The following is a 72,089-nucleotide window of genomic DNA, read 5'->3' on the forward strand; positions in this document are numbered from 1 at the left end:
GGGTGTCTTACCCCTCCTGCCACTATCAACCATGTCTACTGCTTGGTTTTAGCTCTAACCTGTCTCCAGAGCATCAGAGCCATATTTAAGTGTCTAAGGGACCTCCCCTATGGGCAGCAAGTCTAAAATGAAACTATTTTCTCCTTCCTACCCACAGCTATACCTTCTAGCATTAAACTCCTGTAATATTTACAGCTAATTTTGATTGGTCCAGTGACCACCTGAGTGCCTATCACTGTTGCAGCACAGACGCAGTCCTGCCTGGTGGGGAGAAGAGAGGTGCAAAGACCTAAGCGTAATCTCACAAGTGCTCATGGCACGAGGGAGGGAACGCTTCACTCCATCCTGCGGTCAGGACATCACAGAGGAGGGAGACACAAAACCTTCACAGTGCCTTGGGTATTCTCTCTAGCTCCTCATCTAGTGAGGGCCCTCCAGGCTAAATCTTTCTCTTAAATGTTTATTTCCCAGCAAGCACTTCTCACACAGCAGCCAGCAAACCCTTGATAACATCTGGGCCAGGAATCACTGACCCAGGTGCCGGGGAAGAGGCCACGGGTGAACGCGCCCAGCAGCCCCTCTGCCTGCACACTGGGCTTCTCTCTCTGTGCAGCTCTGGCCTGAAGGAGTTTAAATGTAGTAGAATGTCTCTCTTTTTTAAATTCTCAGGAAGGCTCTCCCCACCGAACTGACTATAGAGAAGAATTCTACTAACCTTTTCTAGATTGTTAAATGCTGACACTCCTGCTACATCTACATGTCATCATCGCAAACACACAACACTTAACAATTTGCCTGATACTATTCAAAGTCTTTAATATACGTGTTGTGCATTTAACCCTCATATCAAGCCTACGTGGTGGGCACTATGGGTATCTCCACTTTATAGAAAAAGGACAGGAGGCTGGAGAGCCTAGGGGAGTTGCCCAAGGCCACAGAAGGGAAGTGCTGGCCAGGCTCCCGGCTCTGTGCCTCTGGCCAGTGCACTTCTCCTTCCGTTCTGGGGTGGTGTCCTAGCATACCTGTCTTTTGCACTCTAGGATGTGTAAGTACTAAGTTGGGGCATCTGCAAAACAAGAACAGTGTTCGCCAAATGACCAGAAGGAGAGGGAACAGCCATTTATTTGGCTTTGCTCCCTCCCATCCAAGACCAAGCTGATCTCTAAACAAGCATCAAAACCCGAAGCTCATTAACACCGCTGTGTGCCTCAATAAGGTGAGCGCCACGGTGATGGACAATTACAGGCTAATAATCCAGTGCCCAAGAGCCCAGTAAAACAATTGCAAAGGCCCAGGATCATCACTGTATGCAAATGCACTAGGAAAGTCATTACCCACTTAGTCCCCTTCATTTTGGTGGGTTTAACATGAGAAGAATAATCTATGCTGCAAGACGAGATTTCATTTTACAGCCATAGTAACCAAGTACATAAAAGCTTGAATCTGTCCCAATAGCTTCTGAAAGATTTTTCCCATAGTGTCAGAGGCAAAAATAATGAAATCTTGCAAATGTACAGTTAATAGGACCCGGGTGGACACTAACCTCAAAAATGCATGGTCTATAAGACATTAAAGGCTTGATTTTAGTTTCTGCACTGTTTCTGTTAATAACAATGTCTAATTAAAACATCTGTAAAATACTGATAGTTTTAATTTTACATAAAATTTCCAAAACAACTGTTACACAGTATAATAGGTATCTGCAATGAATAGGTTATTAATGGAAATATTATTTTAAATTAAAATCAGGTTCTAAATTTAAATTAGTCATCTCTCGCTAATGAAGAGAAAAAGAAGTCACCCATGCTGGAAATAATACAGTAGCTAATCTAGTTTTCAGCATCCGTTAAAGCAAATTCACTCCATCACTTGGGCTAAAGGGCAATTTATTTTGCTTCTTCTGTCCTGTACTCCACGAGGCACTTCAGACGGATTTCATAGCTGAACTCAATATTAAACCCACAGCCCAAAGCACCCTTCAATAAAAAACACCAACTTTATGCAGTCTGAACCCCTCCAATTTACCAGGGAGGAGACAGTAGAGAACAAGGCTCCCTGCAACAGACTCTTCCGCCAGCTCCGCTAACTTGATGAATATTTTAAAAGGAATGGCACAAAATCTCAGCTTTCCCTTCCTTTCGACCTCATCTTCTTTTACAAAATAAAACAAAAGGGATTAGCCAGGCTTAGTGGCTGGCTGCAATTCAATACCTTTCTTTCTAATTACTGCACAATAAAAGAGGGTTAAATGGTGACCAGCGGCTGAGTGGTCTCTGTCTGTCCATGCTGGCACTGAGTTGTTGAGGGATTCATTCCAGATGATGAAAAGCTGCATTTCAAGTTGCTTCTGATTCACATAATGGTTCACAGTAGATGCTGCAGAATGTGGTCCACGGCATGAGGGAAGCTCTCACAAGTTAAGTAAGGAGCTGGATTAATTTTTTCTTCGTCTGCTGCTCGATATTTCCCTAAAATGAAAGTAAAGCCGGTGAACAAAGGCAACTGCTAGAACGCCAGATTAATCACACCCCATGAGTACCTGGGCCACTAGAGACCACCCTTACAATGACGAGAGAGTCAGGGGCTCCATAGGTCCCAAGGCACCTTTTATCCAGGCTTCAGGATGCCATGAGGCAATTCAAAGCAATCTCAGATTCAGCATTTCTCAGGCCCTCTGATCTTTCACAATGGACAGTCACAGGTACTAGGTCACCTGACGGCTAAGGGTGCCTTTGAATCTTCTCAGCTGGTGAAATCATTTTCTTCTCCCACCAGCTCTCAAGATAGGGATGGTGATTAAATCAATGCTTTTAAATGAAAGCCCAGACCCCACGGGACAGAAGCCTTGTCAGAGGGTGACTGGAAACAGCATGAGCTGCCAGACAGGAAACCTTTGAGAGGGCAAATGAGAACGCCCAGGGGTGCGAGGGAAGGAGAGATGGACGCCCACGGTGCTCACAGGTGGGCTGGCAGGACAGGTGGGCTGGCAGGGCACCAAGAGGCAGGCCCGCTGCCTAACTCTCCCCTCTCCCTGGACTCTGGAATTCAAGACCCGCACTGAACAGCCCAGCACAGCAGACTGGTCAACCACAGGGTCACAGAGCTCTTACAAATGTAAATCAGGGACTTCCCTGGTGGCACAGTCGTTAAAAATCTGCCTGCTAATGCAGGGGACACGCATTCAATCCCTGGTCCAGGAAGATCCCACATCTTGCGGAGCAACTAAGCCCGTGCGCCACAACTACTGAAGCCCGTGCACTCTAGGGCCTGAGTGCCACAACTACTGAGCCCATGTGCTGCAACTACTGAAGCCCGCGCACACAGAGCCTGTGCTCCACAACAAGAGAAGCCAAGGCAATGAGAAGCCTGCACACTGCAACAGAGTAGCCACTGCTCACTACAACTAAAGAAACCCCATGTGCAGCAAGGAAGACCCAAAGCAGCCATAAATTAATTAATTAAATTAAAAAAAAATGTAAATCAGACCATGCATGACCCCTATTTAAACACCCTTAATTCACCCCAGTGCCCTTCAGAAAGAACCCCAAATCTCTGTTGTTGCCTACCAGGCCCTCGGTCCTCAGGCCCAGCACACTTCACCTTAGCATGTGCTACCCTCGCCTGCTGCAGTCCTGTGCTGGACATGCCAGCCCCTCCCTTTGCCTGGAATATTCTTCTCAACCGACAACCTCCTTCAGGCTTTGGGTGCGTCCCACCTTCCCATCTAAATGAGATCCCCTCCCTGTTATTCTCTCTCTCAGTACCCTGTTCTTTGTCTCCACAATATTTGTAACAATTCGTGATCACATATTTATTTGTTGAACGCTTGTCTCACATCTAAGCCTATATGTTCTCTGAGAGCAGGGCCTATGTCTGTTATGTTCCCTAACGTATTCCCAGCACCTGACATAATGACCAGCCCATGGTGAGCATCCTACAGCATTTTTTAAAAGACTGACGGAAGGAAGAAAGGGAGGAAGGAAGAGTGCTTCAGCCGAGGCCTTGGGGAACAAGGCCAACTGCCCTGTCGCCTCAGCGCTGCCTCTGCACTTGCTCTTTCTCCTTGCTCTCTCATCCCCTTTTCTGTGATCTCTGCTATTTATTCTTCTGCATTTTCCAGTATTCTCTGCCTAAATCTAGGTTCCCCAACAACAGACCCACCATTTTCTACAATCCCTTCTGTTTTCTACAACTACCTCTTTAAGAGGCTTTGTCCAGCACACACCAAGCCTGAAAACCCCCTTCCACACCTTGGCACTGTGGTGGTGAAGATGCTTCCTGTCCTGCCTTGCTGACTATGAACTCCTACAGGAAAGGAGCCAGCATCTAACATACAAAGGTAACTTACCTTAGTGTCTTCAAGGCACCTGTCCACAGTATGGTCCACACAGCAAACTCTACTGCTAGTGTTTTCTCAAGGTTAGATCCCATTGAGTATAAACTCCTTTGCAAGCTTTCTGCTTGGTCTCATAAGTTAATGACAAATTTTGCTATACCACCCACTTCTTGGATCCAGTGGTCTAAGGGCAAATGTGTGAAAGTCAGGTTCTTTAGCCACGGAGAGAAGAGCTTGCAGAATGCTTTTGCTCAGTGTGGCCTGCAAGTGGGATTTCTACAAAGTACAGATTGACACAGTGGCTCATGTATGTGTGATAATTCTGGCAATGTGCATTGTGTCTGGCATGTGGTAGGTCCTCAACAATGTTGGCTGAGTGAATGAAGCAGGCCACCATCACTCAGGCCTGACTCAGGGTGGCAGTCTGTACTTTTCTGGACGAATAAATGGTGAACAGAGGGAGAATGCATGAAGCTGTGTTGACAACACTGGACAAGGGGTGATCTCATCTTTTCTAGGTGATTGTTTTACATGCTAAACAGAAACAGATTCTGGTTAGGGCTGGTCAAAAGTTTTATTAACAAATCATGGAGCAAATATATAGTGAGCATCTATCATGTGTTACTGAGAAACAAAATTGCTCAAGACTATCACTGAATAATTTAAAATCTCTACGGTAATTTTCAACACTGGGAAACTTAGCCCTTGTCCACTGCACTGAGTTCAAACTCATCAGTGGAGCCAGCTGCTCTGTACGCTTTCAGAATAGTGGGCTTACTTGGGATTTTCCTCTGACCAAGGATGAACAGTACAAATGGGCCTGTTTTCATGAGTCGGACTTAGCTACGTTACTAAGTTAGACATTTTAGATTTGATTGTGTGGAGCTGCTGGCTTCTCTGAGACTAACTGGATGCCTTTGTAATAGGCTGACCACAACTACCTGAGAGCCAGAAAAGAAGACAGAGCCAAGGGAGACCAGCCGGGGGAGCTGGGCCTCCAAGACACTGGCATGGGACCAGTTTTCATACTTGGTGTAAATCCTTAATTATATGAGCTAAAGAAAGGAAATGTTCATGGGAACAATACACAAGAGGAAAAACAATTATCTGAGAATTTCCTCAGTGACCAGAGCATAAAATGATGAATGACAAGTCTGAAAATTCAGATACAGGGGAGGATGATGAGTGTGGCTATTTTTCCTGACTCCATATGTCCTCTTTTTTGCTTCCATCAAAGGGTAGTAATGTTCCTGGGAAGGTGGTGATAATTTTGAATGAGAAATGTGAAAAAATAACACTATTAATTCTAGAGTGACTGGAGCCACCATCTGCAAGGCCCCAACGGTTCACCCCAGACCCCCAGCATGAGAAGACTGTTCCCACTCTTTATTCACACAGGCCTGGCAAATACTTCTTATTCAGTTGTAGCAGCATCTATGTTTTGTTTCTGTTTTTAAATTCAAAAGAGCTTTTATGCAACCACATTTTCTTGGACAAACATTACAATCATGAGTAAATATATTTTTTTCTAAGAAAATTTCCCAGTGGCAGCCCTTCTGTGACTTTGTGTTTAAATCTTCCCTTTTCTGAACAGCCTATATGAAGTCAGGCGTATGAACTCACGGAGCCATCTATGGAACCACTTATCTGCTATTTAATTGATAACAGCCCCATGACAATTCTTGGACCAGACTCCTGGCTATCATCCTCAACACATGCTATTAGTTCTAAGCTCAGCAGGTGCCAGCTGGTGCGGGGGAGACCTTTTCATTTTATCTAGAAAGGTGCATCAAGTTTCCAGTGCAACAGCACACAACCCCACACACAGCTCTCACGCCTATTCTTTCCTTACCTTGAAAGGACTTTATTAATCGCACTCCACGTAGGAAAACGACATAGTTTTATACTTATATACTGTGAGAGCTAGAAGGGACCAGTCCAGCCCCATCATCCATAAACCGGCCCAAATAGGTGAAGGGCCTAGCCCAGAGTCTCACAGTCAGTGTAGAGCTGAGACCAAGACCCAGAACACCTAGATGGTCCACTGTTGCCATGATACCGCATGAGCTGAGTCTTCCCCAGTAAGTTCTTTCCCTTTCCTTAAATTTATTTGAGGGACTGCACCCAGTTAATCTAATTTTGGTACAGGAAATTGTTACTAAAACAGTAAGTGAAAAGACAAAAGTTTTTTGTGTGTTTAAAAAAAAAATGTAAACAACACAAAGTATCAGATCCCTTAGCTAGCTAGTTCCTAAAGAGATCAACTTCATTATCTTATAGCTGGTGCAAAAAGAAAACATATTTTTATAGGGCCCCCTACAATCAATGGTCTTTTGATCAGTTGGTGACCTGTACATCCAGAAAATCGTATAAATGCTAATTGTCCATTGTGTATGGTTATTTATCTCGGGGGAGGTGTTACAACACCTCTGAACCCTGATCTGCTCTTCCTAGCTTTGCACAGCATGGGCCCTCTCACATTATCCTTTTTCCCTGCAATCCTAAGCCCATGTTATTTTTGCTTTGTGGCAGAAAGAGAATTAAAGTGCCCAGTGGCCTTTGCCATTTCCTCAAAGACTGTTCTTTAAGCAACTGTGAGTTCTACCATTCTGTTTTAAAGGAAGCTTATGCAGAAGATACATACCAGTTTTGACTAAGATGCCCAGCATGCCGACATCCTGAGCCCCACCAACATCATCCCGGCAATCCTAGAAAAGCATAATGAAGCATTGAGTCCAGTGTCTTCACTGAGCTTACCAACAAAACCTGCCAGTTGACTTATTAGGCCAGGATGGCCAACTGTAATCCCATGCTTTTTCTTAAAATGAAAGAGGGGGACGTGTGAAAAAGGATAAACCCATGTCTGATGGAGCATACCACTTGAAAAGGGAAGAGTGACAGAGGTAGAGGTATAAAAACAGAGTTTCAATCCTAGTAACCAAACATAAAAAGCACAGTTACGGTGCTTCATGTTTGGCCACATGTACATCTATTTCCTTTTAAAACACATCACGGGGAAAAGTATTCTATTATTTGGCAGCGTTTAAGGTAAAGGATCCAACTGCAGGACAGTGAATGAACTAGGTTCAGAAGACAGCTCTTGTGCTGCATGTAATATATTATCCTTGCTTTCCATCCAATCATCCCTGACAGGTGGAATCAAGTCAGATCAGTATACTTAAACAGATTCTGAGACTGTCTGATATTCACTTCACACTTAGGAATAATAGATCGGTTTGAAAGGGAACCTCTTGTTTTCCAATTCTTACTCAAGATAGCGGTTGGCTAATTGTGATGACAAATACAAAGCAATAAAAATCCAAGAACTGGAAGAAACATCAATAAAATCAATCCTGCCAACTCATGTCTATAAGCAGGATTCATTCAGATCACTCCCAAAGAAAAGGTTTTTCCTTAAAAATCATTCATATTATTCAGCAACAGTCCTCAAAAATGAGTCTTACAATGTCAAAATCTTCATTCCAAGTCAACATAAAAGCTTTTCTGTTGCATCCAAACTTGCCTTGTTGAAAGCAGGGCAGATGGGAGAGAGGGAAGAAGGGAGGTGGGAAAAAGCAGACAAGGAAAGGGAGGGAAAAACTACCACTCTCTTGGGTAACAACCCTCTGTGTAGCTGAACACTGCTATTGCGTGCCCTGCCCACCTTCCATCCTGTCCCAATACCAGTATCTCCAGGGACAAAGACTCCTGAAGTCTCCAGACTAAGATAACCACTTTCTCAAACACACATTTGCCTAGGAGAGTCAGCTAAAGGCATGCCAAGGGGAAAAGGTGTTACTGAAAAGATGGTTTTTCAAAACAGTATTGAGTCCAGGGATTATCCTATTGGGTTTTAGGTGCAAGGATATAGCAGTGGAGAGGAAATCAGGACTGTGCTCCATGTGCCCCAGCACAAACTGAGACAGCAAGAGAGCTAGTCTGTTCTGGAGGGAGTCCAGGGCCTCAAGTTCCACTCCCAGCTGTGTGTGGGTATTCCAGCATGGAGGTTTACCTCTCTGGGCTTTAGTTTCTCAGTTTATAAAATGAGGAGGTTTGGACCAGACAATCTCGATGGTCCCTTCTGGCCAAATGCATTATTATTTAAAATTGAAATATAATCTTTGTCCCCTACTTACAAGGCAGTGTGCTTTCTAGCACTTTCCCCTCATGGCACACATAGAAAATGATGTTTTCCCAGTACACTGGGGCCAACTAACAAGGTGCTCACAGCCAGAGGTCACTGGCTAGGGCCTCTGATCGTCCAGGTTCAGCCCTGCCATTCAGAGGCCTGAGGCAATCGATATCTTTAGCTATTTGTGGCACACTGACTAGGAAGTTCTTCCATAAAGCATATACTAGCAAAAAAATCAATAACGGGAGAATTCTTTAGGTACAGGTGTTCTCTACATTAAGGAATAGTAAAAAAAAAAAAAAAACCCTAAATCTATGTAGAAGTTTTCTTCAAAAAGACAAATAAAGCATTTAATTGCCTTGCATTTGATGGTCTTTTGAACTGTATATATTTCATCACACTATGAAGAATGTCAGAAATAATCAACATTTCAGTTCTTTAGAATACCGGTAAACAACTACCGGAAAGCCTGTTTTACAGGTAGCCTCTTATTATCATCTGATGTCAATAACAGAATCTTCTTGTGTTTCAAAGCAGTGCTTTGTAGTTGGCTCTTCCCAGCATGACAGGTGAGCCCAGGGTATTTCCAGGGCTCTTCTACTTACATCTCCAATCATGACGGCCTCCTCAGGTTCACAGCCAGTGCCCCGCAATGCCTCCAAAAAGAACGTTTTCTCTGGTTTCCCCACGACGGTGGCCTTGGTGCCTGTAGCATACTCTAAAGCAGTCACAAATGGTCCAGGCCCCAGGGCTAAGCCATCTTTCCTCTTGTAATACCTGGCTTTGTGGATTGCTATCAGAGGCGCTCCATCCAGGAGTAACCTAGAGAGACAGAGAAAATGAAAATTGGCTAAAAGCAAGGCTTGTATGACTGGAAAAGAATGTCAGACATACAAAGTGGTTTTATTCACACTCACAGAAACAAATAGTTTCTTATTAACTTTTAATGACGCTGTTTCTAATGAATTCGCTAGGAACTGCTGGGAATTACACTCAGATACACTAAAGAAAGGTGATAGATTATTAAATTTGGGATTGCTTCAACCTTTTACCTTTAGTGGTTTCAGACACTTTACTCCAATCACCAGGGAAAGAGAATTAAGGGAAGTAAAGCTAAATAAGACACTCGAGGGAAGAAGCTTAACTTAATGAGACAAGTTGTTTCAACCTCCCTAAATGGTAGGCAGGAGGCTCCTGAGCCTTTTACAGTATGATTCAACTGCTGCTGCAGTGACATGTTCGGCTAACTCCTAAAATACCTGGCTTCCTCTTTCCTCCAAAATATAAGATTCTAATTTGGAAATTTCATAGAGAATTTTACAAATACTTTCTGCTTGTATCTTTCCCTCTTCATTTTATCTTTTGACTGCTTCTTACGTTACTTTGCAAATCAGGCCGTCTTCCCTAAAGGACACAGCAATAAGGCTTAAGGGAGAGCCTATACTGTCACGTCCCTTTCTTCTTCCTGATGCAGAACAAATACTCTCCTACCAACCAAAAGGTCATAAAGAGTGTTCTCGTTAGAGAACCAAACTCTACATATAGTCAAGGATCCTCATTAGTGACTCAGGCAAACATAAAACAAATCCAAAAAACCCACCCACCCCCAACCAAAAACATCTGCCATCCATCCCAACAGTCGCAGCAGAGAGAGTCACACACATATTATCATCTAATCGAATGCAGGACATGATATTCTTCTTAAACGGCTTTTAACCAATGTAATAAATGACCTCACTAGCTTAATTTACTTGAAGTCATCTACTTAGTTAAAATATTTAGTATGTCCATCGAGGAAGAATTCATCACATCTTACCCTTCACAATTATGAGTAATTAAGCGCTCAACTATGAAACTGCTAAATTATTCTTGTCAGTGGGCTTGGAAATGCCTTCCTGTGGGAGATGCAGGATTCAGACATTTATGATTAAATATTTTATTAAGTAAAAACCAATGCTGGACTATTACATGGCCTTACTGTTAGTTACTACGAATTGCTCACAGCACAGGACAGATCCTTCAGATTTATTCACTAATATTAATACAAATTTATTTCTTAAAGCAGATCTTAAAATCCAACTGTTAGGAAACCTGATAAGGCCACTATGTTGGCCTTAAAGAACCACAGCTGATAGCAATGAGATAATAATGGAAGATTTATCTATCTCTCCACTTGTCACCCTGCCCCCAATCCCATTTATTTGCTACTCTACCACGGAACTGGAATTCTTTATGCAACAGACCTCAAAATTGCTTTCCACTTACACAGCTAAACTAAAAACTCATTTGATTTAGCTTTGTTAATATTTTATTATATATTAACTGGGGATAAGACTTATCAGCTTGATTGATGTGTGTACTTAATTCCCAGGCAGTGCTTTAGTGCCTTCCCTGGAAGGGCTGAAACTGTGGGTTCCTCTACATTTCTCTAAATGGGAACTGGTTCTACACAAGCCTGGAGAAAACAGGCATCTCTCAAGGAAGTGGTTCCTGCTTCTGTCCTCCTCCTCTGTACAGCATAAGCTTTACTGAATCTTTGAAGAGCCAAAGCATTTTCAAGGTAGATTGAAAGGTAAATATTTTCTAGGACACAGATTAAAAGTTTTTTTAATAAACATTTTCAAAAATATAAGAAAATAGACACCCCAATACTTGGGAGTGTTTTCACACTTCCTAGACAGGGCAAAAAACGTCCGGTGGTTTTGTTACTAGAAGTAATGTAGTGGCAAGAAATCTGAGAATTTTCTGTCTATTTAACTATAAGCCCATTGAGATGCAAGAAACAAGAAAAAAAAAGGCATAAAGAAGGCCTGATGCAAAAATCCTTCGCTATAAACTCCATGTTGGCAAAGGAAAAAAACTATTAAAAGTTCTAGCCAGGGAGCAGGGCCACATTATAAAAATGTTAGGCAGAGCAATGAAAGAAAAGCTAAGGGGATGACAAATTCAGAGCCACAGCACGTTACTGAAAGGGGCCATAAGGAGCACCAAGTCCAACACGCCCCATTTTACAGATGAGAAGATCACCAGGCGATGTCGGCCAAGCCCAAGGAGGAACCCAGAACTCCAGAAAACCAATCTAGCACTCTTACAAAGAAACTCACTTTTTTAAAAAACATGATCAACTTTTCACCATTTCTGCTGAAGATGGAGCAAGTGGAAATGCAATTACACGGCAGTTTAAGTAACTGTCAGAAACCTCCCATATGCCCCACATGAAACTAGTGAGTCCTTTTCTTCTCACTCCCCAAAACGACCCTCCCCCAATCGTTACCAACTCAGTAAATATGCCCCATTGCTTAAGCCAGAAACCTAGCAGTGATCCCTGACTTCTCACTTTCCTTCACCCTTCCACATCCCTATTATGAGCAAATCCAGTAACTTCCAAGTCCAAAACAAAAATAAAAATAGCTGAGGGACTTCCCTGGCGGTGCAGTGGTTAAGACTCCGTGCTCCCAATGCAGGGGGCCCGGGTTCGATCTCTGCTCAGGGAACTAGGTCCCACATGCTGCAACTAAGAGTTCACATGCCGCAATAAGGAGCCTGTGTGCCTCAACTAAGGAGCTTGCTTGTCACAACTAAGACCTGGCACAACCAAATAAAAATAAATATTAAAAAAAAAAAATCTCAAAACGGTCTTACTCCCACTGCTGAATCTCTGCAATAGTCTTAACTCGTCTTGCTGCTTTCTACTCTTGCCCTGTTATTCCAACCCATCGTACAGGTAATGGCGGGATTTTTTAAAGTACAGATGGGATCATGTCCCTCCCTTGCTTAAAGCCTTTCAATAACCTCTCATTGCAAAGAGTATAAAATCCAAAGTCCTTACTTCAGACTGTAAGGCCTGGCCTTATCTGGCCACTGTCTATATCTCCAATCTCAAGTCACCTTCCCTATCGCTGACTGTGTACCAAAAAGGTCAAACTATTTCCTACTTCAGCCCTTGTGCATGGTGTTCCCTCCTCCTGAAACAGGTGCCCCATACTTTGCACATGGCTATCATCTTGTCTTCTGCTCATGTGTCAGGTCTCAGCTTGAATGTTAGCACATCAAAGAAGCCATTCCCAACCTCCCTGCAGAGTGGACTTCCTCCTCACATTTCATCTCTATTTCTTCCCCTTCTCCCTTCATATCACTTCCCATACTTTATAACCCTTACTCAGCTGTGGTCTGTCTCCCTCACTCGCATGTGATCTCCACCATGCCTTCAGTTTCACTCATCATTGTATGTCTCGCTTCCAAAAATAAGACAAAACAAACTCCTGTACCTTCCACTGAATATTTATTGAATAAATTAATTAATGGATGAAGCACTGTCTGCAGCAGTGTCCTGATCTATAAAATGAGAAATAATGCTTGCCTTCTTGGGGAATAGAGATGATATACACAAACTCTTTCATAGTATCTGTTTGACAGTAATGACAATTATTTTTACTCATAAATATAGGAAGTATAGGTCTGCGGTACTTAAAATAGGTAACAGCAAATCACTTCACATTTGTGGGCCTCGGTTTCTTATCAAATGAAGGAACTGGGCTTCCTAGGTGGCGCAGTGGTTAAGAATCCGCCTGCCAATGCAGGCGACAAGGGTTCGATCCATCCCTGCTCCAGGAAGATCCCACATGCCGTGGAGCAACTAAGCCCACGCACCACAACTATTGAGCCTGCACTCTAGAGCCTGTGAGCCACAATTATTGAGCCCGTGTGCCACAACAACTGAAGCCCACTTGCCTAGAGCCCGTGCTCCACAACAAAACACACTGCAATGAGGAGCCCATGCATCGAAATGAAGAGTAGCTCCCGTTCGCCGCAACTAGAGAAAGCCTGCAAGCAGCAACAAAGACACAACACAGCCAATAAATAAATAAATAAAATAAATTAAAAAAAAAAAAAACTTTTAAAAAAAATAAGGAATTGAATCAGATCAGGTCTTTTCACCCTGAAGACTTCTGACATTTTTTTTACTGCAAAATGCTTTATTGTGGGGGGTTCTGTCCTATACCCTCTGGGATGTTTAGCAGCATCCATGGCCACTACCCCTAGACGCCAGAAGCACTCTTATTACCTGGGTTATGACGACCAAAAATGTCTCCAGACACTGCCAAATGTGCCCTGGGGAGCAAAGATGTCCCCAGTTGAGAACAACGGAACTAGATGATGCCAAAATCTTGACATTCAATACATTTAAAACTAATACCTATCAATCTGACAAACACAAACTACCAAAAGTTCAAATAAAAACAACAGCAATATATCACGAAATATATCATGAGAAAATCCCATCAACACTTAATTAATTGAAGCCCCCAGAATATCTCCAATGTCATATTGACACAGCAATTTTCTCATTAATAGTAGGCTACCTGCTATCACCACTTCTATTTGATATTGTAGTTGGGGTCCCAGAGAGTGTCATAAAGCAAGAAAAAGAAATGAAAATACAAAGATTGGTAGGGGAGAAGTAAAACTGTCATTATTTGTGGTTGACACAATTGTCTATGTAGAAAATACAATCCAAAAGATTCTACAAATAAATTATCAGAATTAGCAAGTGAATGTAAGAAGGTCACTGAATACAAGGTTAACATACAAAATCTCAATTATATTTCTATGTATTAACAAGCAATTAAAAATGAAATTTAACAAAACATCACTTACAATCACATCAAACATGAAACACAAGGATTAATTTTAACAAAATATCCAAAACCTTTATTCTAAAAACTGCAAACAACTGCTGTTCAGTAAATTTTACCCAAATCCATAGATTTAATAAAACACCAAACTCCTAGTGAGATTTTTTTTTGCAGAAATTGACAAGTTGATTCCAAAATGTATATGCAAATGATGTAGAATCTTAAAAAGGATTAAGTTGAAGAATGTATACTACCAGATATTAAGATTTATTATGAAGCTACAGTATTTACGGCAGTGTGGAATTGTACAGTATAGATAAAAAATCTAGAAAAGAGCCACACCTATATAGTCACTTGATTTATGTCAAAGCCTCACTGCAATTCTGTGAGGCTTTTGAAAGAACGGATCTACGCAATACAGGTTGCAGAAACAACTGGATATTTGTAAAGCAAAAAATGAAATTTACTTCACACAATTAATTAATTATTCCAAAATAGGCTCTAGACCTAACTGCTCAAGGTAGAACAATAAAGCTTGCAGAAGAAAATACAGGAGAATATCTTCATAACCCTGAGGTGGGCAAAAGTTTCTTAAGCCTAACAGAAGAAAATACTGACAAGTTGGACTCCATCAAAATTAAAAACTTCATGTTCTCATACTGTTAAAAGAATGAAGAGACTTCCCTGGTGGTGCAGCAGTTAAGAATCCACCTGCCAATGCAGGGGACTCGGGTTCAAGCCCTGGTCCAGGAAGATCCAACATGCCGCAGAGCAACTAAGCCTGTGTGCCACAACTTCTGAGCCTGTGCTCTAGAGCCCTCAAGCCACAACTACTGAGCCCAAGTGCCACAACTATTGAAGCCTGCAGACCAAGAGCCTGCACTCTGTGCTCTGCAACAAGAGAAGTGCCACTGCAATGAGAAGCCTGTGCACCGCAACGAAGAGTAGCCACCGCTCTCTGCAAAGAAAGCCCACTCACAGCAACAAAGACCCAAGGCAGCCATAAATAAATAAATAAATAAAAATAATAATAAATAAATAAATTTTTTAAAAAAGAATGAAAAGTCAAACTACAGACAAGGATAAGATATCTGCAGTACATCTATCCAACCAAAGACTTGAATATATAACACATACACAGCTCCAACAAATCACTTAAGAAAACTATAACCCAATCAGAAACGATAAAAGACTTGAATGAGTAGATCACAAAAGAAGTTATCCAATGGCCAATAAGTATATGAAAAGAGGCTTCAACCATATCACTCATCAGGGAAATACAAATTGAAACTCAATAAGATACCACTATACACACCAGAAATTATAGCCACAGTGACACAGACTAATGAGACTGGTGAGAATGTGGAGCAATCGGAATTCTCCATTATAGCTGGTGGGAACACATGACTCCACACGGTCACTGTGGATAACTGTTTGGCAATATTTACTAAAGCGAAGCAAGTACTTATCCTATTATCCATTAATTTCACTTCCAGATACAGACCCAAGAGAAATGAGTGGATATGTCCCCAGAAGAATGTTCATAGCAGCTTTATTCTTAAGAGCCAAAACTGGAAAAATCCAAACATCCATTAACAATTGATTAAATTGTGGAATAAACATACAACAGACTACTACACAACAACAAAAATAAAGAGCAAACAAAATAAAGTTCTGCTACATGCAACAATTTGGATAAATCTCAAAAACAGACCAAAAAAAAAAAAAAAAGCTACAACTGTATGATTTCATTCATATGAAGACCAAAACTGGCAATATTGGTAGAAGTCAGAGTGGTGATTACTTTGAGGAAGGGGTGGTATTGATTGGGACAGGGAGCCTTCTAGGACACTGCAAATGTTCTGGATTGTGATCAGAGTGGGGGTTACACAGGTATATCTATGTGTCAATTTTTATTGAGCTGTGCACTGACAATCTGTATAGCTTATTGTACATGTTATACATCAATTTTAAAAGATCATAACAATATATTTATGTGGTTTATTCACCTAAAGCTTTATTTGTAGTAGCAAGAGTTGCCTTGATCATAAAAGAATCTCCCCAGTTAATTAAAAAATAAGTAGTGACTGATATTAAACTCAATTCTGTATTCTGTGATCTTCAAATTGGCATATAAAGTTGTTCTCCTGCATACAGTAATAGAATGCTTTAAATAACTCAAGTTCTTAAGTCTTCAACAATTTCTCATCTCCAGAGTGTTTTATTTTTATAGCCTGGACTTTAATTAAAAAGACTGCATAGCAGTCAGCCCTTTCAAAATGGAAAAAGCCCACAGAAATATTTCTAATTTAAGCCCTGCTGCCACACTGTTCTAGAATTCCTTATGCCCAGGGCTCTTAGAAAAGATTCAGGAGTTGCTGTACAAATGCAGTAACTGAGGCCATTATTGTTGATTTTTTTCCCTCCCCTTCTCTTCTCCCCTTCTCTTCTCCCCTTTCTAAGGAATTGAATATCTTAGAGTAATTAAACTTTTTATTTTTTTCTTAATGAGAAGGGGAAAAGAAAGCAATCCAACATTCAACAGAAACCATTTATGGGGATAAGAATCTCTTCCCAAAACACACAAGAAACTAATTTCTGCACACCTCTAAGACTTTTGGAATATTCTCATACCTTGTAATAATTATAGGAAAGAAGTCATTAACAAAACTTCAAAACATTATTCTTAAGCAGCCTTCATCTCTGTATTTATTTATTTATTTATTTATTTTTTAATTTTATTGGCTGTGTTGGGTCTTTGTTGCTGTGCGCGGGCTTTCTTTTAGTTGCGGTGAGTGGGGGCTACTCATTGTTGTGGTGCGTGGGCTTCTCATTGCCGTGGCTTTTCTTGTTGCGGAGCACGGGCTCTAGGCGCGTGGGCTTCAGTAGTTGCAGCACATGGGCTCAACAGTTGTGGCTCACGGGCTCTAGAGCGCAGCCTCAATAGTTGTGGCACACAGGCTTAGTTGCTCCGCGGCATGTGGGATCTTCCCAGAGCAGGGATCGAACCCGTGTCCCCTGCATTGGCAGGCGGATTCTTAACCACTGCGCCATCTAGGAAGCCCCATCTCTGTATTTAAATATGAAAGTTATGATGTCACTTATCTTCAGTTGTAACAACATTTTAATAAGCTTCTCTAGAAGCTGGAGAGCAGCTGCTCTTAATGTAGAAAAATTTTTTTTCTGTGAACTATTCTTAAGTTAAGCAATTCCATGCAGTTTTTCCCCCAAATTCCTTTGATGCAGCAACTGTACTTCTGAAAAAAACATGTTACAGAAACATAAATGTTACTTAACAAACATATTCAGAAGTGTTTTTAAAAACTAACTCACAAAACTTGGAAATAATCAGAAATACATGCCTACATAATTTATTGCACTTTTTAAAGCGGAATATGCCCTGGGAATTAAATATGTTTTACAAGAATATTTAAGAACATAGAAAAACATGCACAATATAATGCTGGGTTTTTAAAAGGCAAGTTACCACATAGTATATATACATTCTCATTTTTGTCTAAATACATATGTGCATCGAAACAAACTAGCTATATGCTAAAACGTTAATTGTAGTTCTTTTAGGTGGAGAATCACAGATAATTTTGTTTATTCATGTTTCTTTTTTGAGCATTTGAACATTTCCACAGTGAGGACATATTACTTTTGAGGTTAGATATTTTTAAGTCATGTTAATACTAAGTTCATTTAGATTAAGTGATCTGCTTGCCAAGGTAGACTTTCTCCTAATAGATAACATCAAATTTGATAAAAATTGGTCCATTACTAAAATGCTCAAGCTTTTTTTTTTTCTAACAGGTCAGAAGATGAAAAAAGACCTTGCTACAAGCTAGTACTACAGCTGTGAAAATGAATGAACTGGAGATACAGGTATTCATATTGATGAGTTATATATTACTTCTAGGGAAGAAAGCAAACTGATGAGCACATAAAGTATAAAACATGCAAGATAATACTATATATTGTCTAGAAATACCTACGTATGTATTATGTGTATAAAGAAATGCAAGACAACGATAAACACAAAATTCACAGTCCTGATTACTTTCGGGTCTTGGCTGACAAAACTGAGGAGGGATACGCAGGGGATGTCAAACAGGTTGATAACCTGTACTTCTTAAACTGGTTGATAGGCACATGGGTATTCATTACATTATACTTTGTAACTTTTAGTCTGAGGTAAAAGGGAAAAAGCCATCAGTGGCTCTCAGGATTTGAACATTTCACAGAATCCAAACCCAAATCACGTCTATTCCCTATAAGTGGTTCATATCCTTCCCCAAAATCAACTCTTTAAAATTCAGTGTTCTCAATTTTATCCAGACATTTAAGACATATTTGTAGAGAGTGTGCTATGCATTTCAGGGGTCCTACACACTCAAAATACAGTAAACAAAAGGAGTGTAAGATGGAAGGTTGATGTATCTGCCTGAGGGCAATATGCCCCTAAAGCTGGTATTCAAGGCAGCTATGCAACAGGGTTTAAAATACAATGTTTATTCTCATTATGAACCTGAATAGTAATTTAACTAATTGGTAGTTCATTTGAGATGTCTGTATTTGCCACTCACAATCCAAACAGCTGTAGTCATTGGTTGGAAGGCATAGTCTCTGTGGAGACATCAATATGCAAAGAAGGGCAAGACCTAAAATCCTTCTGTTAACTTTCCACCCAGCTGTTAAGTGCATTTGTGAAATTAGAGTTGACTTATAAGTGCACTGCAATGCTTTAAAATGTAGTGTTTAAAAAAATCAATATGGTTAGGGAAGTGTACTAATTAGACAGCATCCGAGCAATTACAAAGTCAGTATTATGTCAACATACATTTTTATTACCGAGTCTAGTATTTATCTAAGACAGAGACCTCCCAACTTCCTATTAAATATGTCCTTTCCAAATTACCAGCTAAAATCAATCAATACCTTCTCCTTGAATTCTGTGGCTCAAAAAAATGAATAAAATGTAGGAGAGGGTAAATTCGGAAGTAAGAAATAATAGCAGGTTCTGTATTTCAAATGAAAACTGGTTTTGGTATAGTTACAAACCTTACTTAAGGAGCAGGTGAGATAATCCCCCTGTCCCCCCTGTCCCCCAAGAAGCTAGAGTACAAAACTGAAGTAGCTGAAGCAAAAAAATTTTAATACTCAAACAATCTGGCATAGTAGTGGATCTTTGGGAAATAATGTCTACTGAGCAATTATAAAAAGTGATTTTGTTTTTATTTAAACAAAAACTTGACTATCTTAGTAACTAAGAGAGTCACAAATAAAAGTGCATTCAGTAGCCATAGTTTTCATTAACTGAGGATCTAAAACTAATGTGCAAATGGAAAAAAGGTGACTGTTCCCAAAGAGCTATTTCTGGCCACATAGATTGTACACGAGGACAGCCAACATCAAGATCAAATAATGTGCCCAGACGTGTGAACCTTGCAGTGAGTTTTAACCTTCTGATTCTAGAACATATACATCCCGAAGTGAACTCTACATCAAGTGTAAGTTAGAATGAATCTTGAAGATCCTCGTACTGGTAAGACAATGATGAAATCCCCAAAATTTACTGAGCTGTTAAAGAAAATTTTTTTAAGTTAGTTCAATGTACATCTACGAGATACATAGGACTACTTAACTTGTCATAAATTTAAAGGCAAATTACACTGTTTATAGTGTTCAACAAGAAGTAAAAGGCAAGACGAAAAATGAAAAATGTATAAAAAATGAAAATTCCAAGGGAATAAAAATCACAATCTCACTCTATAGCAGATTTGCAAATAAATTCTGATCCAATTTATTTTAGGAAGTAAGAGAAGCAGTATGCAGCCTGCCTTTTGGAAGCAGCAGTAAAAAGTTCACACAGGTAAAATGCACAAACAAGTGAAGATGTGTAACATTTTACATGTTAGCTATGGTTCCCCAATTTCTACCAGCAGCCACTGGAACACCTCTACTTACACAGCCCACAGCTGGAAGAGCCCCACGCTAACTTACCACCTCCTGAACGCACACAGCGAGGATCTTCTACCACAGGCTCTCAGGTTAGACATCCAGATGCCCTCCTTGACTCACTGTTCTTCTTTACCCCCTCAACCCAACTGTCATCAGGTCATGCTGACACTATCATAACCTGGTTTTTTTCATCCCTACTGCCACACTCTCAGATCAGACTACCATCATCACTCGTCGAATAATTTCTTTGAAAGTGTGGTCAAACATGCCAACTTTGTTCGTTAGCCTGGATTCTCGCTGGAGGAAGAATCACACATTTACTGTTTCGGGTGAATTAGTCTGGATCTTATTTTCCTTCAGAGATCACAGTCAGTGAAGAATCACAGGAGTGATAATAGAAGATAAAACTCCTGGCTTTAGAGTTTCGATTTGATTATGAATTTCTGCCCCAGAATATTGATCCTACAAACCAGAAAAACCCCAGTAATCATCAGGTTTTAACATACTGATTATTTTTAAAAAACTAAGGAAGACAGGAATAAACATTATTTAATGTTGATCTTGAAGTGATCTTTAAGGTATCTATCCTCATGCACAATCTAGGTGGCCAGAAAGTAAACTATGTATCACCTGACATGACTAAGATTTAAGAAGAGAAGAAGGGAGTATATGATCACATGAAAAATAAATAGCTAAAGACTTACCGGAATGCTTGATTCAGAATTTGATAATGAAAGTGCTCTGGTGCCAATCCTATGACCACGGCGTTAGGATCGCTTGTTTGTATTCCTGGGAACGGAAAGAAAAATATATTGAAAAATGCAATTAACAGTACTGTCATATTTTATGATAAAGTAGTTGTAGTCAATCAAGTACAAATTTTTGCTTTAGCAATAACCTGAAATTTAAGAGATTATCGTGCCCAGTGTACTTTGGAAGTACAAGCAATACTTAAAAGAAAAAAAAAGTCTAGTATTTTTGTATATTCCTTTTGCATCCTCTTACAGCTAGGGAGTAACTAGAAGATCTGAACTGAAACTTGTAACCTGATCTCAAACAAGTAACAATTTCTAACTTCAAAAAGCTTTACTGATTAAAATCAACAAGAACAGCCACTGGTTCTCTATGAGCTATCAGATCAATAGCAACTGAGGAGGGACTCAAAAGCTAAGAGGTATGGGAAATTAGACTCTAAGCGACACAGCTGAAGCTAACACCGTCATGATAAATATGGACTGCACCGTGGGGTCTAAAGTTTTCTACATAATACCTAATCCACTTTTAGTTTCACAAATATTATTCTGTAATTAAAGCATGTTTTAAGGTCTTGGTACCTGACCACAAGACTTTAGATACAAGCACATTCACTATCGCAGTTCTTACAGCTCTGACTTGAATGGTCTGTGCATCATCCACATTGCCTCTCTTGTTGCCTGCCTTTGAGCATTCTCATTATCCGTTCTACCCAAATGTGAGGGGAAGAAATAGAGCAGATACCCTGACTTCCAATTTCCTCCTTACCAGCAGCCATGAATATTGAGAAACTGGTTAAACTTTGTTGAAGGAAGAAAATATAATCAATGGCTACAGTTAACAATTGGAGTTTTTTGTGCTCTTTTATTATCTCCATCTACCACTAGCTAAGACATTCATTATCGGCCAAGATATTTCCATTCCCTTCAAAATTCCATCTACTTTGGGTATTTTCATGTATATAAAGATGTTGCAAGTTTAGTCTTACATCAAATAACAAAGATTTCTTCCAGACCAGAGATTCTGCTTATATATGCCAACTCCAGCTCACTGTTGCACAACTAGAATTTTTCTTCAAATAAAGTAAAAAATCTGAATAAAAAATTGTTTTGCAGTACTTCAGCTAACCCAGAAATATAAATACACTGATCATAGAATGTAATTGTCATTATTTTTGGTAACCCTGTTTCTGAACACCATTTTCATATTTAGAGAATCCACTAGCTCGTAAGGATTGGTGAGGAACAGAGCTCAAAACACCAGATATCAATACTTATTTCTCCAGCCTCTCTGCAGCTACAGCACTGGCCTGAGATGGAGATTCTGCCAATCAAAAGCACCCACCCAGGGCTTTAAACTGGGAGCTAGCAACATAAAGCAGCAGGGAGAATCCTACTGGAAATTCTGAGGCAGCAGTGCTAGCTGGAACTTCCAATCTCCAGTGCCACTGGGGTCAGCAGGCAAGCTGCAGAGGTCAGTGTTCAGTAGGGACACTGAGGGCGCCCAGTCAGCTCTGCACACGAGATGTCACTCGCTGCTCCTCGGCGCACCACCCCTGAGACCGATCTCCAGCTCCCCTAGGCAGTTAGTTCTGTGGGCTACCCAAACAGTCTTTTTGTCATGGACATTTAAAAAATATTCAAAAATAGAAAGACTAGCTCATACTGAGCCCTGATGTACCCATCACCCAGCTTTAGCAGTCATCACCATTTGCCAATCTTATCCACCATTCTCCACATTTTTTAAAGTCTTTAAAAAGTAAATCCCAGATATCATATCATCTCATCCCTTCATATTTCAATATGTATCTTTAACTGATAAAGACCTAAACAAAACCCCCATCTTAACATTATTATATCAACAAAGTTAATAGTAATTCTTTAGTATCACTCAATACCTAATCCACATTTGAATCTCCCCAAATATCTCAAAATGTGTTTTTACATCTGATATGTAACTGGCACCCAATGATGTCCGTATATTGTATTTGACTGTTATCCTTTACACCTCATTCTACAGCAGCATTCCTCTCCACTTACTGGAGCAACCAGATCATTAATCTTGGAGAAGGTCCCACATTCTGGATTGGCTGATTGCTTGTGATATTATTTAATCTGTTCCTTTACTCTTAGTATTTCCTATAAACCAGTAATTGGATCTAGAGGCTTCATAAGTTCACATTCAACTACTAGGCAAGATTATTTCATAGGCATTGCTGTGAATTTCCTATTATATCACATCACGAAGCACAAGAGTTCTACTTGTTCTACTTCTAGTGATGTTAAGATTGATCAATAGGTTCAAGTGATGTCAGCCTGATCCTTTCATTTTGAAGTTCCCCATGAACTCCCCATCTAATATGTTTAAAGGCTATTGATACTGTTGCCTATTTCACTAGGGTTTGCCAAATGGTGATTTTCTAATTCTGCCATTCCTTTTGCATTTACTAGCTAGAATTCTTCTATGAAGAACTTACCCTCATCAAATGTTTAATTACTCTAAAATACAGTTAACATAGGAAAGGCAGGATAAACACTTGTTTCATTTATCCATTTTCAGAATGAGTTACTGCCCTAATAACTTCCAACAGTGACCAAAGAGTTTTGTGGGGAACTTTTTATATATATGATTTGTTGCAATCTATTGCAATCAGTATTCTTTTTAATGTTCAAATTATCCCTTCAAATTGGTTTCAGTGTCCTTTAGGCATGGCCTTACCATTTTTCAATAGTTTCCTTGCTAACAATTAGTTATCCCAGACTCATCTTATATAATGCCTGCCCAGATCTGGAATCACCCATTTCTCCAAGGAACTAAAGTGGGAAACGATAGTAGACACCACAGTCTGATCATTGGGTTTCACTGCTTCTATGCCTTTATATGAAATCTGTAAGCCTTACACAGTTCATGAAAGGAGGAAAAAATTTAATTCTTTCTGCCTTTGCCTGGTATACTCTATACAGTAATAATTTAAGCTACAATTTATTTCTAAAATGGGTGCCCCTCAGGAAGCTGCTTTTCTGTTGTAAAACTTCCCTGTTAAGTGAAATTCTTAAAGCTGTATTGGGGGCCTGTTTGGGACATCTGAATGCTATTTACTTATTGACTCTATTTTTTTCTTTGACGAAAAAATTTTGAGTCGTTATCTTTCTGACTTTAAAAAATATTTAATGAATACTTGATTTACTCCAAGGGAAAAGGAGGAAAACGAGAAACACTCAAGGATCTTTTCCACACTCCTGTCTCATTCTTATTTGGTAATAGGATGGATTGGGGTGGGGAGGAGCATTAATGTCAGTAAAATTTTGAAATGTATAAAAATGTAAAGGGTTGCACTGTTTTTTTTTCAGTTTGATAGAAAATGAATACAAATGGCATAAAAAAAAGTCTGCATGACCTGTGTGGTTATAGAATTTTTTCCTAGCAAGTATTTGCAGATGATTTATATGGGCTAGAAGATATTTTGCTATCAATGTAAGATTTTCTCCCTAGATCAGTTTAGCTTTTCACTGTATAGATCTGAGAAATTACCTGTATGAATTGAATAAACGTCTCTATATCATTAAAAAAAAAGATCTAGATATGTTTTTTTAAGTGAACAAGGTAGTTGATAATAATTCAAAATTAATACACATCTTATTTGCTTTTTATATTTGTATCTCTTTTTACTTACACTTAAAATTTGGAGTACTAACAATACTAGCGTAACTACTACTTTATCCTATAAATATCTATAACTATAAAATAATATCAACACTACTAATAACACTAAGACTACTGAATGCAGTTTCAGATTTCTTTGTAGTTCTTTTATCCTTAGAATTTATCCCTCCATGAATGAACTGTCAAAACACTACATTTCTTTTTTTTTTTTCTTTTTAAGCTCTTTATTGGAATATAATTGCTTTATACTGTTGTGTCAGTTTTTGCTGTATAACAAAGTGAATCAGCTGTATTTATACATATATCCCCATATCCCCTCCCTCTTGAGCCTCCCTCCCACCCTCCCCATCCCACCCCTCTTGGTCGTCACAAAGCACCAAGCTGATCTCCCTGTGCTATGCAGCAGCTTCCCGCTAGCTATCTATTTTACAGTTGGTAGTGTATATATGTCAATGCTACTCTCTCACTTCGTCCCAGCTTCCCCTTTGCCCCCTCCCAACCCCGTATCCTCAAGTCCGTTCTCTACATCTGCATCTTAATTCTTGCCCTGCCACTGGGTTCATCAGTACCATTTTTTTTAGATTCCATATATATGAATTAGTATACAGTATCTGTTTTTCTCTTTCTGGCTTACTTCACTCTGTATGACAGACTCTAGGTCCATCCACCTCACTACAAATAACTCAATTTCATTCCTTTTTATGGCTCAATAATATTCCATCGTATATATGTACCACATCTTCTTTATCCATTCATCTGTTGATGGACATTTAGGTTGCATACATGTCCTGGCTATTGTAAATGGTGCTGCAATGAACATTATGGTACATGTTTCTTTTTGGATTATGGTTTTCTCAGGGTATATGCCCAGTAGTGGGATTGCTGCATCATATGGTAGTTCTATTTTCAGTTTTTTAAGGAACCTCCATACTCTTTTCCACAGTTGCTGTACCAATTTACATCCCCACCAACAGTGCAGGAGGGTTCCCTTTTCTCTGCACCCTCTCCAGCATTTATTGTTTCTAGATTTTTTGATGATGGTCATTCTGACCAGTGTGAGGTGATACCTCATTGTGGCTTTGACTTGTATTTCTCTAATGATTAGTGATGTTGAGCATCTTTTCATGTGTTTGTTAGCCATCTGCATGTCTTCCTTGGAGAAATGTCTGTTTAGGTCTTCTGCCCATTTTTGGATTGAGTTATTTGCTTTTCTGGTATTAAGCTGTATGAGCTGCCTGAATATTTTGGAGATTAATTCTTTGTCAGTTGCTTCATTGGTAAATATTTTCTCCCATTCTGAGCACTGTCTTCTTGTCTTGTTTATGGTTTCTTTTGCTGTGCAAAAGCTTTTAAGTTTCATTAGGTCCCATTTGTTTATTTTTTATTTTATTTCAATTATTCTAGGAGGTGGGTCAAAAAGGATCTTGCTTTGATTTATGTCATAGAGTGTTCTACCTGTGTTTTCCTCTAAGAAAAACACTACATTTTAAAGTCATTTGAAGTCATTCTTTTCTCTGAGTGGTTATGTCACCAACTTTATATAGAGTTCATTTATTTCAATCTGTTTTTGGTTTTCAGGGATTGGTTTGTTTTAACTTTTTAACTGTCTTTTAAATATGTAAAATATTTACATGGTTCCAAAGTCAAAACTAGATAACAATGTACTTTTAAGGAAATCACCTCTCCTCTTCTCAACCTCCCCCTTTACATAACCATTTTTACTAGTTTTTCATTTATCTTCCTTCAGCTTTCTTTCACGAATATAAGACAAATACATTGATATCCATTTCCCTCTCATTTTCTTACACAGAAAATGTGTAAGGTTTTCTTCTATACCTTACTTTTTTCACTTAATATATCATATGAAGATCACTTCTATTAGGAGATAGGATTTGCCATTACTGTATCTTTCAGCTACACAGCTGAAATTCCATTTTGTGAACATATCATAGTTTTAATCAGTTTCTTCCAATGAACATTTGGGTTGTTTCCAATCTTTTGTTATTACAAATAAGGTCATAATGAACAACCTTATTCATATGTCCTTGTACATTTTTGTCACTACATCTTGAAGATAAGTTCCTACAAGAGGCAGTACTGCTTCACATGCAATTTTGAGAGCTATTGCCAAATTCCTCTCCACAGGAGTTGTGTCATTTTATATCCTGTCAGCAGTCTGATCTTTCAATACATTTATTTTAATTCAGCCAAAGTTAGTTTCTGTTTCTCGCAAATAACAATTCTGATTGATAATACAGTTATATTTCCTGATAGTATAAGTTTTGAGGTTCTGCCTAACTATATATCCATGCTGAAGTTCCCTAATTATTATTTATAAAGTTAGCACATGGTTTTATAATGATGTATTTATATCCATTTTTTCTAATATTGTGTATTTCTCTCTCTGAGTATCATCTACAAAAAGAAGCAATGTGGTAAAGCTTCATAAAACTAGGATATTTTTCCAAGGTTTGTTAATTTTTCCCCAGAGAAAAGCTTTATTTTCTCTTGATTGAAATTATTTCATGGTCATTGCAAAAACTTCACACTATACAGAATGACATCTATTTTTAAACAAGTTGATCCTGGTTTATCTCATCTGATCAAGTTAATACAGGGGTTCCAGGAATGAGGATTATAATACTGAAAGAAATCTTGACCCGTGTTTTTCCAAACTGTGGGCCATGATCCATTAGTAGATTGTGAAACTAATCTGGAGGACTCCAAGCAGCATCAAAATCACACAATTAAGTAAACCAAATAGAAAACAGAGTACATCTGATACAGTAAGAATAGGTATTGTTTAACATATACAAACACACACACACATGTCCTGCATTTCTATGTAATGTGTCACTTACTGTGGAATGCAGTCAAAACAAGTCTGAGAAACACCAATTTAGATTCAAACTCTCTGTTGACCATTTCAATGATAATAAGAGGAGATCTGAATAAATACTTCTAAACATCCTGTTTTAAGAATAATTTATAAGCAGATATGAAGAACCAATTTTTAAATCTTTCTAAATTTCTCCTACCTTTAAAATCAGGCAGGGCACGATCATCAACCAGCAGCATGGGTCGGACTTGTTTCTGCTCTACCAAGTTTCTGGCTGCAGTCAGAGAAGTGAATATTTCATCTTCAGAGATATCAAACTCCAATTTTTTCAATCTTTCCAAGAGGTCTTGCTTGCTCTCTTTGGTTGTATTGGTCACAAACCTAACCATTACAGAAGTAGCACGTAACCTGAAAAAGTAAAATTCAGGTGTCAATAGGCAGCTTTTACTTTCTAGCCATGTAAAACCTCCTAATTTGGTAGCACTTGCCAAAACTCAGAAAATGAAGGGTAAGTCACTGCATAAGTCATTTTATGGCCAATAGGTTTTATAACCTATCCAAAAATTGCTTACAGATTATCCACAACCTGTGGACTGCTTCATCTCCAAAGGCTGTGAAGTCTACCTTTTCAAGGGCCTTCTCTACTTTAACTGAATTTTACTACAGGATTTTAGTAAAGAAGTTAAAAAAAAAACCTAAAGCTTAGTAACCACTGTACTCATGGAATATGAGAGGTGAAAGTTATCTTAGAGATTATCTACTGGTGTAACCTTCTGAAGATGAGAAAACTCAGGCTTAGAGGATTGATGACTGGGCTCAGCTGTACAAAGCTGGGCAGCAATAGGGCTGAGACAAGAACTCATGCCTACGTCCTGAACAGGGTCTGACCCCCTATATTGAGAGAACACACAACACCTTAAGAGTTCTTCCTTCTTTTTAGCCAATTAGACACCAGCTAAGCTCTAACGTGCTAAGTTTACAAGCAGAAACTACTTGGAGAAAGAAACATTCCATTTTTACAGACTAGAATGTGTTTTCCCCTTGAACTACTTATATAAAGGATTATTTTGATTCTATAATCTGCTTTTGGAACTAAACTGGCTATCAGGTATCAAAGAAATAATTCATGATGGTCCAGCTTTCTTTCAAAACAAAAATTATTTTCTTGGTCCTACAGTGTTTAAATCTAGAAATAATTTTGATTTAGCTATAACTAAAATTTTTATATTAATACCCCGTTGCTTTGTATGTTATGCCTGCCCCAAATAGACACAAGCCATAAAAGCACTATCCACAGTTTAAAATAAGCAAGCAAATAAAACAGAAAAGAGATTTTTAAGTATTTACTCAAAAAGGATTCAATAAATTTATATGATTAAATAGTTCACTATAGTCATGACTATCTCTACAATATGTATGGTAGCTTTTCTGAAAAACATAGTAAATTTGGTAGTTTAGCTCTCAAAAGAAATTGAATACTTGAACATAACTATTAACTTAAAAATGAACAAGTCTAAGTACTGAAATGATCATATCATTTTTAACGAGGATTTTAAAACTTTCTTTTTACTAGTCCCTCAACTTCTCTGAGTCTGTTTGTTTCTATAGAAACCAAAACTGGCAGTGACAATATAGTGATCTCTCTGGGATGGAAACCCACGAGTTTCTGTGAGAGAACAATTTGTAGGCTTCTGCCCCTCCATGATGCAGGCTTATAGTTTACAGAGGTACTTAGAGATGTCATTCATTGTTCACCAGAAATAAGATTTTTCTTTTCATCCAGAGCAGAAAGCTCATCTTTGAAGCAGTAAAAGCTCTTGTCCAACAGGAGAACAGACTAACAGACATCCTTTTTCCTAGAAAGCCCGAGAAAGACCATGTCAAGGAGTCAAGAGAAAGTCCCACTTTCCGACTGATTTACTCCAGGCTTTAAACAACATGTTGTTGTCCACCCATAAAACAAACATCATGACACCTGGCTAAGTCAATAGCTTCCAACTGATGCCTACAAGATCTAAAATCTCTTCATACTTACTGAAGCCCCAAATGGAGAATAAACTCCCTGAGAAAGTGCCAAGCTGGTGCTGATCTCTTGCCCTAATACCTGGCACTGTGATACTAGTCACTAGATTTCCTGAATAACAGCATACTATGAATATTGTAAGGTTTGAAAATGATAGAGCACCACATGCTAAGTATTATTCATTTTGAAAACTCTAAATTATTTTAAGATGAGGTTTTTTAATAAATTTACTTTTATTTATTGGCTGCATTGGGTCTTCACTGCTGCACGTGGTCTTTCTCTAGTTGCAGCAAGTAGGGGCTTCTCTTCCTTGTTGTGTGAGGGCCTCTCAGTGCGGTGGCTTCTCTTGTTGCGGGGCATGGACTCTAGGTGTGCAGACTTCAGTAGCTGTGGCACTCGGGCTCAGCAGTTGTGGCTCACAGGCACTAGAGTACAGACTCAGTAGTTGTGGCGCATGGGCTTAGTTGCTCTGAGGCATGTGGGATCTTCCCGGACCAGGGATAGAACCCGTGTCCCCTGCATTGGCAGGTGGATTTTTAACCACTGTGTGCCACCAAGGAAGTCCCTAAGATGAGGTTCTTAATAACATTAATAGCTCTGTTGTACTGAGGAGTATTTTTTTCAGGACACCCAAGAAACAAACATTCACACTCAGTTCACTTTAACAGGCTTTTACTATTATCCTTGGTTTGTTTCTAGAGTTGTGATAAGCGATGCATCAGAAATATGAGACAATCTCTAACCTTCAAAAGCATTAAATTTAATGCAAAGAATTCCAAAATTTCAAGTCCCTTAATTAAATTTTATTTGAGCAGCTGCACACTCAATGCGAGATCTTAGGTGAAGGAGGAATGGGTGGAACTATGCCTCTGTGTATGTGTGTGTTTCATTTTGTGATTCCAGGATTCATCTGTGATTTTTTTCCAATGTTACTTATTCCACATTTTAGAGTCTCAGTCTTCATTCCCAAATTTACATTACTGACTTGGAAAAAGACACACATAATGAACAAAAAGACTAGATCAAAAGGCCAAACCTAACAAAAGGCTTACAGAACAATGTTTGGAAGATATTACAAGGCATACATCTTCTAGCTAAGCCCAAGGCTTACATGGTAAACCGGTGAAATGCCATTTTAAGGCTATCCATTCAGCTAATGATCTGCCTTGGTAAAATGGCACTTACAAACACATCTGTCAGCTAAACATGGAGGATAGCTTGCCTTTTAAGAGCTTCCTGTGCGCCTGGCACAGCTGCATCTTCAATGTGAAGTGTGCCACTGAGATCTACCAAAACAGCTTTTAATGCACGGCGTGCTGCCATCCTTCATTCCCTAGGAGAGAGCAAATGAAATTAAAAATACAGTTTATGAAACAATGGACAATTAAAAACTGGTAAGTCTTCAAAATATCATCCATATCTAGGAAGATACTGGTTAGTGTTAAGCAGCCTCTCTTTTTAGAAAAAAAATGTTTTTTAAAAATCAAAAATCCAAATTTGATCCATAAAACTTCCATAATTTTTTAAGTCTTAAATTCAAATCATAGGAAGGGAAATGTTAAAAGATAGGTTACTATTTACTTCAGGCTTCTTAAAATAATTCTTCATGGAACAATTTATTCATTCATTTATTTTTAAATATGAGAAAATGTATTCTGAAGAATGAGTCGATGGAATGAAGCCATAAATCACTGGCAAAATCTTTCTCCTCTTTGGTTATATATGATGAAAATGTTCTAATCACCTATCTCCACTGTTATAACCTGAAGTGGCATATATGGCCAAAGAGCTACCAGTATTTATAGGTCAGTGAGGAGGAAATTTAAGGTTTCACAGTCATTTTAGTCAGAAGATATTGTCCTTACCTTACAATGTCCAACTTTCCTTTTGCACGTTTTCCCTTTAAAATATGTTTATTATGAGCTATATCATATACACAGTGGAGTATAAGATATATGTATGGTTCAAAGATAATAAGGGAATGGGTTAAGAATAGTATGGAAGCTAAAGAAAAGAGGATGGGACTTCATTTTTAGTTTTTTAAACTTATTTTTTTTCCTTTTTTTTGTTTTTATAATAAAATATTTCAGACATACAAATGGTATCAAGGATAACACAACCCCCCTTACCCATCATTCAGCTTCAGAAATAAAACATCATTGAAGGAGTCAGAGCCCTCTGTGTACCCCCTCTGATCTGATTCCACTTCTTCCCCTCCCCAAGGTTACTACTTTTCTAATTTTGATTTGCTTAAAGCTTTGTACTACTGTTCTTCTAGGTACACTTCATGACTTGCTTTACCACTCCACACTGTTTGTAAGATGTAGGCATGTTAACACATGTAGATATAGGTCATTCATTTTCCCTGCTGTATGGTATTCCATTGTGTGAAAACATAATTCATCTTTCTGTTCTCTTGATCACAAAGACTAAGGTAGTTTTGCACATTTTATTATAGTGAAGAGCGCCTCTATGAACATCCTTCTGCATGTCTCCTGGTGGTCACCTGTGTGAACACTTCTCTGGGGTCTTGCTGGGTCTGAGGGTGTGTGCTCACTTTACCCTCACAGGATGTTGCCAAGTTGCCCCATGCGTTGTATCTTCATAGGCAAATGTGTACTGAGCAACTACTGTATCAAGCCCTGATGTGACAGCAGAGCTGGAAAAGCCATCTGCTTTAACGTAGAAGCAGAGGGAAAAGAGGGAAAGAACCCATGGAGATATAAGTAGTCAATGAACAAGAATTTGTGGAGAATTCTACCAGAAGGGCTCTCAGGTGGTTTATGGCATCCCTGGGACACATGGTGGATGGGGGGAAGACCTCTCCCTCCTGGCTAGCTCCCTCTGAGATGCCATTGTGAGAGCTCAGGACTGGCAGTCACCAGGTCCTGGTTCTGCCTCAAATTCACTGTGTGATATTCTCAAAGGACAAAAGAACTGCAAGGACATCTTGAGCTTTACTTAGTAAGTTTGTTGTTGGTAATGGCAGTGGTATGAGTTCCAAAATAACTCTGTGTATACTGTAGGACTGAGCAAATCAGTATAATAAACTGTTGATATTTTTAAAAAATCAGGGTTCTTAAATGGAAGAAAAGAGCTATAAACATGGAATGGGAGGACAGGAAGAACCCTGTTGTGTTGGTTTGGAATTAGAGGTGTCATTATGAATTTGCAATTTATATATATATATATATTTCTCAGCACCGTCCACTAAAAGGAACAAGAAGCAACAAGACTCCAATAGCTAAGAGCACAGCTAAAGTGCACTAAACAAAACCAGGGTTGGGGCAGCCAAAATACAAAGTGAACCTGGAACATACTGTTTTACCAGATCACAGATGGACAAAAGGACACAGGAACTAGGGGTTCCAACTGGCCAAATCTGGGACAATTTGAGCACCAAAAAGAAAAAAATTACAGAAATGAATAATATTGGGTGAAAAAACTGTCGGGGAATAGTGCATTTGACCCTTGAACTATGCAGGGGTTAATTCACGCTTAACTTAGAGTCCACCCTCCACATCCAGGGTTCCTCTGCATCCTTGGATTCAACCAACCACCAATCATGTAGCACACAACAGTATCTACTACTGAAAAATATCCAAGTATAAGTTCAAACCCACACTGTTCAAGGGTCAACTGTTTAATCACTCAGGCTCAAAACACTCACAAATTAAGATTGCCCATTAACTACAGAGGAGAAAAGATACCTTTACAGTGGAGAAAATGGCCAGATACCCCCTTAACCAAATGATCAAATCAACACCATTAGTAATGGGAGAAACTGACATTATATGCTTCCTGAGAAGACGTTTGTAGTAGTCCTGCCTTTGTAGAATTTCTGCCAAAAATGTTTAAGACAAGTCAGTCATGAGGGAAACATCAAAAAATTTCAAACTGTGTAAAATAACTGGCTTGAACTTTTCAAAAATATCAATGCCTTAAAAGACAAAGAAGGGGCTGGGGTACTGTTTCAAATTAAAAGAATGTGAAGAGACATGACACATAAGCGCAGTGCATGAGAGAAACACAAAACAAATAGAACAAAATGTTAACAATTTAGTGAATTCTGGTGAAAGGTATATGGTTTTCTTTGCATTATTATTACAGATTTTCAACTTTTGTAGGAAAAATTTTAAAAAGATCTCTTTTAAAAATGAGTTGAAGGCAAAAGAAAGATGTTTTCATATCTAATAATAATAGTAATATAAAAAATGAAACTTATGTGTTTAGCCAGTCCCTAATTTAACATGAGAACATTGCTACTACTGCTGAGCCTCCTATATGAGCCCCTTCAATTACATTCCCTTCTTAACTCCCAGAAGTAATTAACATAATGAACTCTGTGATAATCATTTTCTTGCTTTTCTTTATATTTTTACCTATCACACAGCTTTAATGTCTTTTAACATTATAAAAATGAAATCATAATTTTGCAACTTTCATGTTTTGCTCAACATTGTATTTCTGAGATTCTTCTATGTTGACGCCTGTCATTTTCCACCAAAAAAACACAAAACAAAACACCAAAACCCCCCTTCTGGGATTCTGACTAGAATTGCACTGAATCAATCTATAGAGCAATACTGCAGATCTGAGATCATTACTATACTGAGCCACAGAACTTCTTTCAGCCGATAAAAGAATATCTACAAAAAGCCTGTATATAGCCAACATTAGATTTATCAGTAATATACTGATATTTATCAGGATATAACTTATACTTTATACTATGATATCACTTATCAGTAATATAGTGAAAGCCAGTGCTTTCAGGGAATAACACAAGGATGTTACTTTCACCACCTCTATTTAACATTGCAAATGACAGCTTAACTAGTGCAGTAAGGCAAGAAAAAGAAGGTACAAGGATTGAAAAGAAGACACAAAACTATCACTATTCATAGATGATTTGACTGTATATACAAAAATTCAAGAATCTAAAACAGATTAACAAAGTAAAAGGTATAGCAATTAATACAAAAAAACACTATATCACAAACAAATAATTAGAAAACTAATTTAAGAAAAGGTATCACTTACAGTAGTATCATAAAATACAGTTACCAGGAAAGTCTAACAGAAGAAGTCAACACTTCTATGGCAAAATTATAAAACTTTCATGAAACACACAAAGAAGACAAACATATAGATAGATCCAATACCAGATAGACCGGTAAAGGACCCAATATTACAAAGATATCAGTTTTCCCTTTTAATGATCAACAGATTCAAAGCAATTCCAATCAATATCCCAAAAAGGGTTTTGTGGAACTTAATAAGCTGATTCTAAAACTTAAACTCCAGTGCAAATAGTCACGATACTTCAGCTGAGACTGAAGAGAAAGAAAATGGGAGCCTTGCTTTACCTTATATCCAGACAATTAATCAGGTCTTATAATTAATTAAGATGTGGTATTAGCACATAAAGAGATAAAGTGATCAATGGAACAGAATAGAGAACTCAAAAAAGGACTCCCTATCCACCGCAATCAGTGTGTGGAAACATGATATACAACAGAGACAGTGTTTCAGATCAGTTAAAAAAGAAAAATGTTGTTAGAACAATTGACTATCCTTAGGAGAAAAAAATGAAATTAGACTCTCATATCGTAACACATACACATTTTTTCCCCAGGAAGAGTAAACAACCATACGTTTAAGGCAAAACATAAAACTTTTAGATAGGAGAGTATCTTCATGATTTGAGGGTAGGAATGGCTTTCTTAAGATATAAAAAGCCTAAAAAATAAAGGAAAAGATAGATATTTCAAAAGTACTGTAAAGAGAGAAAAAGAGTAGAAATATACAGAGTGAAAAACATATTTCCAAGGATTTTAAAGGATCAGAAAGAGAGACAGGATCAGAATCCAGGAAATATAAACTATAAATATTAAGAAAAAGACAGGGACTTCCATGCTGGTGCAGTGGTTAAGAATCTGCCTGCCAATGCAAGGACACAGGTTTGATCCCTGGTCCATGAAGATTCCACATGCCTCAAGAGCAACTAAGTCCGTGCACCACAACTACTGAACCTGCACTCTAGGGCCTGTGAGCCACTACTACTGAGCCTGAGTGCCACAATTACTGAAGCCCGCACGCCTAGAGCCTGTGGTCCACAAGAGAAGCCACCACAATGAGAAGTGCTTGCACTGCAACAAAGAGTAGCCCCTGTCTCCACAACTAGAAAAAGCCTGCACGCAGCATGCAGCACAAAGACCCAACACAGCCAAAGAATAAATAAAAATAAATATATAAATAAGTCTTAAAAAAAAAAAGACAAACAACCCAATAGAAAAATGGCATAGGATCTCAATATACACTTTACAAAACAACAAATCTGAAACAAATGAATACTCATCAACATATCCTTTACAAAAGACCACATAAACAAATGGAGATGTTCAAAATTCCCTGGTAATCAAAGGTATGCAAGTTTAAAGCAGAATAAGATCTCTGCAACAATCAAAAGATTGGCAAACTTTAAAAGTCAGAAAATATCAAAGGTTTTTAAAAGCAACTCCCTTATACTGCTAGTGAGAGAATAAACCAGTACAATAATTTTGGAACCAGTCTGGAATCACCATACTCTATGACCCAGCAGTTCCACTCCCAGGTATTACATCCTTCAGAGAGTCTTTCATACTCTACCATTAGGTTCAAACGAAAATGTCCAAAGCAGCACTGTTTGTAATGGTCAGGAAGTGGAAACAATACAAATGTCTATCAACAGTAGAATGGATAAATAAATTGTGGTATATTCACACAAGAATGCAAAGGCAGTAGAAATGAATAAAGTACAGCTACATCATCCTAGGTAACCCTCCAAAATCTTCTACAGAGTGAAAGAAGCAAGTCACAAAAGAACACATACCATACAGTCTCATGTTATAGCACACGTAGGTGATAAAACTGCAAAGAGCACCAAGGGAATGATTAACACAAGAGTGAGGATAGTGATTCCTCCAGGGGATGGAGAGGAGATGCAAACCAGGAGGAGCGCAGGATGCCTCTAAGGTCTTCTTCATCTAGACGGTGAGTACATAGGTGTGTTTTATTATACTTACTTAAAACTTACATGTTTTGCATACTCTTGTGTAGATGACATATAACAACCCTCATCAAGTATTTTGATTTTAAAATAAATCCCTGGTTCTGTTTGTCTTTTATAATGAATTGGGGGTGGGGGTGGGGGTGGGGGTGGGGAAGCATGCAGAGGCAAAAAAATAAAAAAGATATTAAGAGCTCTGGTTAATCAGGATTTCACTGAAAAATCCTTTCTTTTATAGCAGTCCTCATATGTTATTCTATTTCTGATCTTTATTGTGACCTTGAAATGGAGGATTACATCAACAATAGCATCAACTATTAACCTGCCCGAGGGGCGCAACAGTTTGTTAGTCAAAAGACTAGACAGTTCCTAGCAACTTTATTTAGATGTATGACAGTTAAAGGATTCTTCAAAATACAATGCACCACAAAAGGTAAGGCCACGCAAAATGTAGACAACACATTCTCTTTTTACATACAGAACAACCTAAAATTCCTTCTCTCAAAACCCAACTTTTATGAAAGGCATATCTAATATTCAATAAAAGAAATCTGTCTATTCGGAATCCCCTGGCGGTCCAGCAGTTAGGACGCAGCGCTTTCACTGCTGGGGCCTGGATTTGATCCCACAAGCCCCTCGGCACAGCCAAAAAAAGAAAAAGTTAATTCTGAAGGTGATTAAAGAACAAAACATAAACAGGACTAGAAAAACAACAAAAGAATTGTACTGTTTTAAAAAAAACTATCCAACTAAGAACAACTAAATGGTCATAAAAATACTGATAATTCTAATCTCTATTGAAGGGTCCATATAGACTTAATGTTACCAAAGTGCTTTCATCAATTTCATAGAACATACCTTTTAAACTCTAAAATGCTCTTCTAGAGCAGTGGTCCCCAACCTTTATGGCACCAAGGACCGGTTTCATGGAAGACAGTTTTTCCATGGATTGGGGGGGTAGGGATGGTTCAGGTGGTAATACCAGCGATGGGGAGCAGCAGAAGAAGCTTCGCTTGCTCACCTGCTGCTCACCTCCTGCTCTGAGGTCCGGTTCCTAACAGGCCCAGGACTGATACCAGTCCTCGGCCCGGGGACTGGGGACCCCTGTTCTAGAGCTTATATGCCAGTGATTAACTGAGGCCTATAAGAACATAACTGAGGTGTCCCACTCAAACCTCAAAATATACTTCTTCAGTTAGCCCCACTACAGGCCTTCACCACTTCTGCTATGATCTCTTTTCTTGTCTAAATCTTATATAATTCTTGTTACCTGAACTACAAGTTAGTACTAGATAAACTGTAATTGTAAAATATTAGTATCACCCCAGAAAACTGCAAAGGCTTCAAAGGTGGTCCATATTTGTTTATATTGAGTCCATGTCCCACCACCTCCCATGGCTAAAACAAGCTACCTGGGATATACTTTAGAATAGTCATAAACAATTGATATTGGTACATATTCAGCGCAAAGAAAAAAAGTAAATTCTCTCTCATTCCAAAAGGAACACTTCAAGATACTTCAGAGGATATCTCCCCTTGAATATCCCAGGGGCATCTCAATCCAGGTCCTTGTTACCCTCCAAGCTGCTCTTCATCCGGCACTCCTTACAGGATAGCAGCACCATCAATGTAGATGTACCCACCAGACTCCCCCAAGCCTTCCTCCCAACCAGCCAAGGGCTAAATCACATCAGTGCTACCTCTGGTACAGTCTTAAATCCACTCACTTCTCTTCAAATTTCTCTTCATTGTTACTAAAACTACCTTAGTTTTGAAATCATCATCTCTCATTTACCCTATTTCAACAACTTCCTAAATGTCCTCTCTGCTTCAAATCTTCTCCCTATTTCTAGTCCCAAATTCATTTCTTGAAATGCAACAGTTGGACTTCCCTGGTGGTACAGTGGTTAAGAATCCGCCTGCCAATGCAGGGGACATGGGTTCAAGCCGTGGTCCAGGAAGATCCCACATGCCGCAGAGCAACTAAGCCTGTGCGCTCCACAGCAAAAGAAGCCACTGCAAGAAGCCTGCAGAGCGTAACAAAGAGTAGCCCCTGCTCACCACAACTAGAGAAAGCCTGCGCACAGCAACGAAGATCCAACACAGCCAATAAATAAATTGAAAAAAAATTTTTAAAAAAAGAAGAAATGCAACAGTGCAGTGGTTAAGTACAAGAACTAAGGAGTTGTACATGCTTGGATTTGTACTCAAAAGCTGTGTGCACTTGGGCAATTTTCTTAACCTCTCAGCCTGAGTTTCTTCATTTCTAAGTAAAAAGAGTAACAGCTCTAATGGCTGATTAGAAGATTAAAGGAAATAATACATGTAATATTGTGAACAGTGTTCCACACAGAGAAAGGCTGCATTATAGGCTATATATGCATATTGGGGGTGGGTGTATGTGTGTGTGGTGGGGGGAGGGGACTACATAATGGATGCGTCAAAGGCTACAAAAATTACAGGATAAACATGATGCAGTCCTAAAACATTAGTATAACTTGAGGATACGAGAAAACATTTTATACCAAAATAAGGATCTATTGTGGCCTATCATTAAAAACACGCATAAATATTTAAAACAAGAGATTTCAATATAAGTTTTCTCCTGGGAGGTTGAGGCTCTTCTAAATATGTTTCTTATATCCCCTGGAGAGTATGAATTCTCTTTTCTTCCCCATGTGCTTCCAGTAGAAAAGACTGGAACAAATGCATGCACTCAACAAATGTTATGCAGTCCCTCCCCACTGCACAAATACGAACAATGAACACTGGTGTCCACAGCCCTGGTTTACCTCGCCAACTCGTTTGTGTCTACTCCTGCCCCAAAGTTCAACGGCACTGCAGTCGCCACCAGTCCTATACTCAACCCTCCTCATCGCTGGACTTTTGTCTGAAACCGTTTTTGCTCCCTGAAATCTACCACGCCAGCGGCCTACATCCTCCCTTTCCCTGGCCAACTCCTTCAGTACCAGGGTCCCAGACAAACATCGTTTCGTCTGTCTTTCCTGAGTGCAACTTCTTTTCTCCCAAGGCTGAGCCTGGACCCCCCAGCGTGCTCCCCTTAGGACTCCCCTCACTCTGTCCAATCCGTGGAGCCCTGTGAGGAAAAGGGCTGTTGCCTTCCACCGCCCCCCCGTACTACTTACTGGTCGGTCAATAAAGAGATTTTAGTTAACGAAACTCATGAATCCCAGTCTCTACAACTGAAAGGATGCCACCAACAAGGTTTTTCAGCACAAACTCAACTGCGATTCCCTCCTTCTCCCGGGTGGGAAGGGGCCTCAGGACTAGTCATGCACCCTCCCCCAGAGCAAGCTCCAGAGCCTGGCAAACGCCAGACTGAGCCGAAGGGACAGCGGCTTCGAAATACAGTCGAGGGGCACGTTCAGGGGAAAGACTAACCCCGCAGCGTCGCCCCCCGCTTCCCCCCCACGAAAGGCCCGGCGGAAGTGCGGCTCGCCCCTCTCCGCGCAAGCGTGGTAGCGCCGCGCCGCGCCGCACCGAGGGTCGGCCCCGCCGGGGGTGGGCAATCCTGAGGAAGCGAGCGCGCGGGTTGGTCGGGCCCCGGGAGGGTGGTGGCCTAGAGACGAAACAGGCCTGTCCCCAGCCTGCTCACAAAGAAATGCAACCTCCAGACAGGCGGGCGCTGGCCTGTCCCCGTGCGGCTCCTCACCGGGCTCCCCACGCCGTCCCCAGCAAAGGCAGAGTACCCGCTGGCAGGGAAGTCCACACAGCCGCGCCCCTCGGCAGCGTCCTTGCCTACGGCCAAGGGCGCCCAGGCAGCTGCCTGATGACGCCGGAAACCGGGTCCAGGGCCGGGCCGGAAGTCCCGCCTCTCCGCAGACGTCTCCGCCCTCCTGCCCAGGGTTACTTCCCTCTTCCCAGCATCAACTACGGGGTCTAGTGCTGCATCTTTGTCACCTTCTAAAAAACGATAAATTGTTATCGAGACCTGCTCCCTCAAGGGCGGGGCCTACTGGGCTTGGATGCAGCAGGAGAAACAAAATCTTCTGCCTTTGCTCTGTAGCAGTTTCTCATTCCACAGCACTGTTGTCAAACCAAGTAATATCACTTTTCTTTGCCGCTACGCTTGCTGACTCCACTTCTGTTTTCCAGTCCTCACAACAGAGCGAAAAGTGGTGTTGGGGCAAAGAATAGTGACTTTATTTGGAAAGCCAGCAGACTAAGAAGGTGGCAGACTGGTGTCCCAAAGAACCGTCTTACACGAGTTGGAATTCAGGCTTATGTTATACTGAAAGGAGACGGGGTGTGGCTGGTTGTTGTAACCTTGGTGCCGGCCAGACCCCAGAGGGGTGTCAGAATCCTTTGTTCTTTTAGTTGTCCTCTTACGTCAGGTCACCATGTTTCTGTAACCTCCAATAAAACAAATGTTATCCTGTGTTCTGCAACTTTTTATCTGTATAGGAATGAAAAGTAGTATACCTTTAAAGGGCAAGCCTGGGAGGCACAACCTTGAGAATGGTCTATATTTCAGGCTATGGGCAACATTCCCTCACAAAGGTGCAGAGTCGGCATGACTAAGAATAGACAACAGAGCACAAAGTTTAAAGATTAAAGGAATAGATCCAACAGGGGTCAGGTTTGTTCTCCGTTATGCTTCCCGCCCATTCTCCAGGGCTATCTCAGGAGTCATCTCCTTGATACCTCCCTTGAAACACCCCATCTCTTAAGTCATTTCCTGCTTTACTACTTGAATAGTATCTAGCACTTATTGCTCTTTTACTAACTACTACCACTGGCAACAATCTCCCTCTTTTCCTGCATCAGCTACTTCAAAACTTCATGCTATCAAGTTTCCTACCCTGCCTCTCTAAGGGACAGCTACCACAGGTCTTGCCTGTTATCCCTAGGGGAGCAATATCTTGGGATACATAGAACCACCTCCTTCACTGCTTCCTCCTCACACATGTTGGGAGTCTCCACTTGTCTCCCTTTGATCCAAATAAATTAAACCCCTTGAGTGCACAGATGGTCATCCTATGCATTCTACATGAAAACAACGAAATGAAAAACTTTCAGGAGCAGTCTGACAGAATACGAGCTCTAGTTTACACACATGGAACTTGACAAAACTGCTGCTCTGCCCTTGACTGGCGACTCACTTGCTGCTAGAACACCAACATCCCCTCTGCCCACTGCTGCAAGTCAGCCATGTCATAAGCTGCAACCCTTTCTGTTCCCGGGATTAGGTACCCTCTGCTTTTCCTCCTCACTGGGTCTGGAGGTTGTTTTCATCTTATATTTGTTAAGTCTCAGTTTTCTGTTCGAGGGCCTACTTGGTTGAAGGAAATGGAAACTGTTCCTGGTTGTCCCTTCAGAATTAGGAGCTGTATGTCTTTAACCAGAATAAAACACCACCAAAGGATTTTAAGCAGGTGGGTAATAGTAAGACATCCATTTTTCTAAATGCTTACTCTGGCTGCAATATGGAGAACAGATGGGAAAGGTGCCATAATATATATGGGATCAAATAAGAATCTATTGCAGGACTACAAGAGAGATGCTTAACCTAAAATGATTGGAAACAAAGCAAACAAAACAAATTTAAGAAATCTTAAGGAGGTGAGAGTCAGAAATTGGTTGTGGATTACTTTAAGGGTAAAGGAGAGGAAGGCATCAAGATAATTACTAGGTTCCAGGTTTGGGAGGTTGGGTGGTATGTGTCATTCACTGGGATGTGGAATAATGGAACATGACTAATGGCTTCCTCCTCACCAAAAGACTCAAATGGCTTTGCCTGCCAAAGGGCAAGATGAGTAAAGATGGGATGGGGCCCCCAAAGAGGAACTTTGGAAAGAAGATGGGACAAAAACTCAGAGGAGGAGTGGAGATGTAAAGAAAATAGTATCAGGACTAAAACAGAAAGAGTAGAATTCCCAAAACTTATCTTGATCATTAGTATCTGTGGACACTGCCTACTATGTGTCCCACGTCCTTGCACAGAATATCTCTACAACATCTGACATCTAATGACCAATCAGGGGCCAAGGAAAATTTTAGCAAAGAAGATATCCATTTTGCTTGGTATAAAAATTTTATTACTGGTAATAACTTTGTAGCTGTAAGTCAATAAGAAAGTAATTTATTTCACCAAAAACATTTTACTTCAGGAGAACATCTGTTTGATCTAGGTCAAAGGTTAGTGACCTGGGGGAGATATATATGTATATGTATGTATATATATATATATATATATCTCACATCTGGAGCAGACTTCTGTTCTGGAACAGCTATTGACCAATTTACAGATGAAGCAAACAAAAAACTGAGGTCTTAGGAAGTTTATTTAAATCGTATGATAAAAGGTTGTGGCTGGCAAACTGCAATATCCTGCCTCCTATTTTACTCAAATATATTGCTTTTTCTCAGGTCATTTCATGAGTACACACACATATACACACAAGTGATTGCAAATATCTATAGAGCACACATCACCGTGCCTACTCTATCTAAAGCAAGGATTTTATTTTTAAAAAGATACTTCATAACCATATTTTTGAAAGCTTAGGGTTTTGTGGAAGTGCCTTTGGAAGCTCGTTAGGAGTGAGGTGGAGGCTGAACAGTGGGCTATGGGCCCCATTCTTGCTTCAACTGATATAATGAAATGGACTGCTCCCATGTTTAGATATTGGAGGATTACCCTTCTGTTATTGTTCTTTTGAAAATCTCATTCTGCTGTTAACAAAGTTTGAAAACCACTGTACTTGATTAAGGATTAGGGTACGAATTTGAGTATGTACAAGACTACAGCCAAGATCCTTCACCACAGGTCACAGGCATATACACACAGGGTCAGAATACACAGGACCATTAACACCACACATATTTGGAGTCCAGAATAATCACAAATTGTTAATCCTGAGAATGGCTAAGGGGGAAGATGTTGGTAGGCAGGCAGGCACTTAAGTTACTGTCCACTAAAATAAGATGCCAGCATTACTGAATTGCAACTTCTCTGGGTAAACCAGGGTTAACCTGTGAAAGCTTACAGACCTCCCTTCAGGCACAGTAAAGCTAAAACTGTGTACGAGGCCTTTAGAGATGAAATATCTTGATGTCCATGCTGCATTTTCCTCAGAACCACTTTGCCGCACAATACTCTGATCCTGCCCTACTGTGGCTGCTCTCCACTGGAGTGTGAGCTTGGACAGTGTCCTGACATTAAATGAGTATAAAGGTGTGCTGTAATGTCTTCTTGATAATGGTATCAGGCCAAGGTCTCTCTTTTCTTTTTAAAATTCTATATGGCTCATGGCCTGTGGAGAAACGGGAGTGCCCTCAATTAACTGCTTCTTTTGAATCTGTTGAGCAGCTTAAACTCCAACTCATGCATCAGATACTTATAAAGCCAAAAGAACATTGCCTTTAAGTGCCAAATATGTTAGTTACTCCCATGTGCCAACTGTAATCAATTAAGGATTCCTGGTACACTTCTTTGGTTCAGCTGCAAGGCCCCCCTGCTCAGAGATCTTCCATCTTCCATCTCCAGCTCAGGCCTGGCCAACAGACATCTAATACCTGCTCCGAAGTTTTAGAAGTAACTAAGTCACAGAATCAAAATTGCTCATCAGTCTTCCTGATACATGTCAGCAATTCTGTTAATTCACTGAAGAAAAAAACCAGAACGTGAACGTGTACTTTCATTAAATCTGTGCTCAGTGATTTTAGAGCAAAGAACATACATAAGAAGTGTTACACACAAAATGAGATTAATTAACACCGACAGGTATATACTAAAGCACAAAAACAAGTGTTTGACTTGGAAACTGAACTTTATTTACAAATGTTCTCCTATAGACAAAGATACCATTCCACCCCCTTTAAAATATTATAATAATTTCCAGAAAAACCATTTACATTGCTTTAATCTTTCTGTATAAAACAGTATTATGGGATAACAAATATGGGATGGTCTAAGACATAAAAACAAAAGACAATTTATCCACCATAAATGCTCTACTGACTGACAGAATGAAGAATTACAAATCACACCCCTTAATGTGCTACTCCAAGAAACAGAAATGTGATAACTGTGGGAGGTAAATGCTTCACAATAAAGTCTTCTTACGTAGTATGGTTTAATGTTGATTGTTTAGGATTGCTCTTGCAGGCTACTACTTATGCTGATTTTAAAAAATAAGTCATCATTGTTAAAAAGGGCATAGACATTTCTATACAGATTTTTGGAAATATGTAGATACTGATCAGGTATCGGTAGATACCAGAAATATGGAAATGTGTAGATACTGATCTGCTCTCACCATTCAGGCCAATTAATAAAATAACAAATGCATGAAAAGAACTTAAAACTTTAAACAAAAACACAACCATCATGTGACTATCTGACTTAAAAAATTAGAATTCTTCCAGAAATCAGAGTATTGCTCAATAGTTACTACTAATTTGAGTTTTTCATAGCTGAGACAGTATACAGACAAAATATTTAACCAAAGTTCAAAATAAAATAATCCAAATAACATATCTAACATTTCATATTTTTTAAATTTTATCTAGGAGGATAATCATTCTCACATCATAGCTAAGTCACAAGGAACTTTGAAAAAAAAATTCATCCCTGAGAAGTCAAAGAGAGAAATCTCTAAAAACACAGAAGTGATAGTCCTGCACCCTTTTAACAAGCTTTACCATAGCATGAACTTCTATCAGCAGTCAGCATTCAAATGTATTCCAATCCTGGATCGTTATGGCCTCTTATGACCTGATCTTTCTGCAGTAAAACTGTAAGTGCAACATTTTTAAAAATCAGATAAATAGGAAGTCTGGTTTTATCGTCAGGTTTACATTTTTGTCACGTCCAAGTACAGCCAGCTAAGATATGTATATTTCAATAAAGACTGAAGTAATAACCTGCTGACAGCTCTTCTTCTGAGTCTCCATTTCCTCTGATCTTCACCCAAATAGTAAAAGTAATACAATTGCAATTGAGTTTACTATTATTAATGGCACTGCAAAGAAAATAAAGGGGGTTTTATTATTTTAAAAACATCAGAAAAAACTAAGTCATAGTGACTAGCATCCAGGAAGGATGGAAATACAGTATATCATCAGAATCTCATTGCAAATCCTTATAACAGAGCAACATTCAAATATGCATTGGGTCATAAAATTCAAAACTTATTTTAAAGAGGGCTTATGTGACTGGGGATAAGGGTCACACTGGTACGACTAGATCAATACAAAGTCATCTGTGGCTAGAGCTGGTGCAGCTCTGGGAACACAGAAGCACACTGGACCCAAGCAAAGGTAAACCCACATGGCTGCCAGTGACACCTGACATCAGAAATACAGTGCAAAGAAGAGTCTGTAGCTTCATCACTAAATTAAGAATGAACTTATTTATCATTCTACCCAAAGCTGTGATGACAGCAGCTAACAGAGAGAGAGAGAGAGAGAGAGAGAGAGAGAGATAAAAAGAGACCCTAATTTTAATGCTTTTAAATAAAAGGTTTTGAACTCCTGAGTTGCTCTAAAATATTTTCTAATAAAATAGCAGATATGGGACCTATATTTTTCTCTTGAAAGTCTTACAGGACTCTAGATGACTTTTCTACTTAGAAGCAAAAGAATTTCTAAAAGGAAAGAACACCATTGTCTTTCAACTCTGAGAGGTGACATACAGGTAGCATACAAATATTAAATCACTGAGCATTCCATCTGCATCAACTGGCTTAGATAGAAGTAAGAGGAAGCCAGGAAAGAAACTAGTAACTTTTAAGCAGTAAAGCCAAGTTAAATACAAAAAGTTCCCACTACAAAAATGGCATTCGCACACGCAAGTTTGTTTGTTTTGTTTGTTTGTTTGTTTTACTACTTAAAACACAAAATTAAAACGTAAGTGTTACACTAGTTTTTCTTCTTACCTCTCATAACAGTTCTTACAGATCGAATAAGGTTCATTAGCTGAGATTTAATCCCTGGCTCTTCTCCGAATCCGCCAATTCCCTGGTCTGCTCCCCAGCCAACTGCATAACACAAAGGTGATTACCTGTGTTAAAATTTATTAGATACTCACTTTGCTCCCTTATTACTCACCTTTTAAAAGAGGATTTTGAGCCTCTGTTAAAGATATAAAATATAGTCATATGACAAAAACTTTAGAGTATATTTTTTACTTTTGATAAGCAGCACAAACATTTAATTTCCATTTTGATTTTATAAAATAAACTACAGTTTAATAAATTACTCCATGGCACTGAATTCAGTAAAAAGGACTGTCGTTGACACCCTGATGGTTTTCTTTCTCCTTTCTTAAACTAACAAAATATCTTTCAGGTCAGAACTGAAAACCAAAGCATACTGTCAAGTTGAATAATTAATTAGCTCAATTCAGAATTCATAAAACCCAACATAATTATCACTACAAAAGTGTTGCAGCTGAGCTTCACTATCTGTTCACCTGGTGAAATGTTAATATAAACCTGGTCACAGCTTGGTTAGGCCTTCATAGCATGTTTTAACCTGTCAACAGAGGCACATCTTTTTAGCTTGATGATTCCTCTTCATTTCTCAATTTTGAGGTAAGGAATTTAGCCTACCATCTAACCCTAACCCCATTTATTTTCAGTAAATGAGTCTTCTACCTTCTTCTATCAGTTTCCTGATAATATAAATCATTCTTTCTTACTTTTATCTGCTAGTTCTTTTCTTTATTGCCTTAGGCAGTCTTCTAGAGCTTTACATGTCCTCATTTCTGCAATGTCCTTCTCTTGTCCTCATTTCAGGTCCACTTCTCATATTTCATATGACTCTGTTTTTTAAATCTCATATGATTACAGGGCTTAATTAACTCCTGACATGCTAACCCTTAAACTTGAAGACAGAGAACAAGTTTTTATTTTATCCATGAAAGAACCAAGTATCAGGTAACAAGATTTCACTTTGCTTAATTAACTTTTACTTGGTTGAAATAAAGGTTAAATAACAGTTGCTTGGTTTTTTTGTCACATCAACACTGACATATGTTGTGGTATAAAAACTAACATAACATTCAAGTTCACAACAGAGCTGATGTGTTTTGACTCCCATTCACCCTTCAAGGCCTACCTCACCTGTGCTTACAGCCTGCCCAGTCCACAGCATGTCACTCGTTTTTGAGTTCCCACAGCACCTCCACCACAGTGATTAAAATCACAGTCTCTACTGTCTCTTAGCCAAACTCTCAATAGATGCCTCCGCAATTTCATACCAACCTCTTTCTCCCTTAAAGGGTCAGATCTTTCTAGCTCACTGTGTGATGAATCCCACTGCCTATTGAGTAAAGTTAGAAACTCCTTAAACTGACATGCTAGCCTTGTATCATACCACAACCCTCCAAGTATTCCTATTCACATTCAATTACCCACTAATCGCTGTGCATGTTAAAGGCAGCTTCTGAATCTAGGTCTTTCTGACTTCAATGTCAGGGCCTTTCTTATTCCCTCCCATGTCATGACAAGCCTTTCTCTTTGCTCCCCAAATAGTAACTACTGATTGTAAATTACATTATAAATTCCTGGAAGACAGGAACTGAATTTAGTCTGTCTTTACCTTTCCCCTCTCCCTGACCCCAGAGCAAGTACTTAGTAAATGTTTACAGAATTAAACTGAACTTACGGCAGACAAAGTTAACTTCGGATAAAGAAAGATAAGGTAAATCGTAGGATCGTAGATAAAACTTTCAAAGAACTAAGTTTCTTTATTTTTAAGAAACACGAAGTATAACAAACCAATCATTCAATTGTAGCTTTGGGGGAGGGAGGAAGAAATCCTCTGACATTAAATGTACGCATCTCTCCAAGTTAAAAACACTCTCAGAAGACACACCTGCATCTTGCTTCCTACTTCTGGATCTACTTCCCTCTCTGGCAAGCAAATATGCTGCTTCCTCAACATTTACTTTCACTGTACAAGTTCTACTATAATTTCTTTCTCCCCCATACCTGTCTCACTCTTCCAGGCTGCCTGGTCAGCATTCTCCAATACATGGCAGTCCTCTTTTTGTAATCTAAGTTCAAAGATGTAGTACCAGCCTCTAACTACTTATAACGTGGTAAATAGTATTTCATAATAGTGTCTCTAGAAAGACATAAAACACAGAATGACCACTACCACCAGTTGTATCATTTCCCAAACCAGTTTAGTCTTACTCACATACACCTACTTAACAGCTCTGCACAACAAGAAAGCTGCCTGGTTTTGGTTAAACGTAATATTAGGTTACTGTAAGGAAGGAAAAAATTTTCCTTGACCCTCCTAGGGTCCCTGGCTATGTCTGAAAATTAAACTGACAGATTAACAGGAGAAAAGCATACAAATTTTATCAAGTTTTTACATGTACCTGGGAGTCTTCACAAGAAAATGACGACCTTAAAAAGTGACCAGAGCAGGAAGTTTTTTCTACATTTTAGACCAGGGAACAAATTTGTGAAGAATTCACAAGACAAAGGGGTTTGGGCTATGGGTAGTAAATGTAAAAAAATCTGTTCATAGTCTTCCCAGCCCTAAATTCCCTGTCTGTGGTGATAAGAATGTCTCCCTTCCTCCTGGTACAGGGAGGATACCTTTCTTTCATTTCTTTCATATCTCCTGCTTTCAGGAAAGAAGGGCCAGGGAGGGAGGAGGGCAGAGTGACCTTTCTGCTTCTGGTGTTTTCTCTAAGTGCTTCAGCTTAAGATATTCAACATGCCAGGGTGCCTTATCTAGGGGTAGCAGGTCCTGAACCCCATAAATGGATACACACTTTTAGCTTTCTCCTGAAACCCTACTATTTTTAGTCATTTTTGACATTAAAAGAGTAACGAGAGAAGTCTCCAGGCAAGAGAAGTCAGTCTGGACAATAAAAAATAAATGGATGAATAACTGACTTAGCAGAGAAAGCTGAAACCTAAAGCTCCAGGGAACACACAATAAAAAACTGAGGTGAATCATGCTGAGAACCCTGGAAACTTGAGAGAAACTTCAAAACGCCAGTGAGGGCGGCACCATTGAAACACAGGAGGACTAACTGAAAGTCTCCACAAGAGCAGTTAGTGCTGTTCCTCCTTCCCCTCTCATCCACCCCTTCCCTAGACTGAACTGGTAGGAAGAGTGTCCCTCTCTTACTCCCTCAGAAGACAGGAGGTTTACTCTCAGCAGGGATTGAGGCATGGAAGCTCTGGCCCTGGGGACATCTAGGGAGGGTGAACTGAATTACAGTCTGCACACCTAAGTGTCAGACTCCTGCCCACTTTCCCTGCTTGTGTCTCACCTAAGTCTGGAATATAACACTTATATTCCACAGACAAGAAGTTGTAAAATTACTCTGGAAATTGACCAGCTGCCCAAGAAGACTTCAGATACTGACATACAGCGGGCTTTAATTAAACAGCAAACCTACAGAGAGGCCTAATGGTGAGCAAATCCCAACCACATACACAGAGCTTCCAAAGAGCCTCTCAGTGCTTTACTCTTCAGAATGAACTGACAGTCAAAGAGTGAACGATTCTTAACATGGAAAGAGCAAAACCAGAAAAGACTTTGAATAAGAGATAATGCAAGAAGTAGAAGTTCGCTTTTAAAAAAACAAACATCCTTGGAGAGAGAACAACTATTGCAGCTATGAAACCCAGAGAACAAGATACCATAAAAAAGGGAACATAAAAAAGAAGCGCTTATTCTTGCTATATTAGCATAAAAAGTTCAAAAAAAAGAGGCTGACACAGTAAGTTCATGACACCTACCAGACAAGGCAAAATTAAAGAAAAAGGGAAGAAAGCCTATCATCATGTCAAAATAACTGAAGTTCCAGAAAGAGAGAAGAAAAAACAGGAAAAAATTATCAAACAAGATGGCCAAAAAAGCACATGAAAAGATGCTCAACATCACTAATTATTAGAGAAATGCAAATCAAAACCACAATGAGCTATCACTTCACACCAGTCAGAACGGCCATCCTCAAAAAATATACAAACGATAAGTGATGGAGAGGATGTGGAGAAAAGGAAATCCTCTTACACTGTTGGTGGGAATGTAAACTGATATAGTCACTGTGGAGAACAGGATAGATGTTTCTAAAAAAACTAAAAAGAGAACTACTATATGACCCAGCAATCCCACTACTGGGCATCTACCCTGAGAAAACCATAATTCAAAAAGACACATGTACCCCAATGTTCATTGCAGCACTATTTACAAAAGCCAGGTCATGGAAACAACCTAAATGCCCATCAAAAGATGAATGGATAAAAAGATGTGGTACGTATATACAATGGAATATTACTCAGCCATGAAAAGGAACAAAACTGGGTCATTTGTAGAGATGAGGATAGACCCAGAGTCTGTCATACAGAGTGAAGTAAGTCAGAAAGAGAAAAACAAATATCGTATATTAACAGATATATGTGAAATCTAGAAAAATAGTACAGATGAACCTATTTCCAGGGCAGGAATAGAGACAGTTGTAGAAAATGGATGTGTGGACACGAGGAGGGGGGAAGGGGAGGGTGGGATGAATTGGGAGATTAGGTTTAACATAAATACACTACTATGTGTAAAATAGATAGTGGGAACCTGCTGTATACCACAGGGAGCTCAGTTCAGTTCTCTGTGACGACGTAGATGGGTGGGATGGGGGGGGATGGGAAGGAGGTCCAAGAGGGAGGGGATATATATATACACATACAGCTGATTGACTTCATTGTACAGCAGAAACTAACACAACATTGTAAAACAATTACACTCCAATGAAAAACCCGTATTTCCAAATAACCTGATTAAAAGTGGGCAGAGGACTTGAATAGCTATTTTTCCAAAGACATAAAAACGGCCAAGTACACAAAAAGGTATTCAACATCATTATTCATCAGAGAAAAGCAAACCAAAGACACAATGAACTATCACCTCACACTTGTTAAAATGGCTACTTCCAAACAGACAAGAGGCAACAAATGCTGGCAAGGATGTGGAAAAAGGGAACCTTTGTGCACTGCTGATAGGAATGTAAATTGGTACAGCTGCTATGGAAGTTCCTCAAAAAAATTAAAACAGAACCACTATATGATCCAGCAATTCCATTTCTGGGTATTTATCCAAACAAGATGAAATCATTACCTCAAAGATAATGAACTCCCATGTTCACTGCAGTACTATTCACAACAGCCAAGACATGGAAACAAGCTAAGTGTCCACTGACAGACGAATCGATAAAGAAAATGTGGTGTACGTGTATAATGAAATATTATTCGGCCAAAACCAAGGAAAACCTGCCATATGTGACAACACAGATGGACGAGGACGTTATGCTTCGTGAAATAACTCAGAGGAAGACAAGTACTGTATTATTTCACTTAAACGTGGGATCTAAAACCATCAAACTCATAGAAAGAGAGAGTAGCATGGTGGTTGACAGGAGTGGAGTGGTGGGAGGAATAGGGAGATCCTGGTCAACTGTCAGTTATTAGATGAATAAGTTCCAGGGATCTATTGCACAGCATGGCGACTATAGTTCACAACACTGCACTGTTTACTTGAAAGTTGCTCTGAGAGTATATCTTAAATGTTTTCACCATAACAACATTAACAACAAAATGATAAGTATGTGAGGTGAAGGATATGTTAACCAACCTTACTATGGTAAGTACTTTGCAATATATACAGGTAGCAAATCATAACCTGCACATCTTGAACTTACACAATGTTATATGTCAATTATACCTCATAGCTGGGGAAAAAAAGAATGATGTCTCACATTTATAAATGGTTATATAAATACCCACTTAATAGCCTCAATTCTGCCTCCTGGCCTGCAAAAGCCTACTATGTATTTTCAAAATGGCCCTTTCATAAAAAGTTTGTTTTCTTCTAGCTTTCTTTTACCTTTCCCATTTAGATCTACAATGCTTTTGCAACTGACTTTTGGGTTTAGCATGAGGCAGAGGGGCAAGATTCATTTATTACTTTCTGAATATCCAGTTAACCCAGAATCATTAACTGAAGGACCATCCTTTCTATCACACTCTGCTGTTACCTTTATCACAAATTACGTGTCCATATAAATACATCTGTATTTGGATTCCTCACTGTGCTTCACTGTTCCACTGTCCAACAACCTTTCAGTAAATTTCTTTCTCCTTAATCAGCCAGAATAAGCTTTTGTTGCTTGCAACCAAGACCCCTGATAGGAATAAATAAATTTCAGGACTCAATCCTTGAACCTCTTCTCTGAAGAGGTTTCACTCCAATGGTTTCAAATTACCAGTCAACACTGAAAACCCCCATATGTAAGTCCTTCCCTGATCTCCCCTCTGGGCACCAGACCTGTATATGCAAATGCCTACATGACATCTCCTCTTAGAAGTCTTAAAGGTACCTAAAAATAGGCTAATTCCTATTCCTATTCTAGGACTTAACTTTAAGTGCTGTATCCTTAGGAACTGACACTATCCTGATTCAACCAGGAGGTTACATTCCCATGGTTCTTACCCAGTTCTCTTCCTTCAGAGTAGTTATCCTAGACTCAACTATTTCTATAATTATTTATCTGTTCTACTATTAGACTTTAAGATATAAGAACAAAGACACTGTATCATGCTCACTGCTACACCTTTTCCACCTAGTTCACAGTGATTGGCCTATTTGTTATAAGAAATGAAGAAAAACTTCCTGCCACCAAGTCTAGGAACCTCCTGCTTCTTCAGCTAATCCTTCCTCCTTTTCAATGAAGAAAGTATCCCACCTCCCACTTAATGCCTTCTCCTCCACCTGTACCTTAGGACCCATCCCTGCGCACCTTCTCAGAATCCTTGAGCTATCAATTACATCATTTCTCCCCTGTATCTTTTATTTTTTCTGATTAGTAGATCCTTTCTGTTAGCAATTCTTTTTTTAACCTTTAATTATGAAAGCTGTAAAACATACTTATCACTCAGATTTAATAACTTGATTTTTTAAGACTTTATTTTATATTGGAGTATAGCTGATTAACAACGTTGTGTAATAACTGTAGATTTTTTGCCTTATGTGTTTCATCTTTTTTTCTGCTTGATTACTTGAAAAATAAATTACTGGTACTATAATATTTCACTCCCAAATATTTCAGTATGCATCTTTATCACACTAACAAGATGTACACTGACTCCTTACTATCATCTAGTATCTAGTCCACATTCAAATTTCTTCAAATGTTCCCAAAATGTTTTTTTACAGTTGAAATGTTTGAACTGGAATTCAATCAAGGTCCACATGCTGCATATGAATATCTTCCTACATCTCTCCCTCCCTCTCTCTCTTTTTTTGTCTTCCTTATATTTTGCATTTTTGCCTTGGTGGTCACTTCCTCCCCATTTTTCATGGCATTGACTTATTGTAGACACCTGGCTAGCTCTCACTGACCTTGCTGAGACCTAAAAAAACCACCATAAAACATATCCTTGCATCCCCTTCCAGCTACCATTTCTTCATTTCCTCCAACTTAGTGATATATTTGGATAACTGTGCTGTCTCCATTCTAGCACATTCCACTCACTCCCCAACCCATTCCAAGGTGGATTTTACCCACTGTTGTAACTGCTCTTGTAGAATCAACAATGACCTCTACTAACCTGAATCTTTTTTTTTTTTTTTTTATTATACAGCATTTTTATTTTTAAAAAAACTTCACTTCATAGAATACATTTTCACATTAGAGGTTCCCACAGTGGGAAAACAACAACTTGTTACTTATAATTTTATATTTGTGAACAGATTATTTTAGGACAAGTGAAATAAACACATTTGAGGATTAAGTCTTGGTTTAGAATCCGTAACAATTTGAAACATCTATAAAGGGCCCTCTTCCCTACATGGAATTTCTCTATATTCAGAAACTCTCCAGCCTCTTCTTCCTAGGATTTAGAAATCAGTAACGTGAAATATCAGCATTTCTAATTTTCAAATTTCCCTAGGACACGTAACCATCAGTAACTGGTATCGACTGGACAGAGGGGGTTGGTTTACAAAAATTAAACACTGCCTAATTTTCTGTGAAGTCTTTACTTAAGAATTAACAGTCTTTCCCTTTCTCCATCATCCTAGGACAAATATCAAAGATTGATCAGATACTGAGAGCAATAAAGCTGAATTCCCTTTAAGAGTCTGGTAAATTAAAAGGCAAAAGCTCATATATAATGTTTAGTTATACTGCGAGTCTTGTGAGAAGCTGAGAGACACCCCATTAACTCCCCAGAATACAGAACTCAGTCTCAAAATTTCTTGGATACAATTTCTCTCAAATCTTCCTTCAAAGAGTAAATTCTAAAAATAACCAGGTGATTAGAAGAGGTTTATCTCACCAATGGACTTATCTGTGATTTCCTTCTTACTGTGAGTTGAAATGGCATGACAGAGCAGAGGCAAGGAGGTGTACAATCAATTCTCAAGGCATTAAGTCTAAAAGGTCAGAGCTTCCACAGCATAGCCACAGCTTTGCAGATGCCCACGTCATGATAGTTGAAGTAACAGAGCCCAGCGAAGGTGAGGGCCGAGAGCGCCAAGAGGCCTGCCTTGGCAGCTTTCTGCAATGCATTCCCGTGAACATAGTCAGTAACAACTTGTCCGATGCCCCAGTGACCATGAAGAGTGAGGGCTGCAGCCAGAGAGTAGTCCATCGCAGAGCAAGGATTCAAATAAGCAGCTGGAATTAGGCCCAGGAGCAAAACACTGACAACCCTCTCACCAGTCCAGTGGAGAGACGCAGCCTTGGAACCAGAGTGGTGGCTGGGTGACAGGTGAATGTGCTGTATCCCACACCATTCTGGCGTAGATCCATCCCAGAGAAATGCTGAAACATGAGCCGGTCTGACCACTGGGGTTCGGAGGAACAGAGCTCGCCCTCCTCCAGCACCGCACAGGACACTCAGCCTACAGAGAGTCGCCATGTCGCTCCTAACCTGAATCGTAAGGACACTTTTCAGTCCGTATCTTGCTCGGCTTCTCAGAATACATTCCACTGTTGTACTGTCGCTCCTTCAAACACTCCTTGGCTTCTGTGAAACTCTGCTGTCTAGGTTTTCCCATCTCTCTGTTTTGCTCACTCATCAAATTCTCCTGTTGGCTCTTCTATCACTACCTGAACGCTAAATACTGGAAGAGATTTTAGGACTGTCTTGGTCAACAATTCTCCTTTGTACTCTAGTCCTTCCCTGAACAATTTCATCTCTTCACATGGCTTCATTTATCATCTGTGGTTGACAAACTCAAATTTTAGTCTCCACTCTGGCTCTTGCTTCTGGTCTATGGACTGAAGTCCAAATGACTAGTCCACACCTCTGCTTGCATACCTCACAGAAATCTCAAACTCAGCATGTCCAAAACTTATCTCCTCACCTTGTTACCCCCACCACCCCACCCCAATTTTCCACCAGCACTAACTCAGTAAACGTACTACCCTTCACTCAGTTGCTTAAACCAGAAAATCAAGAGATATTTTTTACTTTTTCCTCTCTCCTCATTCCCAATGTCCAAACAGTAAATTCTATCCTTCCTACCTTTAAAAAAAAATTCTGACTTGTATTAGTTTCCTCGGGCTACTATGTGAAAGCACCACAAACTACATGGCTTAGTGAAAGTTTATTTTTTCACAGTTCTGGAGGTCACAAGTCCAAAACCAAGGTGTTGGCAGAGTTGGTTTCTTTTAGGAGCTCTGAGGGATATCTCCGTCTCCCTCTCGCTCCTAGTTTCTGGTAGTTATCGGCAATCCCTGGCATTCTCTAGCTTATAGCTGTAGCACTCCAATCTCTGCCTCTGTTGTCACATGGCCTTCTTCCCCCTGTGTCTGTCTCTGTATCTCTCTCTCCTTATAGGGACACCTCATTGGACTTAGGGTGCATCCTTTTCCAGTGTGACCTCACCTTAACTTGATTTCACCTGCAAAGACTCTATTTCTAAATAGGGAACCAAGGGTTAGGACTTTAATATATCTTTTCACAGGAAGCAAGGGTTAGGACTAACACATCTTCTGGGGGCATACAATTCAACCTACAACATGATTCCTTCTACTTTTCTGGATAGCATAGTGGTGAAGAGATGGACTTGAATCAGACTGCCTAAACTGAATCCTAACTCTGCCCCTTTCTAGTTGTGTGATCTTAGGAAAGTTACCTACTCTTCCGTGCTTCAGGTCCCCATCTGTAAAGCAGGGATGAAAACAGTACTTGTCTCATAGGGTTGTGGTGAGGGTTACACAAGCTACTATGTGGAAAGCACTTGATACAGATCCTGGCACATGGTGAGTGTTAAGCGTTAGGTATCATTATTGTTATTATACCCACCATCTCTCCTTGCCCTATTTGGAACGGTGCTTTCCACATCCACTCTTCCACACTTCTGATCTACTCTCCACACAGTAACCAGAAGGATCTTGTAAATAACACAAATCTGGTCACATCACTGCCCTGCCTATCACCTTGCCAATTTTCACATCAGCTCTCACTCCTCATCTTCCGACCCTTCACCTAGTTAACTAAGTTATCAGATTTCGGTTTAGACACACTTCCTCCAAGCTTTCAAAGATTCACAAGTTAGTATCTCCCAGCACTACTCTTCCATAACATTCTGCATACTTGTTATTGGTACTTGTTCAGTTTTTATTTAGACTAACTTCCATTAGAAGGGCAGGGTAACTGCTATAACCTCAGTTTCTATTACACGGGCCTAGCACAAAATTTATGCTCAATAAACCTCTCCTGAAGGAATAAATGAAATGAATAAATCTTGCTCCTGGGTTTGAGTTTCAGTGATCTACACAGCCGTATTTGGTACGCTGTGACAAATGACGCACATCATGCAGTATCCTGCCTTCACTGTGCCTCACACAGAAAAAGCAGCCTGCCCAGGTGGCATGGAGGTCGCTGGATGGTGAGATCCGGGTAAGCATAACTTCCGTCTTCTTTGTATTCTCAGATTCTAGCCGGCACATCGCAGGCACCCAATACACTGTGCTGAACACACTTTTCTTGGGACGTGGCTAGCTGGATGTCGTGATAATCCCAACACATTCCCTTCCTCCTCATCCCCAAAGCCCAGGAACCCCTATAGCCCTCCACCAGCTCATTTTCCTAACTACCTAAGCTCCAAAATGAGCCACGTCCCTCCCTCTTTCACTGAAAACCCACACCCCAAGTTTTTGACAATTAAAGGCGGGCACAGAGAAGTGAACTACATTCCTAAACTAAACCACACGCAGGCAGGGGCGTCCCGGGCTCATCTCCGCATCCCCCCCATCAAGACCCCCGGGATCCGGCCCGCAGTGGGCGTCTGTTGAACAATCTTCACTCCACTGGTGAGAGGAGAGTGGCTCGGCTCCCCCACCCAAGGAAGGGCCCCAAGAGGCGAGCCCTCGGCCGCCCGTCAGTCCAGCCCCAGGTGGTCCCCTCATGCGGCCCCACTGGGGTCCGCACCCCCGGAGCTCGCCGCCGCCCCCTCAGCCCGGCCCCGCGGCTCCACTCACTGTTCTTGAGGAAGCGCTCCTCGTGCAGCACGGCGATGGCATTGACGCAGAGCAGGGCCGCCTGCAGCAGCGAGTACAGCGTAAAGGCCATGGCGACCGGCCCCGAGGCCCAACTGCTCCCGCACCCCCCGCGGCAGGGGACGTGGCGCCGCCTAGGCCGGCGCTTCCTACGGCAGCCTGCGAGGCCCAAAACGCGCTCTGAGAAGCTCCGCCCCCACCTGGCTAAGACCCGCCCCGCGCTCGCAAAGGCAAGGCGTGTCTGCTAGACCCGAGCTGTCCAATGCAGCCGCCAGAATTGGCTACAGTACCGAACGCTTGAATTGTGGCTGGCCCGAATTGAGGTGCTGTAAATGTAAAATACATAGGACGGAAAGAAGGATGTAAAATCTCCTACTGATTTTCAAACGTTGATTACATGTTGAAATATTTTGAATATATTAGGTAAATAAATTACTATCATTAATTTTTACTGTTTATTTCTATATACTTTTTAAAAACTGCGGCTCTGAGGATGTTGACAATGACGTGTGAGTCTTGTCCAATACTTCTGTTGGACAGCGCTGTATTAGATGCTCCTAAGAGCTGTATGAGATGCTAATAAGTAATTCTTATTTTACAGATGGAAAAAAAGGAAAGCTTTGGCAAGTGAAGTTTTTTTAAAAAGTAAGTGAAAATAATGTGTTGGGCTGCACCCCACAGGACTGTAAGGCCTGCAGTTGCCCAGGTTCAAGACCAAAGGAAGAGCCTGGAGTCAGCAACAGAGATGTGATTTAATGGATTGGGGTGGGGGGAGGTGGGGGGAATCTATGAGTGGGAAGCAGAGTCCTGGAGCAACACCCCACGGCAGGAAGGACATGGTGGCCGTCTTCGCCCTGGGGGCTGGGGGGCCGGGGATCATGAAGATTACCACTTATAGAGCGGCAGTGCGGCATATACAATCACTAGTTGGGGTGGGGGCAAGTATGTAGGAAGGTCAAGGTTAGTCGTGTGAGCAGGGTATAGGTGAAGCAGGCACTGATTGAGCAGGGGATGTACAGAGAGCAAGAGAACAGCCATCTTGGGTAGCCTGATCATACAACATGTCTTAAAATTGCTCAGTGAGAAACATTCTCTCCTTGATGAAACTCTAGCAGGCCCTTTGAGCCCTCTTCTTAACTAGAACTCAAACTTGGCTTATAAAAACTACAGATTCTCAACACAAACTATTTCATCCACTCCCCTACCCCCATATTAAAAGACTTTAACATAGTTTCTAACAGCTCAAGTCATCCATAGGATGACCCTAGTCCCCCTTAAAGTGCCTGCCTGACAAAGCTCAAGGCTCCCCAAAGAATTTACTGTTTGTTCTAGCCAACACCTGAAAATCCTTTCTTAGAGCATTTATTAAAATGGATTTACAACTGTGAACTCTTCCTCTACCCCTTTGAGGGGAGATGTATATGTATCTCCTACAGTTTAAAGGTACCGTTCTCAAGGACCTGAAAGCCACTCCTTTAAAATGTAATCACCAGGAAGGATAGAGCTTCTGTCTCCCAGTCTCTGTGTGAAGGAAGAATCCTAATTTGGATAATTGCAGCTAATAGACACAGCTGGCCTAATCAGCATTTACACGGACCACCCCTTGGTAATTTTTCACTTCCCTGACTCTACTGAGTCCCTATTCACCTCCCCTTCTACTCCCTCATTCTCCCTTCAAAATGTCCAGTCACTTCTGTACAAATTGAAGTTGCAATAGTATATTACTGATTAAAATTTGTCTTACCACTATAACTGATGTCCAGCTTTATTTTTCTTTGACAGCAGCAGTAAGAGGCTAAGTCCAATCATGTTAAATTTTAGATATTTTTTGAGAACAAATATGTAGGTATTTTCTGAGAGCAAATAAGTAATCATCTCCTGAACTTCTCAGTTTCCCCTTTAAAAAAGGGAAAAGCAGTACATTAGACCTGGAAAGGACTTTGGAAGCCTGTGTGTTGCAGCTGCTGGAAGAGACACTACAACCCCCCCCCCAAAACAAACAAACAAACAAACAATAATTAGTTAAACTCCCAAGAAGAAATTAAGCTTAAATAGGCCAACTAGTTAGTGCCTACAGGGAAGAAGAGATGTATGGTTTCCCACAGATATACATAAACACTATCTCCAAAATCAGCTATAAGTGCAACAGGTAGGGAGAAACACAGGAAGATAAAGGGAATAAAAGTAACAACAGGATGCCAGCAAATCCTCCAGTTTTTCAAGGCCCACAAGACCCTAGACACGGACGATAGAGAAGGAAGGTTGTTCTTATAAGTGGACAGTGATCACTGCAGGCTTTCTACACAGGCTGGGTGGCAGGAGGGGGTACCTGGGGGCCTTGTCTGGAAGCTTTGGTTGAGCAGTGATTCACAGTTTTTACTAAATTTATGCTTATTGGAGAAGGGGTAAAGAGGGATGACGGGAGATTATGGAAATGGAAGAAACAGAGGTGAGAGAAAAGCATCCCATAGTCATCCCTTTCTATCACCCACCACTGGGTTACAACTCACATGATCCAGTTCTTTTACTGTCAAAAGAATCAGGTTAACCTCTCTGGGCCTCTGTTACACCATCTATAAAATTAGGCGATTATGATCTCTAAGGCTCCTTCAGCCCCTAAAATCTCTAGATCTAGCAAAAAGCAGCTTAAAATAAAAGACAGTGTACAAGTACTTGTAACCATGTTATCTGATTCATTACTTTTCAAAAATCCAGGCTTTTAGCCTAAGCTGGTAACAGCAGATTATATCCTTAAAAAGAATTGTTCCTCTGATCTCCTTACTTACAAAAAAATTCAAATTCTGGAATTTCAAAATATATTTATAAAATGGTTGTCTCAGTTAAAAAAAAAAACCTGTCCCCCCAAAAGAACTGGGTAAAATACATAAAATATTCTGCATATTCGTAGCTTGACAAAAAATTACTGGCTATGGCCTATTTAAAATTAGAGCTTCCTGGGACTTCCCTGCAGTGGTTAAGAATCCGCCTGCCAACGCAGGGGACACCAGTTCGATCCCTGGTCCAGGAAGATCCCACATGCTGTGGAGCAGCTAGGCCTGTGTGCCACAACTACTGAAGCCCGAGTGCCTAGAGCCCATGCTCTGCAGCAAGAGAAGCCACGGCACTGAGAAGCCCGCTCACCGCAACAAAGAGTAATCCTCTCTCGCCACAACTACAGAAAGCCTGCGCGCGGCAACAAAGACCCAATACAGTCAATAAATAAATAATAAATTTATAAAAAAATAAAATAAAATTAGAGCTTGCTGCTTGGTGCTGAGCTTTCCATATCTGTATGATATGTTCTCATGCCTTCATGTTAGATATCCTATTGGGCAATACTGCCGAGGAAGAAACTGTTTCTGCAATTTTAGACACAGATGTCTCCCTATCATTTGCTTCTTCAAGTTTTGTTTTGCTTTTTTTCTTCTCAGACTGCTAGATGGCTCACTTTGGCATCTTGGACCACCTTGCTACAGACTTTCTTTGTAACTGGTAATATGGAGTCAATGTTTTTATTCCTTTGACAATCAAAGGATGGGTGCCTTCAAAAAGTTTCTTTAGGCAAGGGAGAGGGATGGTTAACATTATGTCTAGGGTAATACGTTTAGCCCCTAATTAGATGTGGGGAACAAGGTAGATGTAGAATTCAAACTTACCTTTTAAAGTTAAAAGGACCCAGGCTGGAGTCAATCCTTGGACTTGTGAGAGACTGCATTAACGAACTCAAATGTTTACCCGTCCCTGTATCAATGCCCTTGCCTTCCTGTTTTGCTGCTCCTTGATTTTGGGTTCAGCTATGTGACTTGCTTTGGTCAGTAGAACAAGGCGGAAGTAATACTGTGCCAGCTCTGACCCTAGACCTCAAAAGGCCTTACATATTTCTCCTTTCCTTCTTGTGCTTCTGACATTACCATGACCAAAAAAAAAAAAAGAAAAGAAAAAAAAAATCCTGAGCTAGTCCACTAGTTCTAGGAGAAGGACGAGAGCCATCTGGAGCAGAACCAGATTACCCCAGTCACGGTCAGCCTAGGGCTTCCCCGGTGGTCCAGTGGTTGAGACTCTGTGCTTCCACTGCAGGGGGCATGGGTTCCATCCCTGGTGGGGGAAGTTCTGCATTCCACGAGGTGTGACCAGGAAAAAAAAAGGCCAGCCTAGATCAGCAAACCCTCATCCATGGGAGTAAATGATTATTGGTTTAAGTCACTACATTTTGGGATTGTTCATTCCACAGCATTTTTTAAGAACTTTTATTGAGATATAATTGACATACAATAGACTGCATATATTTAAAGCGTACAATTTGATGTTTTTTTCTTATCAGTAATGTATATACGGCAACATTCAACAGTATTTTTGATGGAAGAGATCTCTACTCTGTCTACTCCCTTAGTGATCTAATTTATTCTAAAGGCTTGAAAACATTTATATACTCTGAAGACTCCCAAATTTCTATCTCCTACCCAGAACTGACCCATGAACTCCTGGCTGATATTTCCAGCTGACCACCACTTAGATGTCTAACACATAACTCAAACTTATCTTGCCCCAAACTGAACTCCTGATTTCCCTCTGAAACCTAATTCTCCTGTACCACATTTCAGTTAATGGCAACTCCATTCTTCTAGCTCTTTCTCTCACACTCTATACACAATCCATCAGCATGTTCGTTTGACTTGAACTTCAGCATACAGTATACCCAAATCTGACTACTCACCTTCTCTACCGCTAAAACTCTGATCCAACTCACCATCATCTCTTGCATAAAGTAATGCAATAGCTCCTAACAGGTCTCTGTGTTTCAACGTTTGCCTCTCTATAGCTTATTCCCCCCAGAGCAGCCCAAGTATTTCTTCTAAAACCAAATAAGAAAAGCGATGTATTTGTTGAGAGAATGGGGTCATTTGTCCTGTAGAACTTTCCACATTCTGGATTTTGGTAACTGCATCCCCATTGTCATGGATGACTTAAATGCTATGCACAGTACCCAAATCATCTGTAAAAAATGAAAACACTTGCTGGTTGAAGAAAATCGTCACTATTGAAACTGACTGGAAACTTTTACTAACTCAATGGAAAATATCAGGTTGTGATAAAGAAAAGAATTTCACAAGTCAGATTTTTGAATAATTCTTCAATGAATGTGTTGGCTGCTTTCTTTCCATGCCTATTTTTAACTTTCAGCATTTCTATTTCTGCATTCATTAAAAAATAGCTCATTAAGATAAGGGTTAGGCATGTTATTTATTAAATATTTAGATTCCCCATGAAGAATAAAAATGGATTATTGGTTTTCAACATTTTTATCCTAATATCTTTTAATAGACGTTCATTTTATTGTTTATGTCTGAGATATGAATCAATGATGAACGAGGTATGTTTGCTTTTAATTCTGCTATTTGCAATGGCTGCCTTGAGTTTAAATGGGTTTATGGCAGCAGAATTCACCTAAATGGATTCTATTTGAGGTGAGCTTTGGACTAAAATAGGAAAATCCCACAAGATGAGCCTCATTCATGTTTATGGAGTCACACAAGCTATTCCTGGTATGAGACGCAAATGAAACCACTTGTAAGCTGAGAGCTTGCGCATTATGAAGTGTTTCCGGAAACAGGGCTCTTGGAAATAGAAAGTTTCTTTAAAAAATAAAGTCACTGTATCTATTTTTAAAGGGAATTAATCCTGAATGGCTACATATAATTGACTAGTTCTATTTTAAAAAGTCTGAGTAAATGAAAGCAGAATAAAAAGACTAGAGAAACTAGTTACTGAAATGTTATCATTCCTTCCCTCATTCATTCATTTGTTCATTCTTTTACTCAAGAAGAATTTATTGAACTTCTAAGATGTGCTTTACATTGTACAAGGGGTTGGGTAACATGTAGCAGGCTAAGCACAAACAGTAATCAGATATCCTGCTCTGATGAAAATTATCAACCAGTAAGAAAAATGAGCCATAGAACGCAAGGAATTATAAAGCATTAAATACTCAGTGCTTAAAATAAAGGGAAAGTGATAATAAAAGATAGTTTGGAACAGTGTCTCCCAAACTTAGCAGATCATCGGAATCACCTGGGAGCTTTTAAATATACAAGTTTTTCTACTAATTCCAGATGGCACATCAAGCACGTGTATTTCTCTTCACTATTTCCTAAACGCCATTAAATTATAAAGGAATAAAAAGGTGAAATATATTCCTAACAGTAAAGATACAGAAGAACATAAGAAATTTCAACAATCTCTGGAAGACAAAAAAATAGAAGGAAGCATGTCAATGAATGACACTCAGTGGATAAAGCTCAAGAAAACCATGAAAGGGTTGTGTGGAAGTGGAAGTCATCGTCCTGAAGAATTTCATCAAAGCTCCTGATTTAGACGTACACCAGAGATCCAGACAGAAAATTGGGGCTGAAAACAGGTGGACTGACTGATGATCTATTCATGAAATAGTCAACTTTCCCAGCCCTGACTCCCAAATTTGGACAATATAGCGAAGTCTGCATTTGCCCCTAGGCAAGACGGAAAGTACTTTCCTCTTAGGAAATTAAACTGTCTGAGGAGAGCGGAGGCTTCTAATGTGCATAGCGCTCCTCTAGGGTAGAGCCTTTCTTATTCTGACATTTGGGAGGCTGTTAGCTTGACGACTGATTCCCTACTAGTTGGTCCACAGCTAAGCTGCTGATTACATACTTTTCCAAGTACATAGGGCTTCCAGTTAGATATTTTCCCCCACACCATTCTACAAAGAGTCACTCAATTCATTACTATTAAATATAAACAGGCAACCAGGACATATGATGAAAATCAGTAACCTGGAGAGGAAAGATTAAGATGAAAAATCAGTAAAACTGACTTCAGGAGAGAACAGAGATAATTCAGTATAAAAAAGGCCAATTAGTGATAATGAAAGTGATTTGAAAGGCATTTAAACAGAGGTCCCCTGCCTCACCCAGAGAAATTTCTATACAAAAGGAACAATTAGAGAAAAAGAATGATTTCTTAAAGTTAAAACATGATAGCCCTCCAAAAGGGTTTATTGGAAGATAAAGTTGAAAGAATATTCATGAATATAGAAGAGACAGAAAATATAAGACAGAAAGAAAACATAAGAAAAGGGAGTTTCATAAGGACAGAAATTCAGGACAGGAAATAATAACAAAAATTAAAAATTTCGGAAATGAAAAGTACATGAATGTTCAAACTGAGAAGATTTACTGGATACTTAGCAGGTTAAATGCTTAAGAAAAACCTGGACCCACCATTATGAAATTTTAAAGCTTATTAAATCATAAATCTTAATTTTCAAATCCTATTAAAAGAAGATTCTAAAAGATTCAAGGGAGGGAGAATGTTATCTATAAAGAAATAAGAAACTGATTAGCACTAAATGTAGAAGACAATCATGTACTTCTTTCAAGGTTTTGAAAGAAAACAATTTGGAGCGTAATATTCTACAGCCAATCAAACTATCTATTAACGGTGAGGGCAAGATAAAGATTTTATTTTATTTGTTAAAAACAAAAAAAAAATTTTTTTAATATTTATTTATTTATTTATTTGGTTGCACCGGGTCTTAGTTGCGACAGCGAGCTCCTTAGTTGCAGCTCACTGGCTCCTTGGTTGTGGTATGTGAACTCTTAGTTGCAGCATGCATGTGGGATCTATGTCCCTGACCAGGGATCGAACCTGGGACCCCTGGATTGGGAGCGTGGCGTCTTAGCCGCTGGACCACCAGGGAAGTGCCGTGATAAAGATTTTTAAAAACAATGGCAAAACTAACATTTTCTAAGCAAAAATCTTTTTTTAAAAAATATTTTTAAATGTTCAAAAGATTCAGAAAGTTTTTGCTTAGTCAGTCAATAAACATTTATTGAGTATCTATTTTGGCATTATTTTAGGCCGTAGACATACAACAATAAACATGACAGACGCTGTGCCCCCAAGAAACTTATATATAGATAAGTTTCTAGAATCCTTTTGGGGAAAGTTATTTGAAGATGTATTCCAGCAATAGATTGGTAAAAAACAAAAAGAAGCATCGACCAAACTAAACTAAGTGGTCAACAAAGAAAACCTAAGATGAAAGGTATGCCATAGTCCTAAAAAAGCTTTGATAAATTCCAAAAATAAATTCTATGTAATAGATAAAATGAGAATCAGCTGGAAGATAGAAATGATCAGGTGTGGTATTGATCATTAGCGTTCAGCAATACCTAGTTTGATCCTTCCTAGTACACAATATGTCTACATTTCTCAGTGTTCCCTACAGTTAGGTGGGATTGTGTAACTGAGTTCTAGCCAATGGAACTGAATTTCATTTTCAGGTCAGGGAATTTAAGAAACAGTGGATTTTCTTTTTGATCTTTTTTTCCCTTTGGTAGCTGGATGATGGACTGAAACCAATGGAGAGCTCCGAAGATCTCAGGGTTGTTAGAGCCACAGCATTGAAGGAAACTTTCTCCTGATCCATGGTGGATTGTGATATGATCAAAAAATAAACTTTTATAATATTAACCCACTGACTGAGTGAGATTTCAGAGTTTTATTTGTTAGTGCAACATTTCTTAATCTATCCTAACTAAAAATATAGTGAGGAAGAAGGAGGAGGAAGAGGAGGAGGAGGGGAAGGAGGGAGAGGAGGAGGAAGAAAAGGAGGAGGAGGAGAAGGAGGGTGAGAAAGGGAAAGAAAGAAAGAAAGAAAGAAAGAAAGAAAGAAAGAAAGAAAGAAAGAAAGAAAGAAAGAAAGAAAGAGAAAGAAAGAAAAGGAAGGAAGGAAGGAAAAAGAAAGAAAAAAAGAAAGAAAGAAAAAAGTAAAAAAGAAAGGTAAAAAGAAAAAGGGGAAGGAAGAAAGAAGGAGAAAGAAAAGAGAGAAAGAAAGAAAAGAAAGAAAAGGCACCCTTTTCTCTCAGTAAGAAATAAAATCAGGACTCAACAAAATAAAATGCAGACCAACAAACTCATGATACTATAGAATGTCAAGTTGAATGTAGCCATCTGTGAGGGCAAAAGCTGGGTTCCCAAGAGCAAATAAATCTACAAAGAATTAAGAAAAAGGAATTGGGAGTGACAAAAAGGAGAAAGCAGACAGCAGCTTGAGGAAAAGGCAGAGTTCAAGGCCTGTGGTAGGTTCATTTATTCTTAAATTTGTGGCAGTGTCTGAACTACCTCCAGAGTCATCTGTTGGTGTTGGTGGACTTAACCTACTTTTGATCTGGAGCAAAGCTACATAATAGACAGAAGTTTGAAAGTGGAGAAGCATCTGTATGTGTAAGCAGAGGGCAGATAGAGACTATGAAGAGAATAAGTGTGGAGGGAGAGAGGAATGGTAATAACGAATGGCTCAGAAAGAAGATTAGCTTGGTTGGCCACATTTCCGTATACTGAGTGTTTCCCAAGTTCTGGTAGTCTCTACAAACCTACATACAAGTTTAGATTATTTGAGACATCCAAGCCATCTGCATGAGAAAACACTTATGGAGCAGCTGCATTTATCCAGCCAAGAGGAGTGCGTTGTAGGACCAGGATAATTTGTTCCTGCCCTAAAGGAGTTTACAGTCTCACTGGGCACACAGAAGATAGAGGGAGTAATAAGAAACCAAGGTGGTACATAAGAGATGCCAAGTGACTGGTGCAGAAACCCAACTACCCTTAATGCTTTTAGAGGAGCGAGAAAATCTGAAGGTTTAGAGCCAGAGCCAGGGGTGGACTTAAGCTGCTGAACCTTGAGGATTAGACAGAGTTTAGGCAAGAAGAGAGGAAAGAAGAAGAGCCTTTCAAGTGGAGAAATGGCGTTAGCAAAGGCAACAAGGTGAGAATTGGGGGCCAATGTAGGAAAAGAATCCTGCTACAAGATGGCAAATGTAGGTTGCGTCCAAATTACAGGCATGCCTCAGAGATATTGTGGGTCTGGTTCCCGACCATTGCAATAAAGTGAGTCACAAAAAATCATTTGGTTTCCCAGTGTATATAAAAGTTATATTTACACTATACTGTAGTCTATTAAGTATGCAACAGCATTATGTCTAAAAAATGTATATACCTTAATTTAAAAAATGCTTTATTGCTAAAAAATGCCAATCATCATCCAAGCCTTTAGCAAGTCATCATCTTTTTTCTGGTAGAAGGTCCTGTATCAGTGTGGCTGACTGCTGACTGTTCAGGGAGGTGAACGCTGAAGGTTGGGGTGGCTGTGGCAATTTCTTAAAATAAGGCAACAATGAAGTTTGCCACATTGATTGACTCTTCCTTTCATGAATAATTTCTCTATAGCAGGCATTTTACCCATAGTAGAACTTTTTTCAAAATTGGAGTCAAGCCTTTCAAACCCTGCTGCTGCTTTATCAACTAAGTTTGTGTCATATTCTAAATCCTTTGTTGTCATTTCAACAATTTTATACAGCGTCTTCACCAGGAGTAGATTTCATCTCAAGGAACCACTTTCTTTCCTCATCCATAAGAAGCAACTCCTTATCCGTGAAAGTCTTATCATGAAATGGCAGGCTTTCAGTCACACCTTCAGGCTCTACTTCTAACTCTAGATCTCTTACTATTTCTACCACACCTACAGTTACTTCCTCCATTGAAATCTTGAACCCCTCAAAGTCATTCATAAGGGTTGGAGTCAATTTCTTCTAAACTCCTGTTAATGTTGATATTTTGACCTCTTCCCTGGAAAATCACGAATGTTCTTAATGGCATTTAGAATGGGGAGTCCTTTCCAGAAGTTTGTGGTTTACTTTGCTCAGTTCCACTGGAGGAATCACTAACTATGGCAGCTATAGCCTTATGAAATGTATTTCTTAAATAATAAGACTTGAAAGTGGAAATCACTTCTTGATCCGTGGGCTCCAGAATGGCCCTTGTATCACCAGGCATGAAAACAATGTTACTCTCGTACATCTCCATCAGAACTCCTGGGTAATCAGATATATTGACAATGACCAGTAATATTTTGAAAGGAACCTTCTTTTCTGAGCAGTCTCAACAGTGGGCTTAAAATATTCAGTAAACCACGTTGTAAAGTGATGTGCTGTCACCTAGGCTTTGTTGTTCCATTCATAGAGCATAGGCAGAGTCGATTTAGCATAATTCTTAAGGGCCCCAGGATATTCAGAATAGTATATAAGCATCGGCTTCAACTTCAAGTCAGCAGCTGCATTAGCCCCTAACAAGAGAGTCAGCCTGTCCTTTGAAGCTCTGAAGCCAGGCATTCTCCTCTCCAGCTGTGAAAGTCCTAGATGGCATCTTTTTCCAATAGAAGGATGTTTCACCTACATTGAAAATCTGTTGTTCAGTGTAGCCTCCTGCCTTAGTTATCTTAATTAGATCTTCTGGACAACTTGCTGCAGCTTCTATATCAGCACTTGCTGCTTCACATTACACTTTGATGTTATAGAGACGGCTTCTTTCCTTAAACCTGAAACCAACCTCTGCTAGCTTCACATTTTTCTTCTGCATCTTCCTCTCCTCTTCCAGCCTTCATAGAATTGAGGAGGGTTAGGACCTTGCTCTGGATCAGGTTTTGGCTTAAGGGAATGTTGTGGCTGGTTTGATCTTCTATTCAGGCCACTGAAACTTTCTCTATATCAGCAATAAGGCTGTTTTGCTTTCTTATTCATGTGTTCACTGGAGTGGTACTTTTAATTTCCTTCAGGAACTTTTCCTTTGTGGTCACAGCATGGCTAACTGTTTGGCACAAGAGGCTTAGCTTGCAGCCTGTCTCCACTTTCAACATACCTCCCTCACCAAGCTTCATCACTTTTTGTTTTTAAGAACTTTTATTGAGATATAATTGACATACAATAAACTGTATATATTTAAAGTGTACAATCTGATTTTTTTTTCTTATTAGCATTGTATATATGGCAATCCCAATCTCCCAATTCATCCCACCCCACCCCCTCGATTTCCCCCTTTGGTGTCCATATGTTTGTTCTCTACATCTGTGTCTCTATTTCTGCCTTGCAAAGCGGTTGATCTGTACCATTTTTCTATATTCCGCATATATGCGTTACTATACAATATTTGTTTTTCTCTTTCTGACTTACTTCACTCTGTATGACAGTCTCTAGGTCCATCCATATCTCTACAAGTATCCCAATTTCATTACTTTTTACAGCTGAGTAATATTCCATTGTATATATGCACCACATCTTTATCCATTCATCTGTTGATGGACAATTAGGTTGCTTCCATGACCTGACTATTGTAAATAGTGCTGCAATGAACATTGGAGTGCACGTGTCTTTTTGAATTATGGTGTTCTCTGGGTATATGCCCAGTAGTGGGATTGCTGGGTCATATAATTCCATTTTTAGTTTTTTAAGGAACCGCCATACTGTTCTCCATAGTGGCTGTATCAATTTACATTCCCACCAACAATGTAAGAGGGTTCCCTTTTCTCCACACCCTGTCCAGCATTTATTGTTTGTAGATTTTCTGATAATGCTTTGGATTTTAAAATCACTGGCTTTTCATTTTAAAATGAGAGACGTGAGACTCTTCCTTTCATTCGAACACTTGGAGGCCATTGTAGGCTTCTTAATTGGCTTAATTTCAATATTGCTGTGTCTCAGGGAATCGGAAGGCCCAAGGAGAGGGAGAGAGTTGGGGGAACGGCTGACCAGAGGAGCAGTCAGAATACAGGCAACACTCATTTATTTAGTTCATCTTCTTATATAGGCATGTTTGTGGCACCCCAAAACAATTAGTTTTTAAGCCTTCAGATATCTGAGAATATGATACCAATTCAATTTGGTTCTGAAGTAGCTACAAGAATCAATTAGCCTTGGCTTATTGGGCGTTCAGAATAAAAAGTTCTGTTCCAGAAGATGGAACACCCATCTGTTGTTGCCAAGATTTTTCTTTCTTTGTTACTTAATGTTAAAGGAAGGAAATCTCTTAGGAGTTCTGAGAATTAATTAATATATCCCAAGGGGATTTCCGATGTCTGTTGTTATTTATGTAGCTTATTAAAGAAGAGAGCTCTTTTTACAAACATTACCTTATTCATCTTTGTTGAATCAATGTCATACACTCAGGAAAGATGGGGCAGGGGGTTGGGGTGGGGTAGGGAAACCAAAGTATATCAGGAAGGATGCCTACAGATGTTAGAAAGGATTTGGGGCTGAAAACCTGTTATATTATGGAATATCTTTCCTTTTTCTAAGTAATAGGAAAAACCACATGGTTTTCTCCCAACATACTTTCCTTGAGTGGGGAACACAGAAAATGTCTTTTCTCTTACGTCTTTAGACATAGGTGTAAGTAAAATTAGGACTATAATAACACAGATAGTGGGTTAAGCATTTGTTTGTAGGTTTTACTTGTAGAGATTTATTCAAGTAACTTCAGGTAATTGGACATATATATATATATATTCCTGGAAACAGGAACCTTGCCTGTGCATCCAGGCCTCACAAGGACCCAGGAGCGCCATACAACAGGGTTGTTGTGTTATATGGTAAAGCATTTAGTACTTGGCAATGCAGGTTCTTAGTAAAGGGAGTTATTATTAGTAATCCATAATAATAATAAAAAAAAAGAGTATAAGTGAAGGGCTAGATTCAACACTCTTCCTGGAAGGATTTAGAGACAGGCCGGTCTATTCCATGGCTCTGAGCAGAACCACATTCATGCCATCCTGTAGCGCTGTCTTCAGCATCTCGGAGAGGGTCCTTGGCAAGATGGTACAGTTTCAGAATCCATCTCATGGGAAGTCCTTCCTAATGCATGAATAATAACAAGTCTGGGTTTGTCATTGGTTGAAGAGGTGAATCTTTAGGGATGTTTACCTGGATTTCTTTAGTAGCTGCTTTGAGGAAGGGGTATCTGTCTGCAGCTCAACAACTATTCTCCACTGATATTCCATTCTGGGCTCTCATGGCTAGAAAAATGGATAGCTTAGTCAGTTCACGTTTGCTGGTTCTAACAGCCCACATCACATGATGCTACCATGGGGGAATAAAGGGAAATGGAGGTGAAGCGTAGTGAAAAGTAGGGCAGCCTATACTCTCAGAGGGAGAAGCCATCATTATGAGGTCATTTGTGAGGTTGAAAGGTACAGGGACTGAGCTGATAGAATGAGGGGCTCTAAGTTTTCCTTCATGAATCAAGAGAGGGAACTGAGAAGCAGAATAGCTCTTTCCTGAACAGATTAGCCTCAAACTTTCAGATGAAGAAGAGAAAGGTATGGGG

At 39.6% G+C, this 72,089-nt stretch overlaps 3 protein-coding genes across 7 annotated transcripts; all 3 read right to left on the reverse strand.

Moving 5' to 3' along the window:
- Nucleotides 1-1,635: 1,635 nt before the first annotated feature.
- Nucleotides 1,636-40,207, reverse strand: HDHD2 (haloacid dehalogenase like hydrolase domain containing 2). Of its 4 annotated transcripts, none has more exons than XM_057698813.1 (7): nt 40,071-40,207; nt 30,569-30,679; nt 27,523-27,731; nt 20,773-20,857; nt 9,074-9,290; nt 6,981-7,044; nt 1,636-2,468 (listed from the first exon to the last, which is right to left on the reverse strand). In XM_057698813.1, the coding sequence occupies exons 2-7, from the start codon at nt 30,667-30,669 to the stop codon at nt 2,365-2,367; spliced, it is 780 nt and encodes a 259-aa protein (XP_057554796.1). In that variant the 5' UTR covers nt 30,670-30,679; nt 40,071-40,207; the 3' UTR covers nt 1,636-2,364. The 4 variants fall into 4 exon arrangements, with proteins under 4 accessions (XP_057554796.1, XP_057554797.1, XP_057554799.1 ...); XM_057698814.1 differs by having other exon boundaries at nt 40,027-40,197; XM_057698816.1 differs by lacking the exon at nt 40,071-40,207 and adding an exon at nt 40,014-40,033.
- A 3,964-nt stretch (nt 40,208-44,171) lies between these two features.
- IER3IP1 (immediate early response 3 interacting protein 1) lies at nt 44,172-58,055 on the reverse strand. Of its 2 annotated transcripts, XM_057698819.1 has the most exons (4): nt 57,879-58,055; nt 46,300-46,401; nt 45,287-45,384; nt 44,172-45,157 (listed from the first exon to the last, which is right to left on the reverse strand). In XM_057698819.1, the coding sequence occupies exons 1-3, from the start codon at nt 57,967-57,969 to the stop codon at nt 45,329-45,331; spliced, it is 249 nt and encodes an 82-aa protein (XP_057554802.1). In that variant the 5' UTR covers nt 57,970-58,055; the 3' UTR covers nt 44,172-45,157; nt 45,287-45,328. The 2 variants fall into 2 exon arrangements, with proteins under 2 accessions (XP_057554802.1, XP_057554801.1); XM_057698818.1 differs by having other exon boundaries at nt 44,172-45,384.
- Nucleotides 54,014-55,311, reverse strand: LOC130831123 (succinate dehydrogenase [ubiquinone] cytochrome b small subunit, mitochondrial). Its single transcript, XM_057698817.1, has one exon. It carries the CDS (start codon nt 55,306-55,308, stop codon nt 54,829-54,831), a length of 480 nt encoding a protein of 159 aa, XP_057554800.1. The 5' UTR covers nt 55,309-55,311; the 3' UTR covers nt 54,014-54,828.
- Nucleotides 58,056-72,089: the final 14,034 nt, after the last annotated feature.

The sequence above is a fragment of the Hippopotamus amphibius genome, chromosome 11, assembly GCF_030028045.1.
Source record: "Hippopotamus amphibius kiboko isolate mHipAmp2 chromosome 11, mHipAmp2.hap2, whole genome shotgun sequence".
NCBI classification, from domain to species: domain Eukaryota; kingdom Metazoa; phylum Chordata; class Mammalia; order Artiodactyla; family Hippopotamidae; genus Hippopotamus; species Hippopotamus amphibius.

What these genes read in the sequence shown, in the direction of transcription:
- LOC130831123 (XM_057698817.1), bottom strand. Translation starts at nt 55,308, where the DNA reads ATGGCGACTCTCTGTAGGCTGAGTGTCCTGTGCGGTGCTGGAGGAGGG.
- HDHD2 (XM_057698813.1), bottom strand. Translation starts at nt 30,669, where the DNA reads ATGGCAGCACGCCGTGCATTAAAAGCTGTTTTGGTAGATCTCAGTGGC. An exon ending in TGCCCTGCCTGATTTTAAAG is followed by an intron (nt 20,858 to 27,522) that starts GTAGGAGAAATT and finishes TTCCGTTCCCAG; the next exon opens with GAATACAAACAAGCGATCCT. An exon ending in ATTCTGAATCAAGCATTCCG is followed by an intron (nt 9,291 to 20,772) that starts GTAAGTCTTTAG and finishes CTGTCTCTCTAG; the next exon opens with GTTACTCCTGGATGGAGCGC.
- IER3IP1 (XM_057698819.1), bottom strand. Translation starts at nt 57,969, where the DNA reads ATGGCCTTTACGCTGTACTCGCTGCTGCAGGCGGCCCTGCTCTGCGTC. An exon ending in GGAGCGCTTCCTCAAGAACA is followed by an intron (nt 46,402 to 57,878) that starts GTGAGTGGAGCC and finishes TGTGTTATGCAG; the next exon opens with TTGGCTGGGGAGCAGACCAG. An exon ending in TGTAAGAACTGTTATGAGAG is followed by an intron (nt 45,385 to 46,299) that starts GTAAGAAGAAAA and finishes TTTTCTTTGCAG; the next exon opens with TGCCATTAATAATAGTAAAC.